This window comes from Spea bombifrons, chromosome 9, assembly GCF_027358695.1.
Source record: "Spea bombifrons isolate aSpeBom1 chromosome 9, aSpeBom1.2.pri, whole genome shotgun sequence".
NCBI lineage: Eukaryota > Metazoa > Chordata > Amphibia > Anura > Pelobatidae > Spea > Spea bombifrons.
The window spans coordinates 41,372,457-41,436,072 of record NC_071095.1 but is presented as its reverse complement, the minus strand read 5'-3'; the positions used below and the strand labels follow the sequence as shown (position 1 = coordinate 41,436,072).

At 42.1% G+C, this 63,616-nt stretch overlaps 1 protein-coding gene across 1 annotated transcript; it reads left to right on the top strand.

Moving 5' to 3' along the window:
• Window positions 1–7,694: 7,694 nt before the first annotated feature.
• On the top strand, window positions 7,695–24,151 carry GCH1 (GTP cyclohydrolase 1). The gene is made up of 6 exons (XM_053475563.1): window positions 7,695–8,144; window positions 15,696–15,805; window positions 17,005–17,060; window positions 18,335–18,366; window positions 22,295–22,379; window positions 23,565–24,151. Exons 1-6 carry the CDS (start codon window positions 7,811–7,813, stop codon window positions 23,689–23,691), a joined length of 744 nt encoding a protein of 247 aa, XP_053331538.1. The 5' UTR covers window positions 7,695–7,810; the 3' UTR covers window positions 23,692–24,151.
• Window positions 24,152–63,616: the final 39,465 nt, after the last annotated feature.

Genomic DNA, 63,616 nt, shown 5'->3' with positions numbered 1-63,616 from the left:
AGTGAGGGAGCTGATACCACAGCTATCCCTTTAGCGAATAGACCCCAATGCCTTAAATTCTGACCAAGACTGGACGTTGATTCACTTTCTCCCTGTTTAAATAACTTTGTTGATGACCCTCTCCCCATATGATAAAGTGTGGAATCTGAAGTGTTCAACTATAAAATGTATTTGCAAATAGACAAAAAAAACATGAACCTCAAAATTCACAACTCGGAAGAAGTGGATCAATTCTGTAAGTAAAATAAAAGGTTTTAACGCAAAGGGCTCGGTGAAGCAAGTAGTTTGCTTCACTAATCTCAAATTGTATGTGACGGCTCCTTTGATGTCTTAACTGGTGCAACGTGTCTGAAAGTTTTAGTCCCTTTCTCTAGTAAATCTGAGACCCCAAATTGTGTGCTGTAATTATCAATAACCATCTGAAAGTCTCTTTCCCCTGTCCTCTTTGGCCAACAGAGACAAGGGGCATATAAGATCCACCTAGCACACCAAGTTTAAAAAAAAAAAAGCATTACCCATATGGGGTAGATCTGTGCATGGGATGACCTTTTTCGTGTCTGACATAGGCTGGGAACCTACTGGCTGGGATCTCTGTCCTTGGTTCATCCCTTAGGCATTTGTAAGTTTTACACTGCATTCAGGGATCACAATCTCACCTTATTATTACATAATAAAAGTGACTGTATAAGACTAGCTGGTTAATCTCCTATAGAATACTGTGTGAATAATACTATTATATTGGCCTTTTAGCAATTGCTATCATTAAATGGGTCGCTGTTTCTTCTACTCACATATTGTTCACATTCTGTCTCAAGGCAAAGGTCCCAATTGTGTCATCGGGCTGTATAGACAAATCCAGCAAGCGATGTCTGGTGGAGCAGATTAGGATCCCTTTACTTCACGCCTGCCGGCACCATTAGAAGTGTGCTCTCTGCTTCAGGACAGGTGACGGGGTTTTCATGTAAAAAGTGTCATCATCTAAAAGTATGTACTAAGTAATTCATTATAAGGGCACTGAAGATCCTACCTCCAGATGGGATCTTCAGGGTTTTTACGTATGTTAATCTTGTATGTGATCAAAGCAAAATGTTACGTGGAGGTTTATTCATTGAGCAGTGAGCTCAGGCGAGCTAAACCAGCTCTCAAATTCAGAGAATCATAGAAGACCAAACTGTAGAGTTTCTAAGAATAAAAGGTAAATGTACCCTTTTTGTAAGATGATGGAGAACCACTCGGGTTCCCGTGGTAGCAGAGTTGCCCAGTGGGGTTATGTGATCCCGGGGTAGTAGTGGCAGCTCGCCAAAGTACTGCACCCAAGCACCTCTAGAACCACACCTGTTTGGAGTTATTTCATTTAAAGGTTAACCTTGAGGAAGCTGTGGCTGGTGGCATCTGACCAATTTCTAGACCTGAGGTTCTCCCTCTCTCCTCATTCCATCCTTACCAAGAGCCAATCATCAACAGCTTAACAACGTGTGCGTCACATGAAACAGTTTACGGAGCAAGCCAAAGATATAGAAGTACTTTTTTGACCAATGCCATGAAATAGTGAAGGGAACGTAAGATGTGGCCAATGTTCTGTAAAATGTTTCTGGCTCGGAGGTTGTGAGGTTCCGGAATTCTACTCGGATAATTGAATATTTCCAAATTGTGTACCAAGAAAGGCTGAGTCTCCGTGTCTCCAAAGGATCCTTTGTGCTCAGACGGGATATTATTTTACATTTTTCTGTATAGTGTTTTAGTTAATGAAATAAATGAAAGAGAACTGAAGGTGCTGATGGTTTTCCGAGGAACATCATTTTCTGCTTTTAGTCCTGAATCGCTTATTACGTCTATAAACATTTCTGTGAAAGAAACTGGAGCCATGTGAAGAGCCTTTATGAATAAATTGTAGGCCTGTGGATTAACGTGGTGGCCACACATTCATCTCTGGTGAAATCACGTGGTCTCCTGCTGTGCTTATTGTGGCTTGGGGATGGTATGCGTGATGTCTGCTGTGATGCAATACCGGGGCTGTTTTTTATTAAGGAAATTTCATTTTGGTTGAATAAACAATGGTGTCTGGAAGACGGCCAGACGTTGAAGTTGCTTTGCACGTTATTTCCCGTTACCGTAGAGCTAATTTGGTTTGGCGCTTGGATTTTTTTGGGCTTATAGGAAACGAGGGGTGGTTGATCGTCGTCTTGCTGTAAGTTACAGATTACTCTTGTCTCAAAGGCCTGTCAAGAATGCAGCTTCTACACACAGCCGGTTGTCGGGTTTCTAACCGTTAAGGGGCTCGTAGCTTAAACCAGCTAGCCGTCTACGAAGTTATCTAAACTGAGCTGCCAAAACAACATGACATAAACTTAAGTAGACAGCGCCATTGGTACCCCGCAGTTTGAGGCTGGCCGACTTCAGCCACCAACAAGCCATCTGTTGGTGCAGAACCTGGAAGCTCGACGTCTTTGAGGGCGCTATAACTGCCGCAGAGTCCTGTATATCCATATCACGCTTCTACACGGCTTCCCTACTGGAGTTTATGTTTATTACTATCTGGGTGGAATCATGCCATGAAGGGGCGCAGCTTACTGCTACACATACTCGTTCTTACCATAGTAACTCATTGTGCCGATGCTCCGCCTACTTGGCTATGCCCCACCCACAATGCCTATTGGTCTTGTACCTGCCTATAAATGGGATGTTAAAATGCCCCGGTATCAGTGGTCCTTGTTTCTATTCCATGTTCATATCAGTTCTGTAAGAATAGTTACGACACGTGCATTCCTACTGCTCTTATCTGCACTAAATTGCTGGTGGTTTTGCTGAAATGTGATTCATCTTCTAAAGCAGGAGAACGAAGAGCTTTGAACTCTCTCCTCGTTACTAGATTGCTGGCTAATTATTACTGTTTTTTTTTTTTTTTTTTTTTTTTTTACAATAACTAGGATTGGATTTTTGTTTGACAAACTAAAGAGTTGCCTTATTAAGGAGCAGAAGGTGGGCTTCCTCCTCCAACTGGCATCTTTCCCCTGTGGTTTGTTGAGGGATTTGCGGGTCTCTCCACGCAGATACTTCATAAATGACAGTAAGCAGCAAGGTTTGAAAATAGTGGCAAGAGTGTTTAACCCCTTCATGACAAAGCCTGCACATGTACGGGCTCACAATGCATTGTTTTTAATGGGTTTAAGGACAACCCATTGTCCTTTAAGGGGTTAAAAAACATTGTGGGGGGGCAACATTTGACATTGTTAAAGGAACAAGCCCTATTTTTATTTAAAATGCATAGCATTTTGCCATCATTGCGATTCATTTCAACTTCTTTTGTCTTTAATGGGAGCACCGTAGGCGAATGCGAGAAGCATACTTAGGTGCATTCAGTAGAGGCGAGGGGAGGAGAAAATCGAGACAGAAGTCTAATATTCTAACTTCAACATCTTCAGAATGCTTGCACCGATTTACACACAGTAAAATGTATTTGGCTCCAAAGAAAATAATCTTCCAGGGGAGTTGGACATTTAAATGTACCAGCTCATAACAAACATTTGCTTGTCACAAACTATTGATTGTACATCAGTGGCCTCTGTCTTGACTCTCAAATACCCCACTAGATTATTGATGACTGCTGAAATCAAGAGGCAAAAACAAACCAGAAGCCACAGTGGAATAACAGAAATTGAAGTGTGTCGATGCATAATAAGCACCTCTTTCTTTCTGGGCCCAAGAAATTGTTCTGACATCCACTTGTTTGTAAACTGCTATAGAAACGCCTCATTCTCCAGCCATGGGGCGCATACTGGCTGAGGCTACCGGAGAGGCACTTAAACATTGTTGCAATTACAGCGAAATGACAGAGGATATTTTCTTGACCGGTCTTAGAAATGTTGCCTGGCTACTAGGTCCATCGCACAAATATCATTAAATTGGAATCAATAGCGTTATTTTATTTTAAGTGATCTGAAACATGCAGGGGCACAGGGCCTATAGAGTGACAAATGAAATGTTTATCCCGAAAGGCTTTGAGAAGAGCAGATGTGAAAGAGTAATTACCACTTGTTGTCTTGTAAATTATCATGATTAGTTCTAAGGTCAGTTTTTTTAAATCGAGTTTGAGTCTCGTACAGAGTTCAATATCTGACCCTCTGAATGCAGAACCTATTAATTTACTTCCAGTCCCTACATTTATCGGCGTTTCTTAGCTCAAAATAGAGTACGCTTACTTGGTAGTTGACTGGGTAGCGAAGCCACCAACAAGCTGGCAATAAAGAAGCCGGGAAGCATGGACCTGCGGCGGTGCTAGTCATATAGATTGCCAAGTGTTCACAGGCTGGTGGTCCATGCAGGTAGACTGCTAGCCGTTGGCCAGTCGTAGCTGATTGCCGATTTAGGCATGTGCTTGGTGTATAAATAAGACCTTTGCTACCCAGTGAATGTATGAGGACACCTCCTTCCCCCAATAAGAGCAAAAGACAGGATTTTGTTGCGGTGAGCAAAGGTTTTCAGCAAGTTTGTTTTTATTTCTTATATAGTGCTAATTATTACAAATGAACGCTGTGGTCTTTGTGAGTAGTCTGGAGACGAAGTGCCACCATTTTAATATAAATATAAAATAATAAAACGCAAGGAATATCAAGCGGCAATGGACACAAGATGTACAAATGTCACAGAGCTGGATAGTCCGAGCGACTACCTCCACTGACTTTAGCCTGGGACAACACCAGTTTCCCAGTCACTAGCCAAGACTCAGTGAAGGGTAAAATCAAAACAGACTGATTATTTTTATTTTCACACACAGCTCTGGATATATCCAGCAAATCAAACATTAACATAAATCAAGATATTGGGATACAAACTGCCCCCTTAATCTGCCTCCCAGAGACAATAGGGGCAGTAAAAGGATTAACAATACAATAGGGCCCCAACCTCCACTACTACATTACTGGCCCAAATCAGTTCCAGGGAGACGGAGGGTAAGGCCGGGGTAAATATCTGTGGTGGCGGAACAGACTGACTTAAACGACATATCGGTGCACGTTACAATGAACAATGGCGGTCACTCCCTGGTTGCAGACCCTGGCTGTCTACCAGAGACGGGCGGGATGGGCCGGGGGGCAGGGGGACAATTGCCCCCTAGGCCGCCCTGAATCTGGGCCGCCGGGACCGCCCGGACGGCCGGCAGACGAACATTCAAGGCAGCCGCAAAGTTAAAAACTAAGCGGCTGCAAGCAGGACTGGCCGTCGTGCCGGTAGCGTACCTGGCGGGGCTGGGCGTGCCGCTCACTGAGGGTGATGGGTGTTGTGCTGAATGTCTGTGAATGAGGGTTTCAGATAGGATGGATGTGTGAGGGGATAGCATGGCATAAGGAAGCTGTAATCACATTCTTATCATGCCCAGATGTACTGGCTGCCTAGGCATGATTGTGATTGCTGTTAATTATATATATATATATATATATATATATATATATATATATATATATATATATATGTATGAAAATTATTAACAGCAATCACAATCCTATCATGCCCAGGTTCTAGCATGTGCTGGCTGACTTAGCATGATAGGCGTGTGATTGCTGTTTGCAATTATATATATATATTAATAGTGTTATTGATTTTTTTGTCTAATTTGGTGCAATGGGCCACTTGATTAGACTTGCCCCTTAGGCTGCCAGCCCTCCCCTGACCAGAGATAATGCCCTCAGCAAGTGATGAGATACTTTTCCCGGCGTCCCCCCCGTGTGTTCAGCTCCCCCCAGAAGTAATTGCAAAACATCATCTGTGTTGGCAAAGAACAGGACCAATCCCAAATCAATATCAGCTCCACAGTCCTCAGAGCCTCTAATATTTAGGGAATATGGTAAAACCTCTACCGGGGGGGGGGGGGAATAAAAAAAAGCATTGCCTCCAGTGTTTGCAAACAATATATTGTCAGAATAAGTATGCATTTATTAGATAAATATCAGTCAAGTTTACTATTATTTTTTTACTAGTTCTTTTTTTATAAGCAGCTACTGTACGGTTGAAAAGAAGACCAAGGACAAAGAAGTGAGCGCCGGATGGTGAGTAAAGGTATTTATTTAGTATGGTGTTGCTTTTAGTGTGGGGTGTTGGCTTGATTGTGTGTTGGCGTGTCAGGGGGTGAGCCTAGGGTCAGTGGTGTCTGTCGGAGAGGAGGAAGGGAGATAGTATGTATATATATGTTTGTGTGTGTATGTGTGTGTGTGTGTGTGTGTGTGTGTGTGTGTGTGTATATATATATGTGTAAATGTATATGATGCGAGTTTGCGTGTTAGTATATGCAAATGTTTTAGTAATGAGGAGGGGGGCAAAGAAATGCCGCACCCAGCTCACCCCTATCTTTATACACACAATAACACTACCGCCATATACTTACACATACACACAATAACACTACTGCCATATACTTACACATACACACAATAACACTACCGCCATATACAGGGCTGGCCCTACAATGGAGCAGAGTGGGGCAATTGCCCCAGGCGGCACTTTGCCGCCCCAAGCGCTTTTTTATTTTTTAAAGCGGAGGAGAGAGAGGGGCGCCGAGTGGCTTGCGCCCCCCTTTTTCCTCTGCGAGCCCTCTAGCTCGGTCTGGGTGCCGGCATGTAATGCTGAATGCCGGAAGTGACGTCAATTTCCGGCGCTCAGCATTACAAGCCAGCACCGTGGCAGAACAGGGAGACTCGCCGCAGGACTGTTTAAGGGGGGGGTAGGGTAGATAATGGCGTCGGCGAAGTTTAACTTCGCCCCAGGTGGCATTATGTCTTGGGCCGGCCCTGGCCATATACTTACACATACACACACAATAACACTACAGCCATATACACAAACACACAATAACACTACTGCCACATACTTACACATACACACACAATAACACTACCGCCATATACTTACACCTACACACACTCCCACCATCAGTGCATCTTCCTCAGATCTCCCTTCCACCGCCTGCCGCTACTGCCCCAGGGTCATGATACCCCGCTGGGCGCTGTGGTCGTTGGACACCTGCTTGCTATGCACCTGCACCGTGTATCATGGGTTAAACACTGGATGATGTTTGTTTTTATACATTTTATTATTAGTTTTGTAAATAAACACCCCAGAAAACAGATGAACTGCCAGGAAATAAACATTCTGAATGGGCCGTGCGGATGATCAGATATCCGGCGGCCGGTGGGCGCTTTCCCCGGTTTGCTGGGGCAGAGAGTATCGCTCTCTCCTGATCCAGATGCCCTCCCTCCCTCTGCCTCTCTGATCCTATTAGTAGTAGCCGCCGGTGACGCACACACAGCTCTGACCAATGAGCAGCCTCGGAATCGTGGGCTCGGCAGGTGTTATATAAGGCGGATGGAAGCCGGCGTTACTCGGCGAGGTAGTATAGCTGTGCGCTTCGCTTGGTCTCTTCTCTCCGGATCCTTCCAGGGAAAAATCCCCACAACCGTCCCAAGCGGAACTTGTGCAAGACGTTCCCCACACGCCCTGCGGGAAAGCCCCGGTTCTCTCCCGTATCCTCGGGGCTTCTCAGAAGATCCAGCCTCCCAGAGCCAGTCTGTCCCGGCGACATAGTGAGAAGCCCATCCGCAGAGTCTCCGGAGTCAGTGTGCCCACCGTGGGGGCTGCTGCATGAGATCACGGTAGGGCTCCGCTGTACAAGTATAACCTGTGCTTGAAAGTACCCAATACACGTGCAAATACCGGGCTTGTGGTTAGAGGATAGCCGATCGCAAATCGTGTCGCGTTATATAGCAGTACCGGGCAGAAGTTCTGATAAATCACCCCGTAAGCCCCCCGTGCCTCTCATCTCATGGATCCGGGCAAGCCGCGGACACTGGCAGAGAAGAGACCCGTGAACTGCAATGGCTTCATCCCCGAGGAGAAGAAAGAGCCCGGAACTGCCCTGAGCCGGGTGGACAAGGGCCGGTCTGGGATCAGCACTCCGCCGGTGGACAGCTGGAAGGAGGAGAGGACCCGCAGCGAGGAAGACAACGAGCTGAACCTGCCCTCCCTGGCAGCCGCATACAGCACCATCCTCCGGGCGCTCGGAGAAGACCCCGGGAGGCAGGGACTGCTAAAAACCCCCTGGAGGGCAGCGACTGCGATGCAGTTCTTTACAAAGGGCTATCAGGAGACAATATCGGGTAAGTGCTCTTACCCCAGTCACATCAGTTACCCCAATGCCCACTTACCCCAGTCACACCAGTTACCCCAATGCCCACTTACCCCAGTAACACCAGTTACCCCAATGCCCACTTACAGCAGTCACATCAGTTATCCCAATGTCCACTTACAGCAGTCACACCAGTTATCCCAGTTATCCCAATGTCCACTTACAGCAGTCACACCAGTTACCCCAATGCCCACTTACAGCAGTTACCCCAGTTACCTCGATGCCCATCTACACCACTTACACCAGTTACCCCAGCTGCTGGACCCGCTATATGTGGTACCTTGTACTGGGCGCTTCCATTTCTGTCTGTCTTCATACTTAATGCTATTTGCATGAATTGCAATTCTTGTGGTTAATCAGAACTTTAAGGCCAAAAAGTTGATATTAGGTGTTCTGGTTTGTAATCAAATTTAAGAAATACTGCTTAACCCTTTAGGTGCCACGTAGAGTGTATTGAGGCCCAAGTTATACTATAAAATTAGGCACATCCTTCAAAATGATAAAGAAAAAGTGGAATCTAACCTAATAAGCAGCCAGACAATATTTAAAATGTAACCAGACAAGCTTATCGAATGCAAAGTATATCCCGGAATATTACATGGAATTCTTCATTCTTAAATTTATCATTAAATTTAACATTTTGACCGTTTACAAAGTCACAAATTCTATATATATATATATATATATATATATATATATATATATATATATATATATATATATATATATATATATAAATCATTTCTTGCAGCATAACACATTTTAAAACATTTCAACATTTTTTTAGGTTCCTTATTGAGGAAATTATTCTTTTAGCATAACTAAATTTAATGATACCTATAGACTGTGTCCCAAAACCCAAGTTTTAGAAATAATATATATATATATATTTTGTCTTTCATTTTATATATCTTTTTAACTTGACCCTAAGGGATTATATTCACTGTGTAGTTTATATTTTGTAGTTAGTGTGGAATTAGGGTTAGGTAAGGGTTAAAATAATTAAACAACATAAAATTTTTTGTTGAAAACTTAAAACATGTGAAAATTATAAAGGAGTATAGAGTTTCCCAACCCGCACTAATTAATGAATATATTTTTGGTATTTAATCCCATTTATATTAGCTGTGCATAATTTATATATATGTAAAACTGTGAATAATTTATTTTTAAAAACTGACACTTTTTAAGATTTTATTAATAAAAAATAATGTCTTAGGTATATGAATATGGTTAAATGGGAAAGATGGAAATAACAGTTGAAAGACATAACAGAAACACTAAAACTGCTCTGGACCTGTAGCATAAAATAACCCTGGTCTTTAAGGAGTTAATGGGGAGGAATAATCATGCAGAAAGTTAAGATCTTTTCTTCCACAGTATGCAAATCAGGTAGATGTGTACATTGCTCTCTGTAATATTTAGACAATGCTAAACGTTTACTTAGTGTGTGGGACTGGCAATCCGCTTTTTACCTATTTCTTAGAAATGACTGATGTGATTTTGTTATTGATCTCTTGTGCTTAGAAAAAGTATTTCTGCGCATTAACCTGCCGTCTCAAACTTTACATTTATTCATTTATTTTTAAATTATGTTGGTTTATATCTATGCCCCAAAAAATTTGATCAAAGCAGCCGGCTGTTAACGTGACATAAATGCACCGATTGTTGAAACCTTTTTTCGTTGGGTGATGGGACACAAGGGACAGTTTAATGTCACAGGCAGCCTCGCTGGAGAAGAATGTGTGTTAAAGTACTTTGTGAGTATTCTCATATGCAGTCTTTGAAAATTAAATCATAAATCATTTTTCTCTTCGATGATTCTCTCCATTGATTGGCTGGTCGGAGCAGCCAATCAGCGGCAGAATAGTGCTTCCATTTAAATCAATGGCAGTACTTTCCGTGCATGCTCACTGGGGGTCTTGTTTGGTGATCCAGTGCTGGAGTTGACCGGCTGTGAGTATATCACATACAAGGAGATGTGTTCAGCCAAATACATCCCACCCATATAACGTGAAGGAGAAGGGGGCAATGTATATCTCGCAGAATCCCCCCATGCATTTGCAAGGGGAGCATCACATAAATTTATAGAGACCTGTCGTGGCTGGTGTGCCCCTTTAATGCGAGCGAGGAAGAGAATAATAATAATACATAAACTAAGCAAAGCTTTATCACCCTACTGGCCTCATTATATATATAACTTTATGAGCTATCACAGCCCCTGAGGAGCCTCGTAGACCAATGAGGCCACTAATTCGCTGCTTAAACTGCCCCGGTTCTGCCCCTTAAAAATATTACCAGTAAAGGAAACGTGTATCAGACATTACTGCAAGTCTGTGAGTTTACGGAGCCTTGTTAAGTTGAGGAGCACTTTGTTTTTCAGATGGTATGAACCATCTCCGCAGTCGAGTGACGTAAAAAGACTTGATGTTTTTGGATTCATCATGTTTATTAAGGCTGCATTCCGTGAATGGACAATGTGCGTCGTGTGTTTGTTTTTCCTCCTTTTAATTTTATTACAACTTGGCTTTTTTGACCAATTTAAACACCTTACAGTCTGATCCTGCTTCAAGTGTTCTGAAATCCCTACGAATATTTGTAGATGAAGTTTTCCCCAAGCGATGCCCTGGTCCTGAGAAGTGAATGTTTCATGCTTGATCCTGACTCATCAATGCTTCCCTACCTCATACGTCTTCAGCAATACATACTGTTTCCCCCTCAGCACCTTGTTATAGAGAGTGATCTCATTATGGGTTACCATTATTTATTATTATTATTATTATTCTAAAGGTCATCCCGCAGAGCCGTGCGTTAATCAAATACATAGCAATGTGCAATACATGTGATGTCATATAAACGGAGAACAGAGCTCCGATCGCTACTGAAAAGTGACTAATTGTTACAAGCGGTGCACTGATATGCCTTATGTGTGTTCATTTTTATATACGTCATTCATTCCTTATTCTTACTACTGAATATGCTGGTGCACCGGAATTGATCTAGAATAATAATACGGAAATCCCTCTAAGATTCATTATTGAATATAACGTAAAATGACGGAGCAACCAGCTAGTGACGGCAGGGAAAGGGAAGACAGAGTCAGAATCAGTTACAAAGTGACGCTTATTCCACCATGAGTGGCAACATTTCAATCCTGCTACGGGATCTTTCCCAACGATAGATGGAAACGTTGCCGCTCACGGTGGAACAAACGTTGCTGAGTAATGTTGTTTTATTTGCGAGTCTGATTTCGGATCGGGTGGATTCTTACTACGGCACCTACGGCAGTCTTTTGTGACACTCGACATCCATTCTCTTTATAGATGTATCGGCAAGTGACATGCCGAGGCTGGATGACCTCATACCTCCTGAGTGTCCATTTTTTTGGAAGGATAATGCCAGTCCCTCTCTGGGATCCAAATCCATTTGCCCCTCTTTCTAGAAGTTCGGTATGTTTGTTAGGTATCACAATTTAAAGGGTAGCACGTTGGTCTCTTTTGGCCAGTACATTAACTGGTCCCCCTTGGAACATTTAGACTGTATGGAGGAAGAGGACTTTTTTTCTCAAGCGGTTTAATTCCACGCTGCCGCTGATTTTTTGTGTTTGTTTTCCTCCGGATCGCTGATCTCTAGGCAGAGATAAAAGACGGTGCGCTGGTAACATTTTAACCTACAGCGGGTTGAACTTGATTGACACTTTTCCCTTTTGTGACCTTCGCTGCCTTCATTCATTCACTATTCATCAAAGACACAGAGGGCAGTGATGTTTACCTCGGTCAATGCTGAAGTATAGCAGTGCCGGGTATTTCATATGTGTCTTATATCAATATTTGAATGAAAACTATCAGAGTAAACAGGATTCTGAAGGCAGAGAATTTAATATCCTGTCTCGAGCTCGGATCACCCAGAAGGTCTACAGTAGGTTTCATTTGCTGAAGCTCACCGTTTATTTACAACACCAAACAAAATGAGCAAGAGGCGTACGAGGAATGGAGACGTTCTGCGGATGAGGGAGGCAAAGGATGAGATGACAAGGCCAGGGGGAGAAAATGGAATATATATATATATATATATATATATATATATATATATATATATATATATATAATATAAAATAAAATAAAATAAAAAGCGGGGCCAAAACAGTCGTCTACGTAGACTCATCCTATATTATCTTCTAGACAAAGGAGGTCTTCCATATTAGCAGGTTAATCTGTTTAGCGCTTATGCCAGAGGATAAAGTGGAGGAAATAACGCATGTGTTATACAAACATAGAAAGATAAAATCTTCAAAGGAGCTTATAATCTGTAATTCATTCTAACAGAGCCTTGCGCAAATCGAATTATGTTTAGCCATTGTACAGTGCTGTGGTATATGATGGCGCTATGTTAAACAATAAATAATACATCCATTTTACTGAGTTATGCAGAAAGCCCCCTTCTTACATCTTTTTCGGTGTAGCCCTATAGTAAAGCCTCTCTACTTCTGGATTAGATCAGTTGTATGATCCTTCTAGTTCTATCCAAACACGTAATCAAGCAGGCGTTGTCCTGGGGGTCTGGGGTCCCTGCCAACAGCATCCCTAATAAGAATACATGTTAAAGTACTTTGACTGCTTTAATATGCATTTTATACTAAATAAAACTATAAATGGGTCACGCTGCTTTCTACACATGCACAGCGCTGTTTAGTTAGACCCCCACGCCATGACGAATGAATCAGGAAGAGGCCGGCATCATAGTGGAGGTACAGAAATATTTGCCGATGTTTATTTCCCCTAATTCCTTCAATCCCATAAAGAATGGAGAATTTCGCAGACATTTAATTTCTGTGGATGATAGAGCGAGCCGCCCGTCTCTCGTGTTTTCATTCACCCGCTGCCGGCGCTCGTCGAAAGGTCTATGCATGAGCGCACGTCACCAGCAGCTGGAGTTTGTTTGGTCAGACGTGACATGCTCCTCGAGCCTGGATCAAACTGTGCCGACAACATTAACAAAATAAAAGAGTTTTGTTTGAACATGACTTGTTCGGTAAATAAAATCTCCAAAAAGAAACTGTAGCAATAAAGCTGAACCCTGTGTCCCAATCCGTATTTAACTGTGTGCCTGCCAAGCATTAAAAACAACGTACAGCAGAATTGGGGCCCAATGACATCACTAGCGGGGGGCCATGGACCCCCTATATAATATCCCCCATGTTTATATTCTGATTTAATAATAGGACAATGTTCCTTTTTATCAAAATATGATTGAAATAGCTGATTCATTAGAATTTAAGTATCTGGCGCCTTTATTTTCTAAAGAATATATAAATATATAATTAAACAAGTAAATTGAAAACAAATAATTTTAAATACACCAAAGTAAATTAAAAGTAAGTTGATCTTTTGGTCTGGCTAAACAAAATTTAAAAAAACTTAAATATAACGGATAAGCGAATTGTACCGTGCCATTATTGTCAGACAATTTCCCATTTTTTTTTGTGATAATTGATGATCATTAATTATTGAGGTCATAAAAGAATCCATAAAATAATTGGTTACCAAAATATTCAAAACTCGTAATTTCGGTCTATAGATCAGAGAATATCGTCGCGTGTGTTTACTATGTACTTAGCCAGGACAATAAAAGCCGTTTTTAAGACAACAAAATGTTCTTTCTTTTTATTGCTGGCCGCTTAGTTTAAATTTACCACTTCCGCGAATTTGTGGGGAAATTAAATAGCAAACGGCGGCGGGCAGAAAGGCTGTGATTACTTTAATGAGAAAAGGAAAATGACGCAGATTTGCGTTTCCACGGTTACCTGTCCACAGCTGATATAGCCTACAGGAAATTAAACATTCGCAGGGTTCTGTCCTATACCCCATCATCAACCACGTTCACAGATATGAGAAGCACTGGATCCATTATATATTATATTTATTAATATACCGCCTCTGAAACGGCCGGCCGCGATAAAGGCAATATTCTCACTTAACCCATTCTTTGCCAGGAATATCAAAAGATCAACAGTAAAGAATTAGACGAATGTTTATGAATGAGCGGCTTGTATTAAAGGACGTCTCTGTTATTACATACAGATGAACTGATAAATGCCGCAAGTTTTTCAACGCAGCCGCTTATTTATATTATTTCTTGAGAGGTTTAACTCAGAGACTGCAGCCTTCCAGTTGCTGATGGACTATGATTCCCACAAGCCTCAGCCTCTCAGATAAACATGAAAGCGCACATGAGCTTATCGAGTTATAGGGGTTCCGAAGGGCAGATGGGTAAAATACATAGCCGTGTGGCTGCTTGATTGCAAGAACCAAAATCATTGCTTACATCACGTTGTATCTATTCACAAAGATTCATTGGTCGGTTCTTACATACGGGGGTGTTTTTAAATTCATTTTATTATTATAAGTATGGAAATTATTTAAATACTATGAATAGGAGCTGTCCCAAGCAAAAATGCACAAGGGGTTAATAGAGACATGTTTGTGTAAAGTTTGTCTGCGTTCTGTTAAAATTAAATTAAAATCAGTCAACTTGGCAGACTGGCCATATTAACCATCAAAGTGCCACTTTCAGAACTTTTCGGGCCACTTGTCAACTTTGGAGCCGGAGCCCCACCCAATCCTTTTATTCACCCAATGTACCCTCTATGGTAAACAGACAGAAAACAGATGATGAGCACATCAGAGTTCTACCACCTTAACAGCCCTATAATTTGGATAGAATCCACAAAATATGTTTAAAATCATGTAAAGGAACACATTATTGTTCTAAACGCCTTATTTAGTTATGTAGTTAAGGTAACTGTCAATCACGTTAAAATTGTTGGAGAAGCCCCACCCACAACCACAACCACACCCTCTAAATAAAAATTGCCCCTTTTGGATATTTAAACTGTTTTGGGGGGCCAGATGTCATTTGGTGAGCTGCTTCTGTCCTTTGTACTAATAATTGAAACAATCACTTTATGTCAAGCCGCGGAGAAGCAATACTTGATATAAGGAACCTCAGTATAAGGCCCACGACACTGCCGATCCTTACCCGCTAAAATGGTGGTTTAGTGTGGGATAATCCCAGTCGCTTACTACAAAAGCTATGAACATACCTGGGAACATTCGGCGTGCAGTGCCTGGGGCGGCCCCCAAGGTAAACATACCGCTAGCCTCCATTCCATGCAAGATAGCCTCATCTCCCAGTCTACTGTGGGAAGTTCCTAGGTATAAGGCCTAGTCAGGCCAGTTGGGCCACATACTCACCGATACTGGTACTCCAGTACGACCACATGCTAAGTCTACTGGTGGCTACTGGCTTTAAGGTGCCAGAGCCACCTAGTCATCCCTAGCACGGACCTGCCAAAAATACTTATGAGCCTCAATGTTAAAATGAGCCAAGCAGATATGTTAACTAATCAGATTATAAAAAATGGGCAAATTGGAATCACTCTTCTTTTTACACATTCTATAATTATTTACACACGCATCAGCGCTGTACAACGGGCCCTACTAATTAAAACTTATCGTTCCAGATGTGCTGAACGACGCCATCTTTGATGAAGACCATGACGAGATGGTGATTGTGAAAGACATAGACATGTTCTCCATGTGTGAACATCATTTAGTTCCCTTCATTGGAAAGGTAATCTATCTACTACATAATAAATCCTGTTGATCTGAATGTGGTTGAAATAAATTGTTTGGAGATGAGATTTTTAGAATTCAATGTTTTTGTTTAGTGTAGAAAAAAAAAATCTAATTTACAGATGATCAAAAAAAACAATGTTGAAAGGAAACATGAATGACCAGTACTGTACAGAAATATTTTCTTCTCCAATTAAACGTTAGAAATTAATGATGTGCCTTCCAATCCCTATAACATTATAGCATTTTATTTCCTAGGATGAAGTTCTTTTCTTTGTCTTTCCCCTCACATGACTTTCCAGCGTCCCTATGACTACGACGACGGATAAGAGACAGAGCCTCGGGGATGTTCTCTCGTATTAAAATCTGTCAGTCTGGTCCTTAGATTTCATTATGTTACAGATTCGATCTGATCAGAGAACCATAATATGTCTCTGTTGCCAGTCTGTAGCTCTCCAGAATGCCACGGCCATTGTGTTTCCTAATTTGAACCCACAGCAAGTAAATTAAAATGAACTGAATTAATCTTTACAGAAGAGTCACCATTTCACAACGCATTTCTCTGTGTCAGGGTATTAGAAATGTTGGGATATTTTCATTTGTTGAGTTGTTGACCTGTCACAGTCCTCCATAGTTTTATTGGCCGGTTGGGGAGATCAGTGATCTTTTAACCAGCCAATTGAGGGGCTGCTTCCTCCTGGACCTGCCGCCCGACGCCACATATTCCACAGTGAAGATATGCTTAAAACAGCAGAAATGCCCAATTCTTCTTCGGGTCAGTGTTGCCCATTGATGCCCATTCAGTACTGTTTGTTCAGTATTGCGCATGCACAAGCAACAGTACTAGGGATCATAGGAGACTTAAAAGGCTTCCTGGCAACAACGATAGAGAGGTTTTGTTTGTTCTTCAGGTCTTTGTGTAAATGATAAGAGGAAATTAAACGAATACAGTCAAAAGCTAAATAGTGAAATACGTAATGTTCTCCTATGGGCCTATGAGCTGCTGGATATTCCTTATAGAATAATACTCCTAGGGCAGTGGGGGGTTAAATCTGTTTGCATTCACTATAGGCAATATGTTGCTCGCTTCTGTGACACTTGAAGGGGTTAAGTTTATTTATCAATAGTATTAAAGCCCTTTAACTCGTCATTTTCTGTCCTATTTCTGCCATCCTTGTAATGACGTCTCGTTCGCAGGTGCACATCGGTTATCTCCCCAACAAACAGGTTCTCGGCCTCAGCAAGCTTGCGCGGTAAGTGACAGATCACTCATTACGCCGATTCATTTGCTAAATCAATGGGTGAAAACAGCCGGCTGGGTCATTCATAAGTGATTTGGCTTGCTGCAGGCTCATTTATCAAGGTAAATGTGTTGTCCTAGTCAGTCACCCCTCCTTCCCAGAATACTCACAGAAGGATATCCCAAAGGCTAATGGCACGGCTACATCTATACATACACACGTCACAGCATTGACTACCCATGGAAGCCCCCACTTTTATGTTGACCCACGGTTTCCCCAAACACTTCCCCCTCTTAACCACGGTCTTTATTTTGTCCCCCCCTCGCTATTTATCACTTGTAATTCTCACCTACTGCTCTGTCATATTTTCGCTGCTCACTCAACCTTTTCATCCTTTTCCTCCTACTGCTTTCCCAACCACCCATCCTGCTGTCTGAAAAGAAAAGGTTATACGGCCCCCAGCTCACTCGGCTGTTACTGGGCATGGCGGGGGACCCATCTTTGCCCCCTCCGATACCTGCAGTCCCTGACGGACTTAATTATAACTTAAATAGGATGTTAAATATTCTATGCAGTCCCAGGGCTATCTATCATTGATATACATATATTTTGTAAGCCAACAATTATCATTTCTAGAATAGGCGGCACAAGCCATGGTTTAATAAAAAGACCACCTATTGTTAAAAGAATATAATCTCCAGTAAGCAGATGGTTTCCGATACGCCGTTCACGGCTGACTTAATTAACGCCACTTTGTGACCGTCACAAAAACAAAGCCTGGGTGTTCCCGGAAGATTTTGTCATTTTATCTCTTTAGCGTATGACCTATGAAGTAGTGACTTTTCCAATTAATATTTGACATTTAATCTGTTTGAAGCGATGTTTGAAAGACGTATTTATTCTGCGCTGCAACAAAGTATCAAGAATTGCGTTATTTTTTTTGTTTGTTTGAAATATTTTGAGTTACCGTTGGATAAATATTCCAGACGTCTGACATCCATTGATGTGGTTTAACACCGGAACAAGAAATAGTCTGGAACTCAGAATTATAAGGCACACAGTAGGTTTATTTAATTAAAGGCTGTCCAACAAGGGCCGAGAAGAGTCTTTTACCAGACATTATATTTAGTAGTTTGTTTTTTCCATTCGCAGATTTCTGCTTTCTACATTTATCACGGTTTGAGTAAAGCTGAGCTTTTATAAATTGATATTTATTATTGTAATAGAAATAATTTAAGTATGGAAGCTTACTGCTTGTGCATTATTTGTGTTCTTTTGTATTTAAGGATTGTAGAAATCTACAGCAGAAGATTGCAAGGTGAGTGACCCAATCTAATGTATCCTGATTGAATTTGGCTTTTCTAATACGCTCTCGGCTATGATTGTATTAAACGTAACGGGCGAGCAGTTTAGAAAGCCGTGACTCAGATGCTCGGGTTTCTTAATGACATTAAAGGTTATCTGCTGCGCTCTTATCACGGTGTTTGCATGCGTGTTCCATGCTCTGTTTACATGGTTCAAAGGTACATATTAAGATACGAACGGCCTTCTGCTTTGATGTGAATTCTTGTGACAGTGAACAGGACCTCCGTGCGTTAAAGACTTCTCGCAGCGAACGAGTGTTATCAACCTAGCCCAGTACAAAATCTAACGCAGAGGTTTTCACTTGCCTCTGGCAGCCAAAGGGTTAATACATATATTTCTTTACTTAAGAAATGAAATAGAAAATGAATTATCCCTGATAGATACAGCGATACATGACCCTATACTGATCCCATTTACCAACGTCTGACGTGGCTGAAGGGGGACACACGTTTTAGGGGGGGGTTCCGTAAGTAGCTGGTGACCTATTGATATTTATGATAAAAAAAGAATGCATTTTATGGACCCACTTTAATTAGCGGGCACAATTTCTTCATGTTTATTCTCATTAAGACATTTAGAGCTGTAGAACACTGTGATCCACAGTCAACATTAAGCGCTAATAGTGGCAGAGACTATATATTAGACAAGATGGAGATGTCCATCAAGATCAACCAAGCTTGTTGTCTGATTTTAGTTTTCCCCCTTCTCCCCTCCCCGCCCGCCCGCCGTTCTCACTGTATTGCCAAGGGCTCTGTGATTGTATACAATAGCAATACATACGCTAACTATGGGAGACAGCCCTGCCTGATACTCTAGACCAGCGGTTCTGAACCTGTGTGTCGCGACCCCTTTGGGTGTCGAACGACCCACGACCCTTTCACAGGGATCGCCTAAGACCATCAGAAAACACATATTTCCGATGGCCTTAGGAACGAGACACCGCTCCTCTATCCGTCTCCAGGCGGGTCTGCCCACATGCAGATACTAATGTAACAAAAAACAAAAATAACTCCAGCTCACCATTCAGATGTTTTGCAGAGACGCTTCAAATTGCAGGGAGCACGGGATAGAAAGCCGAGCCATATCCTCAGTTAATCCAAATAACAGTATAGATAGAAGATCCCGCTCCACAAATAAGGGTTTAAAAATTCAAAATTTAATTAGACCAGTTAAAACATGATAGACAAAAAAAGAGACAAAAAGAGACATGCTCAAGTGATTGAAAGAAAATACGCTAACGCGATGTCATAACTCAATTCATTTGAAGAGGCTCTTTTAGCACGAATATATTCACCTACAGGGAGATTACAAATTACATGTCGAGGGTGGCAACTGGAAGCATGTAATGTACTGTTCCCAGACGTGGGTTTACGGAACAAAGACGTGACCACCTTGGCTCCAACCACATCACCGGTTAAACAAATGTCTAGAAAATTAATGGTATTACTACCCCATTCTAATGTAAATTTAAGATTTAGTTCATTAGAATTAATATGATGTAAAAATGTATCCGCCTCAAAACGTGACCCTGTCCATACCAGGAGGAGGTCATCTATGTATCTGCCATACCAGCCAATCCAAGATGTAAACGGATTGGTGGCCGCATATAGATGACTCTCCTCCCAGTAGGCCATGTAGAGGTTCGCCAAAGTGGGGGAAAATTTTGCACCCGTAGGACAACCAGTGATTTCAAATAAAAATTGCTGTCAAACCTGAAAAAATATGTTCTAACAAACATCGTAGAACATCCAAAACATATGATTGTAAAGAAATACTATATGTGCTATATTTTTTTAAGTGAAAATTAACTGCAACCACAGCCTGTTTATGGGGAATGCAAGAATAACATCACATGACATCCACGAACAGCCATCTGACCATGGTATAACATTCATAGCTGTTAATAAAGATTTAGTATCTCGTATATAGCCCATGGTATGAGTAACTTAAGGTTGAAGCATTTCATCCATCCATGCGCCCAGTCTCTCATGCACTGACCCTATCCCCGCCACAATAGGGCGAAGGGGAGGGGGGAAAACATTTTTGTGAATCTTAGGCAGCGCATGAAAAACAGGGCAAACCGGAAAATCAGGGCACAAGAACTCTTGTTGAGTAGAGAGAATATTCAAGGAGACGGCCTCAGACACTATATGCTTCAACTTCTGCTTAATTAGCTCAGTAGGGTCGTGAGATATTGGTTTATATGTAGATGTGTCCCGCAAGATATCAAGAACAAGTTGCTTGTATAGTGCCCTGTCCATGATAACTATGGCTCCTCTTTTGTCAGCTCCACGAATAATCAAATAGGGATTAGTTTTGAGTTTCTGAAGCGCCACATGTTGTGATTTGGTAAGATTTTTAATTGAGTTTTTTCTACTGGCGTCTAGTTGCTTAAGGTCCTGTTCCACCTTATACGGAAATGTGTCCATCGACGTAGTACGGGAATTTATAGGATAAAAGAATGGGTTAGAAGTTTTGAATCTGTCTTTAGTATCTTCAATAAATGAATCCATTTCTGGATATTGATCAGACTGTAGATCTATAAGGCTGAGTAATGACACATTATCCACAAATGAAGAATGTAACGGAAGTTGACTAGATCCCACAATATTGATTTCACTTTGAATTGTTTTAGTACAATCTACAGTATTAATATGACTTAGAGAATTCTCCGTGAAAAATTTTTAATTGTCAGCGATCTAACAAATCGGTTGACATCCTGTAGGGTATTGTATAATTGTATAATACCCTACAAAGGGGAGGAGATTGGTCCCGTGCTCTTCGCCTAAGGGAAGCTTTTTGGATTTTATGCCTCGACACGAGATTTCCTTTGGGCATGAATTATAGAAATGACCTAGCATATATTTATTAAGCTTTATATATAATGCATTATTAATATTAAGTTGAATCTTTTTCATTTGTTATACGTACCGTAATTATCACCTGGTGTAGAATTTCCATGTGTGCCATGATTTGTATCAATTGCATTCGCTCCCTGTGTTGACTAATTATGGGTTAACGAGGGGGCGTGAGCATAGCTCAACCTCTAGACAAACTTGTTTATATATAAGGTGCAGTAGCAGCAACATACATTTAAGCCATGATTAAGAACCGTAAGGTTTGAAACGCATTGGCGTATTTTGTTTCAATCACTTGAGCGCGTCTCTTTTTTTGTCTATTATGTTTTAACTGGTCTAATTAAATTTTGAATTTTTAAACCCTTATTTGTGGAGTGGGATCTTCTATCTATACTGTCACATGCAGATACTGTTACCCATGCTACACCATGCTTCAAGACAAAATTTCATTTATTTGTAATTAGAAATAAATATTTCACAATATCTAATTACATGTTGTTTTTGTGATTAATCACTATGCTTTAATTATGTTCAGTTTGTAACAATGAAAATACATCCTGCATATCAGATCTTTACATTACGATTCATAACAGTAGCAAAATTACAGTTATGAAGTAGCAACGAAAATAATTTTATGGTTGGGGGTCACCACATGAGGAACTGTATTAAAGGGTCGCAGCATTAGGAAGATTGAGAACCACCGCTCTAGACGCTGCAGACATCACAGGACTTCAGCAGCAGATGAGGGTTGCGTATCCCTGTTCCCAATAACTATATGGAAATAGGCATTGCAAGGCAGTAGAGCTCCTTGAGATCTCCATGCGCAGGAGGCTGTCCCGTCGTATAACAAAGCCTGGTTGGCTTCTTGAGGCCTCTGGCCCCCTTTGCAGCAGCTACGTATCCAGCAATCTCTGGGCTCCATCATAGACATGTTGAGTTTACTTTAATAGTCATTCTTTTCGAGTAATAGAAATGTGTGATATCAGATTTCATCTTTTCAGACTGCTTCTTATTCTTCCCCAGTTCAAGAACGCCTTACGAAACAAATCGCCATAGCCATCACGGAAGCCCTGAAGCCATCTGGTGTCGGAGTGGTCATTGAAGCCACGTATGTTCTAAATATTTGTTATACTGTTAGTTATCCAGATTACGGTTGTGTCTACAAACCAGTGTTGGGTTCCAGCGAGTGTTTTATTCAGACGCTTAATAATGATTAATAATAATTCTGCAGATCTGCCCAGCGCAGGCATTCTGGTCAGGAGGTAGAACATCCACATCTATTAATGTTGCATGGAAATCATTGAGAGTAAAAAAAAAAAAAAAAAAAAAAAAAAAAAAAAAAAAGGAGAAACGGTTGACATTTTTTTAATGGAATATCATGTGATCCCAACAGCAAATGTTGCAACGAGGAGAACTATCACTGTTACAATTCATAGACTACATGACATAGATTGCTCCTAAGACTTCAAACAGCAGTATGATTTATTAAAGTAAATTCTGCTGCAAAAATCCCCCCTTCATTATTTGCACGAGTGGTCGTTAACAGGCCATCAAAATTATAATATGGAAAAAAGCTAAAAGTTGCTTCTTGCGGAAGTCTTTCAGGAATGGCTCCGCTGCCCCCTTAACACTTTAATATAGCATAGAAAACTTATTAAGTGAATATGTTTGGATATTATCTCTGTAACGGTAACCAGGGGGGTCTAGCAGGATGTCCCTCACTGTTGCTGCCACCTTCTTCGTAGTGAAAGCTGGCTACACAAGGTGGTCCTCTGGGGGGGGGGGAAAGGGTCTCCCAAGGTACTGTACCACCAGTCACGACACGACACCCCAGTCACGATGCAAGAGAACACTGGGCATAGTCTATAGATCCACTTTACCAAAAGAAGAGAGATTGACAAATACAGGAAACAGCAAAGAATTAACACACAACGGCAAGGGATTGCAGACAACATCAACACCAGACCCATCTACTCATACATTCAACAATGACAAATACACAACACAAGTGACCGGATTAGGGAAGCAACACTTAAACATAGACCAGAAAGTAAATCATTCTTAAAAATATTGCAATTTAACCCCTGCAAGGGAATATGAAAGTGCAGTCTCAATATTTTTCATAATATGGGGGTCCAGAATCTGACGCAATCCATTTTAATAATAAAAGTCGGATTGGTCATAACCTACAAAGCGAGAGGAAATAACACCAGGTTTTCGATATAAAATGTCATTACAGATGTGAAATGCGTTGGTTTTCTCACTGATGAGATTTCCGCTCCTTGTTCTTTAGGCACATGTGTATGGTAATGCGAGGAGTACAGAAAATGAACAGCAAAACCGTAACAAGCACCATGTTAGGTGTGTTCCGGGAAGACCCCAAGACCCGAGAAGAGTTTTTAACCCTCATCAGGCACTGACACTGGTGCCAGGCGTCCCATGTTTGCCGATGAGATTGTGCTGCTCACTGGATCGACCCAAACGTGTTTACAGCTGGTTGCAACCCGTCTAGCTTCAAGTGTCTGTTGTGTCAATATTTGTAAGAATTGTGTGTTTTAATAAAATAGCTTATTTGTTATATTTCTAAAGGAGGGTTTAGGGCTCAGAGAAAAGGAGGCTTCGGTGTTCATAGTCCTTTGGATGTGAAGGATTGTTAAGAGAGAGTTTAAAGCTTAGATGTTTTATTGTTTAAAGTATTAATTGCAGCCCACGTGTGTTATGTGTTTGTCAGTGAAATGTGTCGTCTGTATCTGGACTGGAAGAAACCACAACGACTCAAATGCTGCACGTGTTCGTAGGTAACATATTTGTCTTAATGCCGTGGTAAATTGCGTGTCATTCAAATGTTGTGTCTCTGATTTGTGGCTCTTAATTCAAAAAGTGGATATAAAAAATATCCCCTGTGGACTTTTGGGGCCTCAGAGGTCTCTTAACTAAATGGAATCATCTTCCAACTGAAGGAGACCACCAAGGTCCCAAAAGTCTAAATACAATACATTTATGTCTTTTTCCATTTTGGCCCAATAAGAGACCCCAGGTTTTATATATATATATATATATATATATATATATATATATATATATATATATATATATATATAGTACTGGCTCCTCAATACATCTCAAACATGCGAAAGTCCTTTATGAAGAACGAGTGTATTTTTTTCTGAGGGCAAAGATAAATTAGTCATGACTTTGGTGATGCAGCATCCCAATTACAGGGATAATTTGCAAAGAAAAACCCATCGATATGTTTGTTTGTTTGTTTTAATTCTGTAATTTAGTCCTGTAATTATTTTTGAAGGTCGTTACATTTTGCGCCGCGACAAACTGACTTCCCTGATTATATGATAACGTCTTGGCTTTAAAAAAGAAAATCCAGTAAGTGTTAAAGACATTTGCGTTCAACTACAGCTCAGTAAGAAATAAAGATCAATCGAAGAGCCCTTTTTTAGCGATGGAGGGCTGTGGAACATCCCAGACCAGGCAGAACGTGGCTTCCGGTTTTACAATGAGACAACCTCATCGCACCATCTCATTGCAGCGTCTGACATGAATACGTTAGTGAATATCATCACAGTGTAATATTTCTTATACTACATTGTGCTGATTATATGCCTCACTTTTTCCTAAACATATACCTGTAATCTGCATTTACAATAAGGCTGTTTTTAAATAAAACATACAAATGTCTTGGTGTGATTTCCGTGTGTCGAGCCACTCAGCCTGTATATATTATCACTGCGGTTGGATGCGTACTGTATACATTTGCAGTTGTGGTCTCCTGACGGCACAATCTGCCAGTTTTTTATAACCATACAAGTGTTCTTTTGAGATTCCTTGTAGGTTACCATGCAGATATATGGACTTTATTTATATGGGGGTATTATCTTAATTCATATATATGTGTATATATATATGTCTATATTTTTTATAATAACATCATGCTTGGTTTCCACCGCCGCAGTGCAATCTCATACTGAGTCTTCAGTATTTATTATGTTCTTTAGATGTCGTTAGACCTCGTATAGACGGCTCCAAGGGTCACTGAAACTACATCATTAATTAAAGTGCCATGTATAGTACCAGGCTTTTGGGAAGCGGTCTTCTATCTAAATATTTCACTTGTCTTTTTAACCTCTTTGGCACAAATAATAAAGCACATTAAACTAAATTACCGATTGTTTCTGTGTATTGTGTGGTATATGGAATGTACCGGTATTTGTTACATTACTGTACATATGTTTGGATACCTTATGTCAGAAAGTATATCTTTGTATAAGGATCCCTTCTCCCTTGGTTCTCCCTTGGCAAATTCTTGCTATAAATATTTTGCTATAAATTGCCCCATAATATTTGCCCCAAATGTGTGGCACTGAACCCCGTGACCAGGGCTAGCTTAGGATGATGATGTCTCTTTATATAGTTTTGTGGGCTTCATGTGCCTTTGAAAGGGGGTGCACAGAAGCTAACACATTTTAAAGGTGCAGTTCCACCTCCTCTGCTGTATATTACATTTTTGTAGCTAAAGGCAGCATTACAAACATGATTGCTAACATGGTTGGATCTGGCCCATGAATAATTCTGTAAAAACATTAACTATGGAAAATTTTGCCTCTTTCATATTTTTGCTGGAAGCTCTTAATTGTCATGTTACACGAAAGCAGGCGCTGATAGCCTGTTGCCATAGCAACATAGCATGCACCTGGCCATCATTATAGCTTTAAATATGTTCCGCATGTTTTATTACAGAATGCAGCTGACGTGTCTGTAGTGCGCATGCCCGGCACCGAGGTAGCCAACAGCTTTTAAAACCACATTTCTCATGATGGTGTGCTCTTATACATTTCGGATGCTGGGAGTTGTAGTTCCACAGCAGCTGTTTGCCTATATATATTATATATATATATATATATATATATATATATATATATATATATATATATATATATATATATATATATATATATATATATATATATATATATATATATATATATATATATATATATATATACACAGGGCCGGCCCTATAATGGGGCAGACTGGGGCAATTGGCCAGGCGGCACTTTAGAAGGGGCGGCACTTTGCCGCCCCAAGCGCTTTTTTTTTGTTTTGTTTTTTTAAACGGAGGAGAGAGGGGCACGGAGTGGTTTTCGCTTACCCGCTCGGCGCCCCTCTCTCTCTCTCCTCTGCGGCGAGTCTCCCTGTTCGGTCCCGGTGCCGGCTTGTAATGCAGAGCGCCGGAAGTGACGTCAATTTCCGGTGCTCAGCATTACAAGCCGGCACCGTGGCAGAGCAGGGAGACTCGCCGCATGACTGTTTAAAGGTAAGTACCGGGGTTTAAAATGCCGCCCCCCCCCCCGGCGTCGTTTTAAACGTCGCCCCAGGCGGCGTTAAGTCTTCGGCCGGCCCTGGCAGTGATCAATGGCAGACACCGACATTGTAGTCAGGCTTGTGGCTCAGGGCGATATGAGGCTTTTGCCAGATGCAAACAGCTTGGTGGGGTGGCTCAGCTCGCTGTTTCTTGGGCTAGATGGCTAGTTGTGCTCCTAGCCGGTCCCTCAGACCCACGTATCAAGATGCAGGATGATCTGGAGCGCTGACTTACGCTGGATGAGAGGTGACTCAGGGGAGAGGGAATGCCGCTTCATTGGGGGGGTCTCAATAACCCATTTTTCCCTATGTTGTTAATAATATATGAGACTTCATTTGCCATGTTCATGTTTCAGTTTGTTTATTGGTTGTTTTTGAAAGTATTTAGTGGGGCATATGCCCCTTATTTCCACGTGGACCTGCTACAAGCTCTGAAACAACCATTGGAGGGGAATGTGCTGAGAGAATAACGCACTTGGATTTATGGTAAGATTCTCCTAAGGAGTTCCACATGATTCCATATTCCTGCCCACAAAGTTAACCCCATCCCTGTAAGTGTGTCTGTTGGTGTGAACATCTCGTTTATTCCTTCTGTCTGATCTACTAAATGTTGTAGCTGTCCGTGTATCTATGATACATGGATACGGTGAACGGATAGTTAATTGTATATACATTGTATCACTGGTTATGTGTTACTTTTGTCGTTGACTTGCTAGGAGCTCCGACGTAAGCCGTCATTCCGACACGTAATGAATTCATTTTCTGTGACTGTTCCGTGTTTTCCCATCTGCCTGACAAGACGAGGAAAGTCCTGCAGCTGAGACGTCAGAGCGAGCCATTCCCAGGCTGTGCTAACGGGAAGCACTAACTCACAGCTTCCCATGGCCCCCAGGCCGTCTCATTCCCTCTACTGCCTCTAGCTGGACGTTCGGGGCAGAATCTCCATCTGTCGACGTGGATCTGTCTGTACTCCCCCTCTGTGTCATCCTGCGATGTGTAATAGCACATCCTGTTCTCTCTGTAACAGATAGGTGCTGGTTATGTTGTAATCTGCTGTGACGTCACGTGTATAATCTGTACCATATTCTCTGTTCCAGAAAAGAGTGATGAAGACCAGTATGAAACAGGGTATATAGAGAAGGAGAAATCAATATACTTTCCTTTGTTTTGATGACCGGATACCCAGCTGCGGCCCGTAAAAAACACTCTCCGGGTGTTTGAAAATATGTAAAAGAGACCACTAGGGGGCGCTCGTGTATACCGGTTGAAAGAAAATAAAACAGAGAAAAAACTAATAGTGTAATAGTATACACAGACAATCACGCTGTATATCTATTGTATGCACTCACAATGTGTATACGTATACTCAGACCTCATGTGCATCAAATCCTTCAGGTGGATGTGTGGCAAATATATGAAAGGAAGCAGAAAACAGATAGAACCCACAATGGTATGGTATCAAACAATTGCTGGAGCACGCAAACGTGGATGTACACTTACACTTTGTGTAGAGGTATAATGCCCATATGACTCAGGTGCTTCTGCTCTGCTTTCCTCCAGGATACCAGGAACCTTCCCAGTTTTCCACTGGTGTAGAAATACACCCGGTGGGTGGATAGAAACTGAATCCAAAGATGTAGTGGGGTAAAATTAAATCCTATTTATTCAAGGCTGTATGCCGAAATAAAAAACTAATAACATAAATCCACCAAGGGATATATAAAAACAATAAAAAGTCTAGTAAAATGTAGAAAAAAGAGCTCTTTGAATAGTCCTCAACGCGTTTCGCCAGGTGTGTGGCTTCATATATTTGCCACACATCCACCTGGAGGATTTGATGCACATGAGGCCTGAGTATACGTATACACATTGTAAGTGCATACAATAGATATACAGCGTGATTGTCTGTGTATACTATTACACTATTAGTTTTTTCTGTTTTATTTTCTTTCAACCGGTATACACGAGCGCCCCCTAGTGGTCTCTTTTCCATATTCTCTGTTGGTAGGTGCCATATAATGTATTCTTCTATACATCTTATGTTGGGTTTGATACAGAATCCCGGTGCTTGGATAAAGAGCCTGACAGCTCCCTTTTCCTCCGATAATCATCTGGTCTTTTTTCTTAATTATGTTGCCCTATATGATCTTTACCATTTTCCCTTCTTCCAACCTTTTTAGTATTTAGAAACAGAATCCCCTCTCCCTGACCCTTTTCATCTGGGGTGTAGCCTTTTATTGGGAATTGTTACCAGGCGCCGTTATTTGCAGAATTTGAGCATTTCCTTCATGGCTGCCCTCATCTCACCTCTGCTCCCCTAAGATATCTTTGTATCGAGTTTAAGATTTAAGCTAGAACTTCCACACCATTACTATAAACAGGATCTGCATTCTAGATGGTTATTGGGACTCTCACACCTTCCCCTGACCCCGCTCTTCCTTTAGCTCCAGATTACAGCCAAACCTGCATTATCTTGCTTACTCTAGAAGTTTAACTTGTTCCTCTCCAACCCTCCTGCGCCATTCATTAAGCACCAACTACATCGAGCTGTAGTGTTTTTGTAACTTAAAACAAGCGAGACCTCTCAATTAGTTTCAGCCTTCTTACCAGCTAATAGACATCTTCAACGCATCGGTCCCATGAGATCAAATAAAGCCTAATGTTTCCTCCATCTGCTTCTGAGTGTCGGTAGCTCCATAACTCAGCCATAGCCTTCTACTCTTTCCAACTCATAATAGTTCCCTGGTCCATCCATACCTTTGTTGTCTTGCCACAAGCCCCCGAGCTATCTTTTTATTTCTTCAGCACTTCTGACCACCATAGTGGACCAATGTCACTGACACCCCAAGAGACGTTACTTCCGTTTGACTCACCGGAGAGGTTCACAAAGCAGAAAAAACAACTCACAACTCATCTTACTGTAATATCTAAGGTTAAAATGTATAGAAAGTGAGTTATTTGTATGGTCTTTGGTGGGGAACGACCTATTGGCATGCAGTTTAGATGAAGAATGAACGTAATTCTGGTATTTTGGTTATGTGTGGCTATTCCCTGATCTCATTTGCCTGGTTATACTCCCCTCTACCCTGTGAGCTCTGGGAATAAACTGCAGGATTAGAAGCTCAAATTGCAGACAGTTTGTTGGTACTGGGACCAAGTTAATCACTATTGGACAACTTCACGGTAACCTGAGGCTGAGGACACGTCGGTATGTTTGAGTTTGGGAGGGGGTGGCACTGATAGATTCCTGGGGAGACTCCTTACCTGTCTCATTGGGGGGCAAAGGGTGAACTGGAAACCCCATCTGGTCTGCCGGAACCAGACTCCCATGCTACGGACACTCGTAGTCCCACCATGTCGCTCTTTTCAGGTTTGCTTGTGGTGGGCAATACTCGGTGGCTGTTAAGGAGAGGGACTACTCCAGGGGAAGTTTCCGACGCTGTCCCTAAGGGTCCCGACGTTGGATCGCGTTGCTTTTTGGACCATAACATCTTCGGATCCTAAACTCTCCATTAGTACCCCGGGATTGACACCCCTCCCTCAGGATCACCCCGAACTAGCGACTCTTTGTCGAGTGGGCATTGCTACCGGGTGACAGCAGGAGCACAAGGGAAGGGATGCAGGCGGCATCGCTTCCTAGCAGCTGAATGAGTGTCTGAGAGATTGCCCAACCGGGTCCTCTCCCTAGCGGCAGCAGGAGCACAAGGGAGGGAATGCAGACAACATCACTCCCTAGTGGCTGAGTGAGTACCTGAGACATTGCGCAACCGGCCAATCTCCCCAGCAGGAACACCAGGGAGGGGATACAGGGGGCATCACTACCCAACTACTGAGTGAAAGCCTGGGAGATGGAACAGCCGGCCCATCTCCCCAGCTGCAGCAAGAGCACAAGGGAGGGGATACAGGCGGCATCACTCCACAGCGGCTAAGTGAGATCCAGGGAGATGGCACAGCCAGCCCATCTCACCAACTGCAGCATAAAGGAGGGGATATAGGCGGCATCACTCCCCAGCGGCTGCTGAGTGAGGGCCAGGGAAATGGTGCAGCCAGCCCCTCTCCCCAGCGGTAACAGGAGTCCCAGGGAGGTGATGCAGGCAGCATCAACCCCTAGCGGCTGAGTGAGTGCCTGAGAGATTGCACTTCTGGTAAATCTTCCCAGCGGCAGCAGGAGCACACGGAAGGGGATGCAGGCAGCATCACTCCCTAGCGACTGAGTGAGTGCCTGAGAGATTGCGCAACCGGCCAATCTCCCCAGCAGGAACACCAGGGAGGGGATACAGGGGGCATCACTCCCCCGCAGGTCTGTCCTGCGCAACCAGCCCCTCTCCCCAGTGGCAACAGGAGCATAAGGGAGGGGATACAGGTGGCATCACTCCCTAGATGGCAGGGCAGGGCAGGCGGCAGGTAGCCCACTGGCAGGGCAGGCGGCTAGGATGCCCACTGGCAGGGCAGGCGGCTAGGATGCCCACTGGCAGGGCAGGCAGCTAGGATGCCCACTGACAGGGCAGACGGCTGAGATTTCAGGTACAAGCAGGTAGCTCAGGTACAGGCAGGTAGCTCAGGTACAAGACATGGGTTCAGGTACAAGGCCAAAGCAGAGCGGTCCATAACACTACAATGCAAAGGCCCTGACTAAAGGGCAGGGCAGGTTAATAAAGGCCAGGTTCCACTCAGGTGATCAGACCCAGCTGACCTGGTAATCTGATCCTGAGCACTCCAGATGGAGGGGGAGGGTGGCCACTAGTAGTAGCAGCCAGACAGAACGGCAAAAATAATCATGCATGGTCCGGGCTAGCAGGGTGGAATCCTGACAGGGATACAGGCAGCATCACTCCCTGGAGGCTGAGTGAGTGCCTGAGAAATTGCAGTAGTGGCCAATCTCCCCAGCAGGAGCACCAGGGAGGGGATACAGGAGGCATCACTCCCCAGTGTCTAAGTGAGTGACGCAACTGGCCAATCCCCCCAGCAGGAGACAAAGGTGGGGATCACTCCACAGCGGCTGAGTGAGTGCCTGAGAGATTGCGCAACTGGCCCCTCTCCCCAGCAGGAGACAAAGGTGGGGATCACTCCACAGCGGCTGAGTGAGTGCCTGAGAGATTCCACAACCGGCCCCTCTCCCCAGCGGCAGCAGGAGCACAAACCAGGGAATACGGGCGGCATCACTCCATGGAGGCTGAGTGAGTGCCTGAGAAATTGCGGTAGTGGCCAATCTCCCCAGCAGGAGCACCAGGGAGGGGAGGCAGGTGGCATCAATCCCTAGTGGTTGAGTGAGTGCCTGAGAGATTGAGCAACCGGCCCCTCTCCCCAGTGGTAGCAGGAGCGCGAGGGGGGGATACAGCCGGCCCGTCAACCCAGTGGCAGCAGCAGCCCCTAGCGGCTAAGTGAGAGCCCAGAAGCATCCCCAGCGGCAGCAAGAGCACCAGGGATGGGATGCAGGCAGCATCACTACCCAGTGGCTGAGTGAAAGCCTGGGAGAAGGGGCAGCTGGTCCATCTCCCCAGCAGCAGCTGGAACATCAGGGAGGGGCTGAGTGAGGTCCCGGGAGGTGGCGCAGCCGGCCCATCTCCCTAGATGCAGTCAGCATCACCAGCCAGCAGCTGAGGGAACTCCAAGGAGAAGGAACAGTCACCACTTCTCCTCAGCAGTGTGTATGTTCATCAAGAGAGGCAGAGGATGACCTTGTGAGTGTTGCCCTTGTAGGGGCAATTGGGCTAGGGGACCAATTTGGACTGGATGGACTAACTTGTGAGTCAACCCATCTCCTCCTGTGTTAGTGTCCTGAGGGAGAAATGTCACGGTAATCCCCTGAGGGGATGTTTGAGTTTGGGAGGGGGGTCCTGGTGGATTCCTGGGGAGACTCCTTACCTACCTGCTCAGTGCCCTCTTATGTCTAAATCACCCTGTGCTCTTTGAGGGGCAGAGGGTGAATGGGAAACCTCATCTGGTCTGTCCTAAGCAGACTCCCATGACCTATGGAGGCTCTACAAGCCAAGAAATGCTTGATGCGCCTAACCGCAAATTCATAGCTACAAAACGCGACATGCCCGCTGACAATTGGAACTGCGTTGCTACGGAGACTTGTTGTCCCACCACGTCGCATTTTTGAGGTTACATTAAGCTCATGGTGGGCAACAGTCGGTGGTAGTCCCGGAGAGGAGGCTCATTTGGGAACCCTGATTTTATAACCAATCTTTAAGAACGGGGTTTACTCAGCCACAGCTATGGAACTATGGCCCGGCTACCGCGTGGACTATTCCCGGGGTAGTTTCCGGCGCTGTCGCTCAGGGTCCCTATGTCGGGTCACGTTGCTTTTTGGGCCATAATATCCTTGGACCCTGTGGTTTTCATTGGTCCCCCGGGATTGATCACCCCTAAATAGTGACTCTTTGCCGGGTGGGCATTATTGACTATAGAAGTGCATGGCAGTGCCGGGCTGTCTGGTGTTTGATGACACTATACCTGTAATCATATCATGTGTTGTGTATAAATATCTGTGCTGTCTTCAATAAACTGAGTTCTGTTTTACCGCTACATTACATCTTCACTAGTGCTTGCGGAGAGGATTAACTTGTGAGCAACTGAGCATTCACGGCAAGGAAGATCTCAAAGGCGGATCTACTCAGTCCAATTATGGGTCTCCATCACATTCACCCCAGAGGATTTCAGTTCCCCTGTGGATAATCATTAACTAAGCTTAACTGGGAGGACTTGTATAGCCACCTTGTGGTAGCCATCAGTGGACCTTGGATGGAAGGCAACAGGCTTTGTAGTGTGGAGGCACCATGTCAAGTTGAGAATAAGAATTAAAATTTGTAGGGCATCGAGTCAATGCACCAAACCAGAACCCAACAATGATCACAGAGTTTATCTTATCTTGTTCTGAGAATGCATGGTGTACAATGGCACCAAATTCCAAGTGTAGGATCTTGGAGACACTGGGTATGGGGTTCTATTGGATTTATGTTGACTGCTGATCTGGTTGGTTTGCTGAGCTTGTCTTTTGTTATTTTCTCTTTGCTTTTATTTAATTTCCTTGTTTGCGACATCTGACTGTGTCCCCTTTCTCCCCACTCATGTGTTACTATTTGCGGCTTTGAGTGATCTCCCACGTATCATCTCACCTTTGTAGCAAACAAAAGAGAAGAATGGGGGGAGGAGGAGCTCAGTGAGCTAAAAAAGAGAGGATTTTTTTTAATGAAATTAGTTTTTTCCTTTTTTTCTGCCTTTATGAGAGAAATCTGTATGTCAGTGGACAGGAATTATAAAGCTCAAGAGAGAAGAACAGTGGGAGAGGACGTCTCATCTATTTTGTTACAGAGATACCTTTATCCCATACAGGAACAGTGGGAGGAGGACCATGGAGAGTGAACAGGAGAGAAGAACAATTGGAGGAGGGGCTCGGAGAGTGAACAGTAGGGAAGAAAAGTAAGAGGAGGAGCTCAAAGAGTGAACAGGAGGTGAAAACATTGGGAGGAGCTTAAGGAGCAAACAGGAGGAAAGAACGGTGGTAGGAGGAGCTCGGAGACTGAACAGGAAGGAAGAAGAGTGGGGGTAGGAGTTCAGAAAGTGAACAAGATGAAGATAGAATGAGAGAGGAGCTCAGAATGTGAACAGGATGGAATAAAGAGGGAGGGGGAGATCAGAAAGCAAACAGCATAGGAGAAGAGTGGAGGGAAACTCAGAGAGCGAACATGAGGGAAGGGCAGTGGGAGGAGCTTAGGGAACGAACATGGGGGGATGGTTGGAGGAGGAATTCAGAGAGTAAACAAAAAGGAAGAATGGGGGAGGAGGAGCTCAGTGAGCTCACAGGAGGGGGGGGGTTTCTAATGACATTTGTTTTTTCCTTTTCCTTTTTTTGTAATTTCTGACTTTATGAGAGATATCTGTCTGTCAGCGAACAGGAATTGCAAAGCTCAAGACAGAAGGACAGTGGGAGAGGACGTCTCATCTATTTTGTTACAGAGATACCTTTATCCCATACAGGAACAGTGGGAGGAGGTCCATGAAGAGTGAACAGGAGAGAAGAACAATGGGAGGAGGAGCTCGGAGAGTGAACAGGAGGAAAGAACAGTGATAGAAGGAGCTCAGAGAGCGAACAGGAGGAGAAAACATTGGGAGGAGCTTAAGGAGGAAACAGGAGGAAAGAACAGTGGTAGGAGGAGCTCAGAGACTGAACATGATGTCAGAGGGAAGCAGGGAGGAAGGGCTGAGATAGTGAACAGGAGGAAAGAATGGTGGGTGGAGTAGCTCAGTGAGGAGGGAAGAGACCCAACAAAAGGAAGGAATGGTGGAAGGAAGAGCCCAAAAAGTGAACAAAAGGGAAGAATGGTGGGAGTGGACGTCTCATCCACTTTGTTAGAGACATCCCTTTATCTAATTCATGGCCGGACTGGGAATTAAAATCATCCCTGGAAATAATTGAATACCAGCCCCATATTTCACGGTGCCATTTTTGAGCACACTGGACATGGTCAGTTTTACCTTGCATTTTGAAGGTATATATAAAAAAACATATTAGTCATGAATGAAATACATATAAAAACACATAGTTCCTAATATCACTGTGGCCCATGACATCATTGGGAGCACCTGAGTGAGAGTATGAAATAAACAGTTTTCATATTTTAAAAGATGACTGAAAACAAGCTTTTTTGAAACAAACAAATTACTTTCACGGTGTTTGCCTTAAAGGTAGATGTATGTATGTGTAAGTACATAGCGTGACAGTTACTGTATATCTATTTGGTTGATAATGGCTGTATGTTTCACAGTGGATGCACAAGAAAGCCCCAGGCGAGAGCATGGCGCAAGAAGGGCGCATGACTGAGGGGACGACAGGCAGCCCTCTCCCCCTCCCGTTTTCCTGTTTTTTAGTAAATTTGCTGAGTCAGCTAGGGGGGCCGGCGGGCAATGTTGATTGACGGCCCTGAGCTGACGATTGATAGGCGTGCATCACCTTACTGTGCTTAGGGGTGGGGGTCACTATATATATGGGAGCCCACCCCGTTTAGGTCACTTTTTCGATTGACCAGGAAAGCTTTCCCTCCCTCCCACCCCTCTTTTTTCTGTTTCTTGGCGGTTGGTTATCAAGCTGGCATAGCGCAAGGGTTAACCACCTTAGGTGTGGTTTGACCCGTGGTGCACAGGCCCTCGGCCTAAGTGCAGGACACTCCTTGGGCTTGTGCCTTGGTGAATCCTAGTCGTGACAATGGCTGCCGTGCAGGGGACGCCGGTGGTCTCTACGTTTTTACGGTTTTACGCCTGTGCCAGCCGGTTCGGTTGTTTACAATTTAGGGTTACGATTTGTAGCCTTTATATTTGGTTTACAATTGTTAGTTTTAAGGCTTGCACGTGTCATAAGTAAGTCGGGTGGTGCGGCACGTGCATTGCTATATTATATACTATGTTATATGTGTTTACAAATAAAGTTCATTTTACTATGAATAAAGTTATTTATATCTGTGTCACGGTGTGGAAGGCGTAAAGCGGACTGCACCGTGGCCTTATTTTTCCAAAGCATTATATTATTTACTTTGTGTTTGTGTATTTATTGTGGCAAGGGGGGTAAAGAGGGCGTCGCATTGGCGCTACCTCAGTCATGGTTATGTATGAGTCAGGAGCAGGCAGGGATCATATTTCCATGGACAGAACCAGAGTCCAGCTGCTTGGTAAATTGTACCACCTAGGTGCCATACACTCTGTGTTTTGAATCCTGCAGACTTCTGTATTGTGTTAGCAATTATTGTTATAATTGCCATGCGTGTATAGATACCTATGGTGTTAGAGTGGCCGTATGTATTGTTTAAGGGTGCATATAAATATATCAGGCATCATATTTTCACATTTGAGGACTGGCCCCAGCTACGTGGTGGTTTAATGGTAAGTTGACCTACCTAACGTACAGATGATCATTAGTTCAAACCTTGTTGGGACCTGTATCGTGGAAAAGTTTTATAATCTGTTTATATATATATATTTTTTAATATATGGTATTGAAAAATCCAAACCCCAGTTGACTGGTGGCATAATGGTAATGCGACCTGCCCGGCATATAACGGGTTTGTTCCCCGAGGGCCTCTATGTTGTGAGTAAGTATGTTGCAGTGTATATATTTATTTATATGTGGTAATGCTGTATCTAGTGTTTTAGAGGCTCTTTATCGTGTTAAAGTGTGAGTAATGTTTTAGAGAGGTTATATAACAGTTTATGTCAATGAGGAGAAAACAGGGTCATATATCTATGGTGATATCCCAAAGAACCTGGTTGTTTGATGGTGTAACGGCAATGTGACCTACTTGTTACATAAGGCATTCTTGGTGCGAACTTCAATGGCTTCTTTATTGCGTGTAAGTATTTTGCAGTGTATATATTTATTTATATTTGGTATTGCTGTATCTAGTGTTTTCGAGGCTCCTTTATTGTGTTAGTGTGAGTATATATTGTTACAGTTGCTGTGTGTATATACCGTATTTGCTCGATTATAAGACGAGGTTTTTTTCAGAGCAAATGCTCTGAAAAATACCCCTCGTCTTATAATCGGGGTCGTCTTCTAATCAGACCTCAAATAGAGGTCTGATTAGGAGACTAAGATCCAGATCCCCCGCACCGCTGCAGGGGACCTGGATCCTCCTGTCGTCGCCCCCCCCCCCCACACTTACCGGTGCTTCCGGAGGTGAAGTTGGCAGCGGGGGTTTGTATGCGTCCGTCGCAAATACCTTCCCCGACTGTCAGAGATCAGAGTTCCAGAGTTCCTGATCTCTGGCAGCCGGGGAAGGTATTTGCGATGGACGCATACAAACCCCCGCTGCCAACTACACCTCCTTCCGGCTGCCGCGGAATGAGACGTCAACCCGCTGCCCCGGCAATACAGCAGGAAATTGGAAGCACCGGTAAGTAAGTAAGTAAGTAAGTGTGCGTGTGTGTGTGTGTGTGTGTGTGTGTGTGTGTGTGTGTGTGTGTGTGTGTGTAGGGCATTTCTGGAATGCCTTACACCCCTATATGCCACTCTGGCACTTAGGGGGTTAAAAGGCATATTATGGGGCAGAGTGGCATATAGGGAGGTATAAGGCATTTCAGGAGGCAGAGTGGCGTTAAGGGGGCATTTAATAGTGCACTCTGCCTCCTGAAATGCCTTATACCTCCCTATATGCCACTCTGCCCCATAATATGCCTTTTAACCCCCTAAATGCCAGAGTGGCATATAGGGGTATAAGGCATTTCTGGAGGCAGAGTGCTCTATACAATGCCTTTTAACTCCCTTAATGCCACTCTGCCTCCTGGAATGCCTTATACCTCCCTATATGCCACTCTGCCCCATAATATGCATTTTAACCCCCTAAATGCCAGAATGGGATATAGGGGTATAAGGCATTTCTGGAGGCAGAGTGGCACATAGGGGGTCAAAAGGCATACCATGGGGCACAGTGGCATATAGAGGGTTAAAAGGCATATCATGGGCCACAGTGCCATATTGTTGTGGCAAGCCTGGGGGCAGATGTGCGTAACTGGGGGACAGGTTGGAAAATACAAGGAAATAAAAACAAAAAAATGTTTTTTCTCAATCATAGCTTTTATTAAAAAAAATAGTTTACATGAATTAACATTTACTGGTAAAACTTTTTTCCTTTAGGGTCGTCTTATATTCAGGCTTTTTCTTTTTTTCCTAAGTTAATATTCAGATTTTGGGGGGTCGTCTTATAATCAGGGTCGTCTTATAATCGAGCAAATACGGTATGTAGGGTGTATGTAATGTTTTAGAGAGGGTATATGTCAGTGAGGAGACAACAGGGTCATTTATCTACAGCAAAGCCTCAGTTCTCTGATCGCGTAGAGGTAATGTGCCAATGTGCCTTTCCTGTTGTGTAAGGGGTTCGTGATTTGGACCCCACTGACTTCTTTATCGCCTTTAACAGTGTATATATTTATTTATATTTGGTATTGCTGTATCTAGTGTTTTCGAGGTTCCTTTATTGTGTTAGTGTGAGTATATATTGTTACAGTTGTTGTGTGTATATATGTAGGGTGTATGTAATGTTTTAGAGAGGGTATATAATAGTATAATGTCAGTGAGGAGATAACAGGGTCATATATCCATGGCAAAGCCTCAGTTGTTTGATGGCGTAGAGGTAATGTGCCCTACCTGTCTAGTTAGGAGTCTTTGGTTCGGACCCCAATGGGCTCTTTATTGCATGTAAGTATTTTGCAGTGTATATATTTATTTATATTTGGTATTTCTGTATCTAGTGTTTTCGAGGCTCCTTTATTGTGTTAGTGTGAGTATATATTGTTACAGTTGCTGTGTATATATGTAGGGTGTATGTAATGTTTTAGAGAGGGTATATGTCAGTAAATGTAAGTGAGGAGAACACAGGGTCATGGCGGCACATCGCTTCCTATTCCCTGGTAATGGTAATATGCCTCGCTTGATGTGCAAAGGGGTTGCCGGTTCATATCGCGTTACATGTTTTAGTGTTAAAGTGTAAGTATGTATTGTTATAGTTACTTTGTGTGTATATATATATATATATATATATAGTGTTAGAAATGCATAATTTTAAAGGGCATGTATCGTGTTAGCGTAGGTGCATGTAAGTATTTGTGAGTCAGGAGATGATAGGCATCATATTCCTTAGGAGAGGAAACAACAGAGCCGGTTGCACACGTGGTGGCGTAAAGGTAAGGTAAGGTAAACAGCCCAACATTCAAAGGGTCGCTGGTTTGAATCCAGATGGCTACAAGGTGGTGTTAGTGAATAATTGTTGAATGTATATATTATTTTAGAGTAGGGGAGTATATGTAAGGATATGTGAGACAGGAGAAAACAGCGACATATTTCCACGCCAAAAAAGCAAAGCAATCTGCCTGGTGGTGTAAAGGTAAAGTAACCTGCCTACCATACCAAGGATCGATGGTTTGAATCCTGATGGATCCTCTGTGGTGTATATATTATTTTAGAGTAGGGGCATATATATAAGTATATGTGAAAAAACAGGGTCATATATCCACGGCGAGAAGGCAAAGCCAACTGCCTGGTGGTGTAAAGGTAAGGTACCCTGCATACTATACCAAGGATTGCTGGTTCGAATCCTGATGAATATATTGTTTTAGAATAGGGGCATATATGTAAGTATATGTGAGTTGGGAGAAAGCAGGGTCATATATCCACGGCGAGAAAGCACAATCGGCTGCTCGGTGGCGTGAAGGTATAGTTACCTGCCTGACATACAATGGATCGTTGGTTCAAATCCTCATGATGACTTCTGCACGTAAGTACGCAGTGTGGCTCTGCTTGTGTGTGCTAGTGGATGGTGTTAAAGTGGCTCTGTGGCACTCTAACATCAGATGCTTACATACACATCTACAGCCTCACCTGCATACACATAGCCGGTTGCAGATAACACTTGAAGGTTGCGCTAAGCCGTGTGTCCTTGCACGCAGTGACCAAAAACACTGGTTGCGGAAAAGGTTTCAGAATGTGTGCGCATCCGCTTGACCCGTTCATGTGCGTGCACAGTAGCCCACACAGCGACTTACATGGAGAATCATCATGGCGGATACGATACCGGAGATCCGGAGTATGATGGGGCATCACCGGCAGCCACCCCTTTGCCTTCTCTCTGCTTCTTTCGGGACAGAAACAAACACAATATATTACTTTGTATATTGTGAGACAAAGACCCCCTTCAGGGGGTTTTACTCACTTCAGGGGGGGGTGTGGTCATGGGAGCATGTCCCCCACCATCCATGCAACATGTATAAAGTATAACTAAAGTAACATGAATAGAGTATAAAGGTAAATAGAGTATAAAGGTAACATGCAATAGAGTATAAAAATAGAGTATAAAGAAAAACAATAATTGAAACACTTAATTAATTAAAACACTTAAAACACTTTATTAACAACAAAGTATAGTAAACCACTTAGATATATTATTACTAAGGTGTTACACTTTGTTAATTAAGTGTTTTAATTAATTAAGGGTTTCTAATTAAGTGTTTTTCTTTATACTCTATTGCATGTTACTTTAGTTATACTTTATACACGTTTTAGTTACACTTTATACATGTTGCTATACTTTATACATGTTGCATGGATGGTGGGGGACATGCGCCCATGACCACACCCCCTGAAGTGAGTAAAACCCCCTGAAGGGGGTCTTTGTCTCACAATATACAAAGAGTATATTGTGTTTATTTCTGTCCCGAAAGAAGCAGAGAGAAGGAAAGGGGTGGCTGCCGGTGATGCCCCGTCATACTCCAGATCTCCGGTATCGTACCCGCGGTTTTGTATCCGCCATGATGATTCTCCATGTAAGTCACTGTGTGGGCTACTGTGCATGCACATGAACGGGTCAAGCGGATGCGCACACATTCCGAAACCTTTACCGCAACCAGTGTTTTCGGCCACTGCGTGTGAGGACACACGGCTTAGTGCAACCTTCAAGTGTTACCTGCAACCTTGTCCGCAACCAGCTATGTGTATGCAGGTGAGGCTGTAGATGTGTATGTAAGTGTCCAACGTTAGAGTGCCACAGAGCCACTTTAACACCATCCACTAGCACACACAAGCAGAGCCACACTGCGTACTTACGCACAGAAGTCATCATGAGGATTCGAACCAGCGATCCATTGTATGTCAGGCAGGCAACTATACCTTCACGCCACCAAGCAGCCAACTGCGCTTTCTCGCCGTGGATATATGACCCTGCTTTCTCCCGACTCACATATACTTATATATACACGCCCCTATTCTAAAACAATATATTCATCAGGATTCGAACCAGCGATCCTTGGTACGGAAGGCAGTTTACTTAATCTTTACACCACCAGGCAGTTGGTTTTGTGTTCTCGCCGTGGATATATGACCCTGCTTTCTCCCGACTCACATATACTTATATATACGCCCCTATTCTAAAACAATATATACACCACAGAGGATCCATCAGGATTCGAACCATCAATCATTGGTAGGGAAGGCAGGTTACTTTTCCTTTACACCACCAGGCAGTTGGTTTTGTGCACTCGGCGTGGAAATATGTCACTGCTTTCTCCTGACTCACATATACTTATATATACGCCCCTACTCTAAAATAACATAGACACTCTGTAAACATTAACACCACAGAGGAGCCGACAAGAGTCGAACCAGCAACCCTTGGTATGGTAGGCAAGTTACTTTACCTTTACACCACCAGGCAGTTGGTTTTGCGTCCTCGGCGTGGATATATATATATCTACATTTTATATATATATATATATATATATATATATATATATATATATCTACATTTTATATATATATATATATATATATATATATATATATATATATATATATATATATATAAAAGAATATATATTTTCTTTACAGGCTCTAATTCAGATTATGCATCTCAGACAGATTCCTGAAGTGGGGGTTCATATCCATCAGCCCGCTCTACCTTGGCGTCTGTCTCATCTCCTGCAGGAGGATAGATGGACTGGCAGGCCTTTTCAATGTCTTTGCCGATACTGCCTGGAATTAGCTTGTTAACAACTTCTTTCAAGTCATTTGTCTGCACTTCACGAGTCATGATTTCCATCATCTTCTTGCGGATCTGACGCACTTGCTGATGCTGGGCATAAGAAGTCTTTCTAATCTGGTTGTTACGCTTTTTGGTGAATCCAACACAGAATAGGCAAAGTAGGTAGCCATCTGTGGTCTTCACATCAACGTGAGCCTCTCTGCATGGATATATGACCCTGCTTTCTCCTGACTCACATATACTGATGCCCACGTAGTCTGCATGGAACGGAGGGGGCCCTGACAGGGGTGCAGAGCAGGGCTAGGTCAGGGGGTCAAAGAAAGTTCAACGGGGAGGGGGAGGAAGTGAAGGGGGTATATAAGGTTGGTGCGTAAGAATGTTCTGGGCTTTTTGTTGTGCCAGCCTACCCGGTTCTGTGTTTCGTTTCAGGATTCTGTCACAGCCGGGGGGCGGTAGCTTGCCAGGTTGCCGGGGGGTGTTATGTGGTTATTGCCACTGGTGTTAAAGTGTCGGTGGGAGGTTCCTGGCTGGGCAGTTGCTGGAACCTCAGGTGGGGGAGGGGCATCATGGTATGCCCTCCCATAAGGTGATGCTTACAGTTTGGCCCCGGTTGGTCCTGGCAAGCTTTCGGGTGTTTTATTGTATTTGGGTCATTGCCGTGTTAATGCACCTTCGTAAATGTTTACAGGTTGCGTGGCATTGACGTTAATAAATCGTCTGTGGCCTTTATTCATCCCACATCTGGTGTCCGTGTTTTTATTGGGGGGTTAACCAGGATGACATAGCCCGAGAGTCGAGGCTACCCCCTGTCATTATATGTACGCCCCTACTCTAAAACAATCGATACACTCTAGGTGCATTAACACAAAAGAGGAGCCATCAAGATTCGAACCATTGATCCTTAGTACAGTATGCAGGTTACTTTACCTTTACACCACCAGGCAGTTGGTTCTACTCTCTCGCCGTGGAAATACCACCCTGCTTTCTCCTGACTCACATATACTTATATATACGCCCCTACTCTAAAACAATATATACACTTTATATGCATTAACACCACAGAGGAGACTCTGGGATTCAAACCAGCAATCCTTGGTATGGCATCCAGGTCACTTTACCCTTACACCAACAGGCAGTCGGTGGGGCTTTCTCGGGGTGGATATATGACTCTGCTTTCTCCTGACTCACTCTAAAAAATTACATACAGCCAATCTAACACTATAGAGATGAATACAAACACATATATACTTAAACGTCATAAGAGAGCCGGTAAGACTAGAACCAGCAGTACTTTGTAAGATACACAGGTTACCTTACCGCTATACCACCAAGTAGACAGATGCTGCTTCTGATATATGAGCCTGCTTTCTCCTGATTCACATAAACTTATATGTATCCACTCTAAAACAATACGTTCAGCTGCTCTAATAGGATAGGTATACACAAAGCAAATATGCCACTAGATATTTATACGACACACATGAGCCACAGGGATTTGAACCAAATATGGTGCACTCTTAAGACATCATGTCTTTAGGCCAACAGGCAGATGGACACGCTACCTCATCATGGATACATGATGCATGTTTGCTCCTCATAAGAACCCACTCTAAAATGTTGCACTACAGTCACTCTAACACAAACACGCCCCAAAATGGCGCCATGAAATATGGGGCTGGTATTCATTTATTTCCAGGGCAGTTTTCATTCCCAGTCGGGCCCTGACTACAGACTTGAGGCCGCTCAGTACGCTGACAGTGGGGTAAATCAGGACATGGAGCAGGTGTGTACACATCTGCCTTCTTGACAAACAGCAAAGAGCTTCCTGCCCCTCCTTGGATACATGTCCCCAGCTGTATCACCGCCTCAGGCTATCATTACCTGCAGAGTGGGGTAATAGTAATATTCAAAAGAAGAGTGAACAAAGCCTGGACAAAACCTAGAAGCTTACACTCCAAGAGTGCCAGGGAGGCAATACAAAGCCTGACATCTGATTTATTAGCCGGACAACGGTTGGCTGATATGATGGGGGTTGTAGTCCGCAGCTGGTGGAAGGAGTACGAAAATACTAATTGGGTTACTTGAAGTATCTTGTCGCTATTTAAAAGCAATTGTGTAAATACTGGTGTTAGGGCACAGTAACATTGATGCGTGTAATCCGCCCTGTATGTCAAAACTCATTTCTGCAGCCGAATAACAAAAGTATTCTTTCAGGAAGTCCTTCTGTTGTATCCATAATCTTAGGCGATCACAGGGGCAATAAAGTTTCACAACCGTCAGTTTCATCCGTTAAACAGAAGATGCTGCATTATGTTACATACACCCCGCTGGTTGAGCGTCACGCATGCCAACTACCCTACAAATATACAGCGCACCTGGAATGACTAGGGTAGACTATGCCTGGAGACGCTTGGACAAAAAAAATAAATAAAAAAAATAAACCTTTATTTTTTATTATTTCCCTGTAATTTAAGGGTAAAAATATCCCAGAATCATTCTAAATTCGAGGTTTCATGCACAATAGAATTCCCTAGGCTCTTCTTAATCACGCCTTAAACTATAGGTAAGGCAAAACGTGGCAACATTAATAAAGTGATCATAGTGACACCATGATGTCACCGGGGCACGCGTAGGGTGAATTCCCACTACAATCCGCTTAAGAAAGCCATAGTGCAGTAAAGCGGACAGGCTCCTGCTGCCTTCTGAGATGCCGTAGTATAGAGGCTGCAGTCTCGCACTATATCAGGTTCTTATCTGTCACCAAGGTCTGTAGTGATGTTACATATTTTTGGAACAGAATAGCAGAATGCCCCTAATCCCAAGAGCTTACAGTCTGTGGAGTTGGACAAATGCCAGGACGGAAGCATGATTCTACAGGGCGTGTAGGAAAGAAAGGTAATAGAGTAGTGAGCGAGAGTTCAATAGACAACTAAAGTACAGTGTGCTTTTTATGTGACCGGAGGTGTATTCATAGATTTTCTTCCGACAACGTTGGTAACGGAGACGGCAAAACTGGTTCTGAAGGTGACAAGGCTGATTCCACCCCGGTGCTGAGGTGTCCCCTCCCTCCCTTCCGTCCGCATTGTGACCAATTCAGGAAACTGCGTCGGGTAAAGCCATTTCCCGTCTTCTTCCCTGAGAAGTGGGAATCCAGGGAGGGCACGGCTTCTTCCTCAGATGTGTAATATTAGGAGGGGTGCCATGGCCACTGGATACACATCCTCTTCCTGCACCATTTAAAGGTAGATAGTAAGGGCTGAGGGGGCTATGAGTCAGTGGGTGTCCTTCTGGGTGGGTATGGGGTGTCTGGCCCTATACACATATTTCTTCTCATTCGAAGCACGTTCTTCCCACCCTGAATGGAATTCTTTATAAGAGCCTGAGCCAACACTATTTGTGACCCCCCCATTAACTCCCACAAGACGTAGATGCCACCCCCACACCTTATACTCTTCTCTTCCTCCTCCGAGTCGGACCGCCAGTGCTCTGCCTTTCCCACCTGAACTTCTGTAACCTTATGTCTGTGTATTACATATAGATCAATGTGTGCTACCTCCGTATAGCACAGAAGTGATAAGGCTGCCCCTTCTCTTTGTATAACACGCAAAGCTATGTGTATTGGATCCCAGTACCACACACACCGTTTCCTACCTGTAATGCACATGCAGGCCCCTGCACTTTGCGTACAAGATGTTTGTGAGCTGGGTAGTAATTACCTCTCTGCCAGCTGTGGATTGTTGGTCCGTTTGTCCGTTGCGACTGCATTCTGGGATACTCAACAATAGTAAGGAGACTGCAGTCTTGCCCGATATCCACCTTTTTGGGACAAGGGCTCCCATTATACCGCTAGACTGTAAGCTCCTTGGGACAGGGTCTGCCCTTACACCGCTAGACTGTAAGCTCCTTGAGAAAGGGTCGGCCATTATACCGCTAGACTGTAAGCTCCATTGGGAAAGGATCTGCCTTGAAACCACTAGACGGCAAGCTCCTTGGTATGGAGTCTCTCATTATACCACTAGAACGTAACTTTTCTAATACACCACTACGTGTTAAGACCTTTAGTACAGTAACTTCAAATTTCAAACATTTGAATATAAGATGCCAGAAGGGGTTAACGAGTTGGCGGTACATGCACGAGCTCCCGGGATAATGTTCCACGCCTGGCAGCTCTGGCTCAGCCGAGTAACTGAAAGCAGATCTGTACGTTCCTCTGGTTTGGCTGGGTATGCCTTCTGTCCCAGTAACCCAATTCTGCTTCGCTCTGGAGCGAACATGCCTATTTAATTAGAGTCAGACTCGCGGCGGCTCTTCCAAAAATAACAGAATGCAGCTCGACGAGTCCCCTTTTAAAGAGATGTAAAAGATGAGAGGGGACAAACGGGAACATGGTGAACAAATCAATCTCAGCAGGCCCCTGTGTATTGGGCACCGATACTGCGTGACGTATCTGGTTTGTGAAAACGCAGAGAAAGCAATCAGAGTGTTTGGGTACACCGAGAACCCCTGGTCTGACCCCTTAGCCTCTCTTGGCCCATTCACAAGACTATACATGATTCTTCAGAAGGACAAGATCTGTAATGTAATTACTAATGTCCAGGGACTTCAGGGGTAAAACCTGAAATGCTAATGCTTGGGCAACCTTTAACGTCACAGGCATAAACTACCCCCGAAACCACCTAAGGGTTTATTAGGGTATGTACCGATGAGGCGAGTTCTGGTGGTACAAATAAACTCAAGGGGTCTTTTCTTTAAGGTGATGGTGTATATTGGGTGTTAAATTTGTGACTGGGACGAGGAAAACCATTGTGTTATTTCTAGGTTAGCCGACGAGTGTGACAGTCAGGGAAGTGCTTGCGTGATTTCAAGCATGGGGCGAGATTGAAGTCCTGTGTGATCCCTGTGCACCGGGTCGCTCAAGGCCTGAATGGTCTGAATTTGCGGTCATCGATAAACGTCTAGTGTCCCCATTCTGTCAGGGATGCTGACAGTAAGGCTGAGATCACAACACAATAGGATAATCCCCCGTCTAACCCGGTCTTCCTACAGGAAGGAAGCCGCACAACACAATAGGATAATCCCCCGTCTAACCCGGTCTTCCTACAGGAAGGAAGCCGCACTTCCCAGGGCTAGGTGGCAGGGTGTGTGAGTGAGTGTGCGTGTCACCGGTGAAACAGAGGGTGCGTCCGGTGCTTACCGTTCGAGGCAGCTCCTGTCTCTACGCTGGAGACCAGTCACTGGTGTGCATGAGATACTACCGGTACTACGGGCAGCTGTAAGGGTCAAAAGCACAATTCAAAAGAAATACAGAAGTAATTGTTCATAAACCCCAATGATATTGGATAGGCATTGGTAACCAGCTGTGTAAAAAGCCAAAAATCACATTTAAATGCGTTGCAGCAGAAGGTCTTGACCATAGTGGCCAGATGGATTTTATCAAATTCTAATCCTGCAATTCATTTTATAGCAACTGAAGGGGAGACTGCTGTGGTTTCAACAATGCACCCACCAAGATATTTCGTTGTGTAGATAATAATGGCTCATTGAAAAAGTATCCCACAATGAGTCAAGCCCTGATTACCGAGAAATGCTGTTTATTAGTGGACAGAATGTTATGTATCTATAGAGACAGTCTGAAAACGCAAAAGACAACGCAACCTCTGGTTAGAAGACTCGGTTGTCTCTGACACAGGTACATATATACAGGTATATATGTTTAAATCCTCACAAAAGCAACCGTGTAGTTAATGGGCTTCACGCTATGGAGTCTGAGTAAGAGTAGAAATAAGTCATGTGGCCGGCCTAGATGCAGGTTCTCCATCCCTAGTAAGAGTCTCCATAAGAGCGGCAATATGCATGACAAGGGACTGGAGAATGCTGGGAGGGGATGTGGAATGTGGAATGTTGGGGATGGGGAATGCTCGGAGCGATGGAGACTTGGAGGGGATAAAAGATGCTTGGATGGGATGGAGAATAGTAGGATGGAGAATGCTTACTTGGTATAGGGACCACATCGGCCACATCAGGACAAGTATAAGTTTTTCATATTGCTGACCAGCCCAGATACATTCCTGCCCTGCAGTATGTGGGATGTATAGACTTATGGAAGGTAACCCATTAGTCGCTTATACATCCCCCATTCTACAGGACAGCATTTCTATCTGGGTTTTAAGAACCATGACTGATGTGGTCATGGATGATGGAGAATGTTGGGATGGCGAAGGCTCACAGGGATGGGGAATGCTAGGACGGAATGGAGAACGCTAGGAGGGATCTCGTTCTTTTTGGTATACAGCAGGAGGAAGTGGAGATTATAACCCACTTCGAGTCAAACGCTAATAAAACACTCACAGATTTAGAGATATCATGGGACAGGCAGACAGGGATTGCAGACAGGTCATAAACCGCTAGTTTGTGGCATTGCAGAAGTTTGGGAAAATATAATGAAAAAGGGTCAAAGATTACAACTCCCAAGTGAAAAGTAAAAATGCTTTTTACCCTCCCTGCTGTACACGTAAACCCAAAGAGCCGACTATCGACTCGTCCCATTTGATGTCCCTGTGGATTATGTTGGGTATCTGTTAATTGGAGATAATTCCCGAGGCACCTCTGGAAACGTGTGCATGTTACCTTCTCCTATTAGCGTCTTGGAAGGAGAGTAGGCTTACAAGTGCCAGGATATTTGTCATGGAGTTATTGTGAGGATTGTGACAGCTGGGGACATCAAAATCTTAAGGTCCGCGGTCTAAGTTTTTTCCTATTTTCAGCCATATCTGGTGTCCCATGTAGCTTCCACAGCAGGCCTCCAATACCATTCTGTTTAACTAGGCTGTTATGCTGAATGCTGAAGGAATTATTTCCTAAAGGTTTTGAGTGTTTTTAAAATTTTTCATTTTTTGGCAAATTCTTAAGGTCCGTGGTCTAAGTTTTTTCACATTTCCAGCCATATCTGGTGTCCCATGTAGCTTCCGCAGCAGGCCTCCAATACCATTCCTTTTAACTAGGATGTTATGCTGGATGCTAAAGGAATAATTTCCTAAAGGTTTTGAGCGTTTTTAAAATTTTTTAGTTTATGGCAAAAACTTAAGGTCCGCGGTCTAAGTTTTTTCATATTTTCAGCCATTCCCATGTAGCTTCCGCAGCAGGCCTCCAATACCATTCCTTTTAACTAGGATGTTATGCTGGATGCTAAAGGAATAATTTCCTAAAGGTTTTGAGCGTTTTTAAAAATTTTTATTTTTTGGCAAAATCTTAAGGTCCGCGGTCTAAGTTTTTTCATATTTTCAGCCATATCTGGTGTCCCATGTAGCTTCCGCAGCAGGCCTCCAATACCATTCCTTTTAACTAGGATGTTATGCTGGATGCTAAAGGAATAATTTCCTAAAGGTTTTGAGTGTTTTTAAAATTTTTCATTTTTTGGCAAAAACTTAAGGTCCGCGGTCTAAGTTTTTTCATATTTTCAGCCATATCTGGTGTCCAATGTAGCTTCCACAGCACGCCTCCAATACCATTCCGTTTAACTAGGATGTTATGCTGGATGCTAAAGGAATAATTTCCTAAAGGTTTTGAGTGTTTTTAAAATTTTTCATTTTTTGGCAAAAACTTAAGGTCCGCGGTCTAAGTTTTTTCATATTTTCAGCCATTCCCATGTAGCTTCCGCAGCAGGCCTCCAATACCATTCCTTTTAACTAGGATGTTATGCTGGATGCTAAAGGAATAATTTCCTAAAGGTTTTGAGCGTTTTTAAAATTTTTTATTTTTTGGCAAAATCTTAAGGTCCGCGGTCTAAGTTTTTTCATATTTTCAGCCATATCTGGTTCCCATGTACCTTCCACAGCAGGCCTCCAATACCATTCCTTTTAACTAGGATGTTATGCTGGATGCTAAAGGAATAATTTCCTAAAGGTTTTGAGTGTTTTTAAAATTTTTCATTTTTTGGCAAAAACTTAAGGTCCGCTTTCTAAGTTTTTTCCTATTTTCAGCCATATCTGGTTCCCATGTAGCTTCCGCAGCAGGCCTCCAATACCATTCCTTTTAACTAAGATGTTATGCTGGATGCTAAAGGAATAATTTCCTAAAGGTTTTGAGTGTTTTTAAAATTTTTCATTTTTTGGCAAAAACTTAAGGTCCGCGGTCTAAGTTTTTTCATATTTTCAGCCATATCTGGTGTCCCATGTAGCTTCCACAGCAGGCCTCCAATACCATTCCTTTTAACTAGGATGTTATGCTGGATGCTAAAGGAATAATTTCCTAAAGGTTTTGAGTGTTTTTAAAATTTTTCATTTTTTGGCAAAAACTTAAGGTCCGCTTTCTAAGTTTTTTCCTATTTTCAGCCATATCTGGTTCCCATGTAGCTTCCGCAGCAGGCCTCCAATACCATTCCTTTTAACTAAGATGTTATGCTGGATGCTAAAGGAATAATTTCCTAAAGGTTTTGAGTGTTTTTAAAATTTTTCATTTTTTGGCAAAAACTTAAGGTCCGCGGTCTAAGTTTTTTCATATTTTCAGCCATATCTGGTGTCCCATGTAGCTTCCACAGCAGGCCTCCAATACCATTCCTTTTAACTAGGATGTTATGCTGGATGCTAAAGGAATAATTTCCTAAAGGTTTTGAGTGTTTTTAAAATTTTTCATTTTTTGGCAAAAACTTAAGGTCCGCGGTCTAAGTTTTTTCATATTTTCAGCCATATCTGGTGTCCCATGTAGCTTCCACAGCAGGCCTCCAATACCATTCCTTTTAACTAGGATGTTATGCTGGATGCTAAAGGAATAATTTCCTAAAGGTTTTGAGTGTTTTTAAAATTTTTCATTTTTTGGCAAAAACTTAAGGTCCGCGGTCTAAGTTTTCTCATATTTTCAGACATATCTGGTGTCCCATGTAGCTTCCACAGCAGGCCTCCAATACCATTCCTTTTAACTAGGATGTTATGCTGGATGCTAAAAGAATAATTTCCTAAAGGTTTTGAGTGTTTTTAAAATTTTTCATTTTTTGGCAAAAACTTAAGGTCCGCGATCTAAGTTTTTTCATATTTTCAGCCATATCTGGTGTCCCATGTAGCTTCCACAGCAGGCCTCCAATACCATTCCTTTTAACTAGGATGTTATGCTGGATGCTAAAGGAATAATTTCCTAAAGGTTTTGAGTGTTTTTAAAATTTTTCATTTTTTGGCAAAAACTTAAGGTCCGCGGTCTAAGTTTTTTCATTTTTTCAGCCATATCTGGTGTCCCATGTAGCTTCCACAGCACGCCTCCAATACCATTCCTTTTAACTAGGATGTTATGCTGGATGCTAAAGGAATAATTTCCTAAAGGTTTTGAGTGTTTTTAACATTTTTCATTTTTTGGCAAAAACTTAAGGTCCGCTTTCTAAGTTTTTTCCTATTTTCAGCCATATCTGGTTCCCATGTAGCTTCCGCAGCAGGCCTCCAATACCATTCCTTTTAACTAAGATGTTATGCTGGATGCTAAAGGAATAATTTCCTAAAGGTTTTGAGTGTTTTTAAAATTTTTCATTTTTTGGCAAAAACTTAAGGTCCGCGGTCTAAGTTTTTTCATATTTTCAGCCATATCTGGTGTCCCATGTAGCTTCCACAGCAGGCCCCCAATACCATTCCTTTTAACTAGGATGTTATGCTGGATGCTAAAGGAATAATTTCCTAAAGGTTTTGAGTGTTTTTAAAATTTTTCATTTTTTGGCAAAAACTTAAGGTCCGCTTTCTAAGTTTTTTCCTATTTTCAGCCATATCTGGTTCCCATGTAGCTTCCGCAGCAGGCCTCCAATACCATTCCTTTTAACTAAGATGTTATGCTGGATGCTAAAGGAATAATTTCCTAAAGGTTTTGAGTGTTTTTAAAATTTTTCATTTTTTGGCAAAAACTTAAGGTCCGCGGTCTAAGTTTTTTCATATTTTCAGCCATATCTGGTGTCCCATGTAGCTTTCACAGCAGGCCTCCAATACCATTCCTTTTAACTAGGATGTTATGCTGGATGCTAAAGGAATAATTTCCTAAAGGTTTTGAGTGTTTTTAACATTTTTCATTTTTTGGCAAAAACTTAAGGTACGCGGTCTAAGTTTTTTCATATTTTCAGCCATATCTGGTGTCCCATGTAGCTTCCGCAGCAGGCCTCCAATACCATTCCTTTTAACTAGGATGTTATGCTGGATGCTAAAGGAATAATTTCCTAAAGGTTTTGAGTGTTTTTAAAATTTTTCATTTTTTGGCAAAAACTTAAGGTTTAAGTTTTCTCATATTTTCAGACATATCTGGTGTCCCATGTAGCTTCCACAGCAGGCCTCCAATACCATTCCTTTTAACTAGGATGTTATGCTGGATGCTAAAGGAATAATTTCCTAAAGGTTTTGAGTGTTTTTAACATTTTTCATTTTTTGGCAAAAACTTAAGGTCCGCGGTCTAAGTTTTTTCGTATTTTCAGCCATATCTGGTGTCCCATGTAGCTTCCACAACACGCTTCCAATACCATTCCTTTTAACTAGGATGTTATGCTGGATGCTAAAGGAATAATTTCCTAAAGGTTTTGAGTGTTTTTAAAATTTTTCATTTTTTGGCAAAAACTTAAGGTCCGCGGTCTAAGTTTTTTCATATTTTCAGCCATATCTGGCGTCCCATGTAGCTTCCGCAGCAGGCCTCCAATACCATTCCTTTTAACTAGGATGTTATGCTGGATGCTAAAGGAATAATTTCCTAAAGGTTTTGAGTGTTTTTAAAATTTTTCATTTTTTGGCAAAAACTTAAGGTCCGCTTTCTAAGTTTTTTCCTATTTCAGCCATATCTGGTTCCCATGTAGCTTCCGCAGCAGGCCTCCAATACCATTCCTTTTAACTAGGATGTTATGCTGGATGCTAAAGGAATAATTTCCTAAAGGTTTTGAGTGTTTTTAAAATTTTTCATTTTTTGGCAAAAACTTAAGGTTTAAGTTTTCTCATATTTTCAGACATATCTGGTGTCCCATGTAGCTTCCACAGCAGGCCTCCAATACCATTCCTTTTAACTAGGATGTTATGCTGGATGCTAAAGGAATAATTTCCTAAAGGTTTTGAGCGTTTTTAAAAAAAATTATTTTTTGGCAAAACTCTTAAGGTCCGGGGTCTAAGTTTTTCCATTTTTTCAGCCATATCTGGTGTCCCATGTAGCTTCCACAGCAGGCCTCCAATACCATTCCTTTTAACTAGGATGTTATGCTGGATGCTAAAGGAATAATTTCCTAAAGGTTTTGAGTGTTTTTAAAATTTTTCATTTTTTGGCAAAAACTTAAGGTTTAAGTTTTCTCATATTTTCAGACATATCTGGTGTCCCATGTAGCTTCCACAGCAGGCCTCCAATACCATTCCTTTTAACTAGGATGTTATGCTGGATGCTAAAGGAATAATTTCCTAAAGGTTTTGAGTGTTTTTAAAATTTTTCATTTTTTGGCAAAAACTTAAGGTCCGCGGTCTAAGTTTTTTCATATTTTCAGCCATATCTGGTGTCCCATGTAGCTTCCACAGCACGCCTCCAATACCATTCCTTTTAACTAGGATGTTATGCTGGATGCTAAAAGAATAATTTCCTAAAGGTTTTGAGTGTTTTTAAAATTTTTCATTTTTTGGCAAAAACTTAAGGTCCGGGGTCTAAGTTTTCTCATATTTTCAGACATATCTGGTGTCCCATGTAGCTTCCACAGCAGGCCTCCAATACCATTCCTTTTAACTAGGATGTTATGCTGGATGCTAAAGGAATAATTTCCTAAAGGTTTTGAGCGTTTTTTAAAAAAATTATTTTTTGGCAAAACTCTTAAGGTCCGGGGTCTAAGTTTTTCCATTTTTTCAGCCATATCTGGTGTCCCATGTAGCTTCCACAGCAGGCCTCCAATACCATTCCTTTTAACTAGGATGTTATGCTGGATGCTAAAGGAATAATTTCCTAAAGGTTTTGAGTGTTTTTAAAATTTTTCATTTTTTGGCAAAAACTTAAGGTCCGCGGTCTAAGTTTTTTCATATTTTCAGCCATATCTGGTGTCCCATGTAGCTTCCACAGCACGCCTCCAATACCATTCCTTTTAACTAGGATGTTATGCTGGATGCTAAAGGAATAATTTCCTAAAGGTTTTGAGCGTTTTTTAAAAAAATTATTTTTTGGCAAAACTCTTAAGGTCCGGGGTCTAAGTTTTTCCATTTTTTCAGCCATATCTGGTGTCCCATGTAGCTTCCACAGCAGGCCTCCAATACCATTCCTTTTAACTAGGATGTTATGCTGGATGCTAAAGGAATAATTTCCTAAAGGTTTTGAGCGTTTTTTAAAAAAATTATTTTTTGGCAAAACTCTTAAGGTCCGGGGTCTAAGTTTTTCCATTTTTTCAGCCATATCTGGTGTCCCATGTAGCTTCCACAGCAGGCCTCCAATATCATTCCTTTTAACTAGGATGTTATGCTGGATGCTAAAGGAATAATTTCCTAAAGGTTTTGAGTGTTTTTAAAATTTTTCATTTTTTGGCAAAAACTTAAGGTCCGCGGTCTAAGTTTTTTCATATTTTCAGCCATATCTGGTGTCCCATGTAGCTTCCGCAGCAGGCCTCCAATACCATTCCTTTTAACTAGGATGTTATGCTGGATGCTAAAGGAATAATTTCCTAAAGGTTTTGAGTGTTTTTATAATTTTTCATTTTTTGGCAAAAACTTAAGGTCCGCGGTCTAAGTTTTTTCATATTTTCAGCCATATCTGGTGTCCCATGTAGCTTCCGCAGCAGGCCTCCAATACCATTCCTTTTAACTAGGATGTTATGCTGGATGCTAAAGGAATAATTTCCTAAAGGTTTTGAGTGTTTTTAAAATTTTTCATTTTTTGGCAAAAACTTAAGGTCTGGGGTGTAAGTTTTTTCATATTTTCAGCCATATCTGGTGTCCCATGTAGCTTCCACAGCAGGCCTCCAATACCATTCCTTTTAACTAGGATGTTATGCTGGATGCTAAAGGAATAATTTCCTAAAGGTTTTGAGTGTTTTTAAAATTTTTCATTTTTTGGCAAAAACTTAAGGTTTAAGTTTTCTCATATTTTCAGACATATCTGGTGTCCCATGTAGCTTCCACAGCAGGCCTCCAATACCATTCCTTTTAACTAGGATGTTATGCTGGATGCTAAAAGAATAATTTCCTAAAGGTTTTGAGTGTTTTTAAAATTTTTCATTTTTTGGCAAAAACTTAAGGTCCGCGATCTAAGTTTTTTCATATTTTCAGCCATATCTGGTGTCCCATGTAGCTTCCGCAGCAGGCCTCCAATACCATTCCTTTTAACTAGGATGTTATGCTGGATGCTAAAGGAATAATTTCCTAAAGGTTTTGAGTGTTTTTAAAATTTTTCATTTTTTGGCAAAAACTTATGGTCTGGGGTGTAAGTTTTTTCATATTTTCAGCCATATCTGGTGTCCCATGTAGCTTCCACAGCAGGCCTCCAATACCATTCCTTTTAACTAGGATGTTATGCTGGATGCTAAAGGAATAATTTCCTAAAGGTTTTGAGTGTTTTTAAAATTTTTCATTTTTTGGCAAAAACTTAAGGTCCGCGGTCTAAGTTTTTTCATTTTTTCAGCCATATCTGGTGTCCCATGTAGCTTCCGCAGCAGGCCTCCAATACCATTCCTTTTAACTAGGATGTTATGCTGGATGCTAAAGGAATAATTTCCTAAAGGTTTTGAGCGTTTTTAAAATTTTTTATTTTTTGGCAAAATCTTAAGGTCCGCGGTCTAAGTTTTTTCATATTTTCAGCCATATCTGGTGTCCCATGTAGCTTCCGCAGCAGGCCTCCAATACCATTCCTTTTAACTAGGATGTTATGCTGGATGCTAAAGGAATAATTTCCTAAAGGTTTTGAGTGTTTTTAAAATTTTTCATTTTTTGGCAAAAACTTAAGGTCCGCGGTCTAAGTTTTTTCATATTTTCAGCCATATCTGGTGTCCCATGTAGCTTCCGCAGCAGGCCTCCAATACCATTCCTTTTAACTAGGATGTTATGCTGGATGCTAAAGGAATAATTTCCTAAAGGTTTTGAGTGTTTTTAAAATTTTTCATTTTTTGGCAAAAACTTAAGGTCCGCTTTCTAAGTTTTTTCCTATTTTCAGCCATATCTGGTTCCCATGTAGCTTCCGCAGCAGGCCTCCAATACCATTCCTTTTAACTAAGATGTTATGCTGGATGCTAAAGGAATAATTTCCTAAAGGTTTTGAGTGTTTTTAAAATTTTTCATTTTTTGGCAAAAACTTAAGGTCCGCGGTCTAAGTTTTTTCATATTTTCAGCCATATCTGGTGTCCCATGTAGCTTCCACAGCAGGCCTCCAATACCATTCCTTTTAACTAGGATGTTATGCTGGATGCTAAAGGAATAATTTCCTAAAGGTTTTGAGTGTTTTTAAAATTTTTCATTTTTTGGCAAAAACTTAAGGTCCGCTTTCTAAGTTTTTTCCTATTTTCAGCCATATCTGGTTCCCATGTAGCTTCCACAGCAGGCCTCCAATACCATTCCTTTTAACTAGGATGTTATGCTGGATGCTAAAGGAATAATTTCCTAAAGGTTTTGAGTGTTTTTAAAATTTTTCATTTTTTGGCAAAAACTTAAGGTCCGCGGTCTAAGTTTTTTCATATTTTCAGCCATATCTGGTGTCCCATGTAGCTTCCGCAGCATGCCTCCAATACCATTCCTTTTAACTAGGATGTTATGCTGGATGCTAAAGGAATAATTTCCTAAAGGTTTTGAGTGTTTTTAACATTTTTCATTTTTTGGCAAAAACTTAAGGTCCGCGGTCTAAGTTTTTTCATATTTTCAGCCATATCTGGTGTCCCATGTAGCTTCCGCAGCAGGCCTCCAATACCATTCCTTTTAACTAGGATGTTATGCTGGATGCTAAAGGAATAATTTCCTAAAGGTTTTGAGTGTTTTTAAAATTTTTCATTTTTTGGCAAAAACTTAAGGTCTGGGGTGTAAGTTTTTTCATATTTTCAGCCATATCTGGTGTCCCATGTAGCTTCCACAGCAGGCCTCCAATACCATTCCTTTTAACTAGGATGTTATGCTGGATGCTAAAAGAATAATTTCCTAAAGGTTTTGAGTGTTTTTAAAATTTTTCATTTTTTGGCAAAAACTTAAGGTCCGCGATCTAAGTTTTTTCATATTTACAGCCATATCTGGTGTCCCATGTAGCTTCCGCAGCAGGCCTCCAATACCATTCCTTTTAACTAGGATGTTATGCTGGATGCTAAAGGAATAATTTCCTAAAGGTTTTGAGTGTTTTTAAAATTTTTCATTTTTTGGCAAAAACTTATGGTCTGGGGTGTAAGTTTTTTCATATTTTCAGCCATATCTGGTGTCCCATGTAGCTTCCACAGCAGGCGTCCAATACCATTCCTTTTAACTAGGATGTTATGCTGGATGCTAAAGGAATAATTTCCTAAAGGTTTTGAGTGTTTTTAACATTTTTCATTTTTTGGCAAAAACTTAAGGTCCGCGGTCTAAGTTTTTTCATATTTTCAGCCATATCTGGTGTCCCATGTAGCTTCCACAGCAGGCCTCCAATACCATTCTTTTTAACTAGGATGTTATGCTGGATGCTAAAGGAATAATTTCCTAAAGGTTTTGAGTGTTTTTAAAATTTTTCATTTTTTGGCAAAAACTTAGGGTCCGCGTTCTAAGTTTTTTCATATTTTCAGCCATATCTGATGTCCCATGTAGCTTCCGCAGCAGGCCTCCAATACCATTCCTTTTAACTAGGATGTTATGCTGGATGCTAAAGGAATAATTTCCTAAAGGTTTTGAGTGTTTTTAAAATTTTTCATTTTTTGGCAAAATCTTAAGGGTCGGGGTCTAAGTTTTTTCATATTTTCAGCCATATCTGGTGTCCCATGTAGCTTCCACAGCAGGCCTCCAATACCATTCCTTTTAACTAGGATGTTATGCTGGAGGCTAAAGGAATTATTTCCTAAAGGTTTTGAGTGTTTTTAAATTTTTTCTTTTTTTGGCAAAAACTTAATGGCCGGGGCCGAAGTTTTTTCATATTTTCAGCCATATCTGGTGTCCCATGTAGCTTCCACAACAGTCCTCCAATACTATTCCTTTTAACTAGGATGTTATGCTGGATGCTAAAGGAATCAGCAAGTAATTTAAAAACATCAAAAAATTAAAATGTCTACATCTACATTATACAGTATATTACAAATAATCAGACATTAATAGCACATATTCATCAAATCCTAAGTAAATACCTTGTGTCTCCATAGCTTAATCTCTTCCTGTTGCCCTTCTGCCAATTTCTGATCATGTGACCAGACCAAACCATATGATTGCATGATGACATCACGCCAAAAAAACCAAAAAGATTAGATATTCCCAGGCGGTCTCCCATCCAGGTGCTAACCAGTTCCAATCCTGCTTAGCTTCTGAGATCAGACAAGATCAGACAAGATCAGGCACATTCAGGATGGTATTGCCTAAAAACATATGTCATCAAATCTCCCAAAAAGGGGAAGAAGGTGTATCGGCAGAACGGTCATCAGGACGACCAAGTACATATAATCTAGACACAATCATTTAATAAGATTAAAGAGCCACTGCAATAAAGTAAAATGGGGAGAAAAAAAGAAAAAGAAATACTACAAGCAAATATGCAATTAAAGTATTAAGCACATAGCATACTGCCCTATACCCAAATTAGTCCATATTCTGAACAAAGTGCAAATTTAAGTGTATTAAAATATTAAGCATCTGAATTTAAAAAAGTAAAAAAGTGCAGTTTAATTAATTAATTAATTAAGGAGTATAATATTGTCTACAAAAAAATATTGGAAAATGATATTAAATCACATATATATGAATGTGTAAAAATCATGTCAAAGACAAATATAAATAGCTAGACATGTGTCCTCTTATACCTCTTAATATCCCTATATTACATCATACATATAAAGTGATAATGTGTACTATGTTACACATTTAAAGTGACAGTGTATTAAAGTGAACCAAATTTGGCAAGTGTATAAAATTAAAACTTATAAATTTGTTTCAATAAAAGTGTATAAGAAATCTTAATACTAAATGGAAAAGTAGAACACCTGCATATTATTGCTCGAAGATGAGTGTGTGAAGTTCTAAAAGTGAACCAGCACCAATTTTCAAAGAATCTGCGAAAAACATAAAAAGGTTAAGTTAATTACTATCAAAAATGTCAAAGGTTCACTAAAAAATATAAAACTCATTGCTATTCAAATGAGAGATGTCACATCATAATCAAAATTTAACCCTTTTGGACTAAGAGTATTCAGCTCTCTAATCCAAAATGCTTCGCGGTAAAGCAGTTTTTTATGTCGATCTCCCCTTCTTAAATTTTCTGGAATCTGTTGAATAATCTGATATTTCAGTTGTGCAATGTTGTGGCGGGACTCAGAGAAATGAGCCAGGACTGGTAATTCAAGTAACCCAGTCCTGATGGTAGACTTATGCTTTGAAAATCTCTCTCTCATTCTCTGAGTAGTCTGCCCAACATACAAAAGGCCACAAGGACATTTCAGGAGATATACCACATAAGAAGCGTTACATGTCACATACTGATTAACAGTGTATTTTCTTCCTCCATGTGGATGATGCACAACAGAGCCCTGTATCATCGAGTGACAAGCACTACAATTAAAAAAGGGAAAATTCCCAACCTTAGATGTCAAAGTAGAGGGTCCCACAGAAAGCTGAGTGTGTACGAATTTATCCTTTAGTGAAGGGCATCTCTTAAACGCCATAAATGGTTTTTGGCCAAACCCGGAAACAACTGGATAACTGGAAGACAGAATATTCCAATTTTTATTAATGATCTTCCTGATCTTAATGGAAAAAACACCATATTATGATACAAACTTAATTCTGTAGTCATTTCTGTACCTCTCAGTGGTGACAAAAAGTTCTGCTCTATTTTTCGCTTGGACCACTGACAACTGTTTATCCAGTAAAGAGGATGTGTCCTATGTAGCTTCCATAGCTGGCGTCCAAAACCTTTCCTTTTAACTTGGATGTTATGTGAGATGCTAAAGGAATTATTTCCTAAATGTTTTGAGTGTTTTAAAAAAAAAAATATTTTTTGGCAAAATCATACGTTTTTTCATATTTTCAGCCATATGTGGTGTCCATGTAGCTTCCACAGAAAACGAGATCAAGGACTTGGATTAAGGTCAGAGTCTTTACATGGGCAGACTAGATGGGCTGAATGGTTCCTATGGAATCAAAGATTTTAACAAGGGTAAGGGACCTGACAATTTTAGGCTGGTAGTGCATTTAGCTGTAACATGGCCACTGAGATCAGACCGTTAATGGAAGAAAGAAAGGACAGAGAGGGAGGGGATGTTACTAAATTGGCAATGCCATGTTAAATAAGGAGGGGAGAATGGGCAAGGGGCGGTCAGTATGGGTTGGTAAAAGTAACGATTGGTGAAACAAGTGGCAAAAGAGAGCGTCTTCCTTAAACCTTCTAGGCGGCGAGGTATTAGAGGACTGAAGCAGATGACTGAATTATTTAGGGGGGGGGTGGTCGCAAAACATACAGAATTAAGCAAAGAGAGAAGCATACAAAAGATGAATGAAACAGGGAGGCAAAGAAACAGTTGTATCAAGGGAACAAGAGGAAGAGGGGGGTCTATGAGCAGCAGAACTGTTTGATGGGAGGAAGGGACAGAAGGGCGACATGGAGAGAGTGCTGCGCAGACTGTGTTGGTACTTAATAAAAATAAACCTACATGTTCATACTCACTCGTTGAAAGGCTCACTCAAAGGCTGGTTCCACACTCTGTGGCCACACATAATGGTGGTTTTGCAAATGCTTGCCCAACTACGGACCATCTTGCCTCCCTCTCTCTGATTGGTCAGCCCTGGTCAGGTGACACCGCCCACCAATCAGGAGGCTAGGGCTGAGGGGCAGCCCCTGATTGGCTGAGCCTAGTCAGCTGACTCTAGCAACCAATCAGCAGCTGGCCCAGGTTCCCCTCTCTCTGATTGGTCAGCCCTGGACAAGTGACACCAACCACCATTCAGGTGGCTAGGGCTGAGGGGCAGCTACTGCTTGACTAAGATAAGCCTGTCTTGGCTCATCAAGCGGGAGAAAGTCTCCAGCAGTCACTTCCTTAATTGGAGAGTATTCCCTGGAAATAGGGTTGACGGGAGAGTCCATATTGCCCATACTGCTTCTCCTGTATAGTGCATAATTAAATGGTCAGGGATTTTTCAGCGACATCTCATTGACTTAGCTATGCATTATACAGGGCCAGCCAAGCTCTTTACGCTGCAGAAACGTATTAATAATTCGGCAATTAAAATGTATAGCAAAGTCAAGGAGTTTAAATCAGGTCTCTGCCATAGACGTGCTTCTGATATTGAGGTGGTCTGTTATAGCAACAATCCACAAATAGCCAGGACTATCTTGTCCAGAGCTGCAAATTCACTCAAATTAAACCCCTATGTTTGCTTTTGTACAACAGTCCATGAATCCTCACACTGGAGGAGGGAAAGCAGAAGGCTACATACCAAAGGAATATAAAATAATAATAATACACACACACTTAAATAATTTTTTTTGAACTTAAGATTTTTATTATTTTATAGTTGTTTGTTTCATACCAAAATGCATGGAAAGCGAAGTGGTTACAACATAGCACTCGCGACACAAGGTCGATGGAACAGATCGGTGAAATCAAGCAGATATTGCGAGTACAGAAAAGTAATCGGTACATTGTAACGAGCGAGAAGACGGCGCTATCCCACACATATGAAGAAAATAGAACCATGTTGGAAACATAAGACAGCAGTCAAAAACTGAAAAAGGAAAAAAAATAAAAAGAAAAGAAAACGTCCCAATAGCAGGTAGTGCGTTCGAGTGATATGCAGATAAGGTGTACACAATAAAGGAGCATGACAAATGCGGATCGAGAGAGGCACTAGCAGCAGGCAGATGACGGCCACCAAATCATGATACAGTTTCGTCAATACACACAATAAAGAAATTATACAAAATATTGCAGGCTGGACGCGACTCTCCACAGCAAACCCCAACAAATGACACGTTAAGAACGCCAACAAGGTTCCGACCTGTATTGGAGCCAAGGGGACCATATTTTATCGTACAAAGGAAGCTGTAGCTCATTAATAAAATAAAATTTTTCCATAACATGGATTCTCTCCAGTATTGCGTGAATGTCCGACACGTGAGGTGTAGTAGGAGATTTCCAATTACGAGCTATGAGGGATTTCATGGCCAAAAAAATATGGATAATAAGTTTACGGGAGGGAGAATCCACATAGTCTGGGAACATATGTAAAATAGCTATCTCAGGTTCGAGAGGAAGGCGCACACCCAATGAGGAGGAGATGAACGTAAATATTTTTTGCCAGGTAGACATAATAGGGGGGCACGACCACCAGACATGTAGCATAGAGCCAACATCCTGGCATCCCTTCCAACACGTAGGGGAACTGGAAGGAAATAAATGGGAAAGGCGAAGCGGAGTGAGATACCACCTGCAAACAATTTTTTTCTGCAGTTCGAGGTGGTTAGTGCAGTGTGTGACTCCCCTCATAGCCTCCTCAGATGCCAGCCACCTTTCCAGCAGAAAGGAAGAACCAAGTTCCTTCTCCCAGGCAAACATATGAGGAAGCTTGTGGTCCCACATACGGGAGATGAGTGCAGAATAGCAAATAGACAACATACCTCTTTTCGGAGAGGATCTACCGCATAATCGAACTATAGGATGAGATGAAACAATATCAACTAGGGGAGATTTAGAGCGGGAGGTTAGTAGATGCCTAATTTGAAGATATTTATAAAAATCGCGTGACGGAATGGACAATCGTGTCTGGATGTCAGTGAATGTACACATGTCCTGTTGATGGAATAAGTCTCCAATACGAAGGGGATGCGAAAAATTCCAATTGTGTATGTCTAGGTCTGGGATGAGGCACATGAGTGAAGTTAGCGGAGTGGCCTTCGTGATGGAGGATAAGGCAGGCAGGAACCGCGACACTGCAGACCAGACATGGAACGTGCATCTAGTGGTGGGAGGAAGAGGGGGAAGTATAGGGTGAAGACGAGAGGGTAGCCATAGGAGTTGACTCACTGAAAGTGGGGCTAACATGGAGTTTTCTAGAGGCATCCAACTAGGAATATCCTCCCTGGAGTGAAAGAGAACCGCCTGGGATAAGATAGAGGCCCTATAGTACGCCTCAATATTGGGCGCCCCCAGACCACCTTTAAAACGCGGTGTAAAAAAACTTGTCTCGAAACCCTCGACCTCCCCCGTTATTAATAAAGTCGTTCAAAATGTGTTGTACTTGTGTAAAAAAACTATGCGGGATAACGATCGGGACTGCTCTGAAGACATAACAACCTGGGAAGGATCATCATTTTGACTGAGGCTATCCTGCCCATCCAGGAGAGG

What these genes read in the sequence shown, in the direction of transcription:
- GCH1 (XM_053475563.1), top strand. Translation starts at nt 7,811, where the DNA reads ATGGATCCGGGCAAGCCGCGGACACTGGCAGAGAAGAGACCCGTGAAC. An exon ending in TAGTTCCCTTCATTGGAAAG is followed by an intron (nt 15,806 to 17,004) that starts GTAATCTATCTA and finishes TCTCGTTCGCAG; the next exon opens with GTGCACATCGGTTATCTCCC. An exon ending in GGCCTCAGCAAGCTTGCGCG is followed by an intron (nt 17,061 to 18,334) that starts GTAAGTGACAGA and finishes TTTGTATTTAAG; the next exon opens with GATTGTAGAAATCTACAGCA.